The 53,968-nt window shown below is 46.5% G+C and overlaps 1 pseudogene; it reads right to left on the bottom strand.

Annotated features, from left to right (window-relative positions):
- Positions 1–7,510: 7,510 nt before the first annotated feature.
- Positions 7,511–40,997, bottom strand: LOC123740004 (dynein axonemal heavy chain 6-like; annotated as a pseudogene).
- Between the last annotated feature and the right edge of the window lie 12,971 nt (positions 40,998–53,968).

Here is a 53,968-nt window from a genome sequence, read left to right as displayed (position 1 = left end):
GTGTGGAAGAAGACATAATGAATACAGTAGGAGGTGTGTGTTCTGACCTGTATGATGGTGTGGAAGAAGACATAATGAATACAGTAGGAGGTGTGTGTTCTGACCTGTATGATGGTGTGGAAGAAGACATAATGAATACAGTAGGAGGTGTGTGTTCTGACCTGTATGACGGTGTGGAAGAAGACATAATGAATACAGTAGGAGGTGTGTGTTCTGACCTGTATGATGGTGTGGAAGAAGACATAATGAATACAGTAGGAGGTGTGTTCTGACCTGTATGATGGTGTGGAAGAAGACATAATGAATACAGTAGGAGGTGTGTGTTCTGACCTGTATGACGGTGTGGAAGAAGACATAATGAATACAGTAGGAGGTGTGTGTTCTGACCTGTATGATGGTGTGGAAGAAGACATAATGAATACAGTAGGAGGTGTGTGTTCTGGACCTGTATGATGGTGTGGAAGAAGACATAATGAATACAGTAGGAGGTGTGTTCTGACCTGTATGATGGTGTGGAAGAAGACATAATGAATACAGTAGGAGGTGTGTTCTGACCTGTATGACGGTGTGGAAGAAGACATAATGAATACAGTAGGAGGTGTGTTCTGGACCTGTATGATGGTGTGGAAGAAGACATAATGAATACAGTAGGAGGTGTGTTCTGACCTGTATGACGGTGTGGAAGAAGACATAATGAATACAGTAGGAGGTGTGTTCTGACCTGTATGACGGTGTGGAAGAAGACATAATGAATACAGTAGGAGGTGTGTTCTGACCTGTGATGGTGTGGAAGAAGACATAATGAATACAGTAGGAGGTGTGTTCTGACCTGTATGATGGTGTGGAAGAAGACATAATGAATACAGTAGGAGGTGTGTGTTCTGACCTGTATGATGGTGTGGAAGAAGACATAATGAATACAGTAGGAGGTGTGTGTCTGACCTGTATGATGGTGTGGAAGAAGACATAATGAATACAGTAGGAGGTGTGTGTTCTGACCTGTATGATGGTGTGGAAGAAGACATAATGAATACAGTAGGAGGTGTGTTCTGACCTGTATGACGGTGTGGAAGAAGACATAATGAATACAGTAGGAGGTGTGTTCTGACCTGTATGATGGTGTGGAAGAAGACATAATGAATACAGTAGGAGGTGTGTGTTCTGACCTGTATGATGGTGTGGAAGAAGACATAATGAATACAGTAGGAGGTGTGTGTTCTGACCTGTATGATGGTGTGGAAGAAGACATAATGAATACAGTAGGAGGTGTGTGTTCTGACCTGTATGATGGTGTGGAAGAAGACATAATGAATACAGTAGGAGGTGTGTTCTGACCTGTATGACGGTGTGGAAGAAGACATAATGAATACAGTAGGAGGTGTGTTCTGACCTGTATGATGGTGTGGAAGAAGACATAATGAATACAGTAGGAGGTGTGTGTTCTGACCTGTATGATGGTGTGGAAGAAGACATAATGAATACAGTAGGAGGTGTGTTCTGACCTGTATGATGGTGTGGAAGAAGACATAATGAATACAGTAGGAGGTGTGTGTTCTGACCTGTATGACGGTGTGGAAGAAGACATAATGAATACAGTAGGAGGTGTGTTCTGACCTGTATGACGGTGTGGAAGAAGACATAATGAATACAGTAGGAGGTGTGTGTTCTGACCTGTATGACGGTGTGGAAGAAGACATAATGAATACAGTAGGAGGTGTGTGTTCTGACCTGTATGATGGTGTGGAAGAAGACATAATGAATACAGTAGGAGGTGTGTTCTGACCTGTATGATGGTGTGGAAGAAGACATAATGAATACAGTAGGAGGTGTGTGTTCTGACCTGTATGATGGTGTGGAAGAAGACATAATGAATACAGTAGGAGGTGTGTTCTGACCTGTATGATGGTGTGGAAGAAGACATAATGAATACAGTAGGAGGTGTGTGTTCTGACCTGTATGATGGTGTGGAAGAAGACATAATGAATACAGTAGGAGGTGTGTGTTCTGACCTGTATGATGGTGTGGAAGAAGACATAATGAATACAGTAGGAGGTGTGTTCTGACCTGTATGATGGTGTGGAAGAAGACATAATGAATACAGTAGGAGGTGTGTGTCTGACCTGTATGATGGTGTGGAAGAAGACATAATGAATACAGTAGGAGGTGTGTGTTCTGACCTGTATGATGGTGTGGAAGAAGACATAATGAATACAGTAGGAGGTGTGTTCTGACCTGTATGATGGTGTGGAAGAAGACATAATGAATACAGTAGGAGGTGTGTTCTGACCTGTATGATGGTGTGGAAGAAGACATAATGAATACAGTAGGAGGTGTGTTTCTGACCTGTATGACGGTGTGGAAGAAGACATAATGAATACAGTAGGAGGTGTGTGTTCTGACCTGTATGACGGTGTGGAAGAAGACATAATGAATACAGTAGGAGGTGTGTTCTGACCTGTATGATGGTGTGGAAGAAGACATAATGAATACAGTAGGAGGTGTGTGTTCTGACCTGTATGACGGTGTGGAAGAAGACATAATGAATACAGTAGGAGGTGTGTGTTCTGACCTGTATGACGGTGTGGAAGAAGACATAATGAATACAGTAGGAGGTGTGTTCTGACCTGTATGACGGTGTGGAAGAAGACATAATGAATACAGTAGGAGGTGTGTGTTCTGACCTGTATGACGGTGTGGAAGAAGACATAATGAATACAGTAGGAGGTGTGTGTTCTGACCTGTATGACGGTGTGGAAGAAGACATAATGAATACAGTAGGAGGTGTGTTCTGACCTGTATGATGGTGTGGAAGAAGACATAATGAATACAGTAGGAGGTGTGTGTTCTGACCTGTATGACGGTGTGGAAGAAGACATAATGAATACAGTAGGAGGTGTGTGTTCTGACCTGTATGATGGTGTGGAAGAAGACATAATGAATACAGTAGGAGGTGTGTGTTCTGACCTGTATGACGGTGTGGAAGAAGACATAATGAATACAGTAGGAGGTGTGTTCTGACCTGTATGACGGTGTGGAAGAAGACATAATGAATACAGTAGGAGGTGTGTTCTGACCTGTATGATGGTGTGGAAGAAGACATAATGAATACAGTAGGAGGTGTGTTCTGACCTGTATGACGGTGTGGAAGAAGACATAATGATTACAGTAGGAGGTGTGTGTTCTGACCTGTATGACGGTGTGGAAGAAGACATAATGAATACAGTAGGAGGTGTGTTCTGACCTGTATGATGGTGTGGAAGAAGACATAATGAATACAGTAGGAGGTGTGTGTTCTGACCTGTATGATGGTGTGGAAGAAGACATAATGAATACAGTAGGAGGTGTGTGTTCTGACCTGTATGACGGTGTGGAAGAAGACATAATGAATACAGTAGGAGGTGTGTGTTCTGACCTGTATGACGGTGTGGAAGAAGACATAATGAATACAGTAGGAGGTGTGTGTTCTGACCTGTATGATGGTGTGGAAGAAGACATAATGAATACAGTAGGAGGTGTGTTCTGACCTGTATGACGGTGTGGAAGAAGACATAATGAATACAGTAGGAGGTGTGTTCTGACCTGTATGACGGTGTGGAAGAAGACATAATGAATACAGTAGGAGGTGTGTTCTGACCTGTATGACGGTGTGGAAGAAGACATAATGAATACAGTAGGAGGTGTGTGTTCTGACCTGTATGATGGTGTGGAAGAAGACATAATGAATACAGTAGGAGGTGTGTGTTCTGACCTGTATGACGGTGTGGAAGAAGACATAATGAATACAGTAGGAGGTGTGTTCTGACCTGTATGACGGTGTGGAAGAAGACATAATGAATACAGTAGGAGGTGTGTGTTCTGACCTGTATGATGGTGTGGAAGAAGACATAATGAATACAGTAGGAGGTGTGTGTTCTGACCTGTATGATGGTGTGGAAGAAGACATAATGAATACAGTAGGAGGTGTGTGTTCTGACCTGTATGACGGTGTGGAAGAAGACATAATGAATACAGTAGGAGGTGTGTGTTCTGACCTGTATGACGGTGTGGAAGAAGACATAATGAATACAGTAGGAGGTGTGTTCTGACCTGTATGACGGTGTGGAAGAAGACATAATGAATACAGTAGGAGGTGTGTGTTCTGACCTGTATGACGGTGTGGAAGAAGACATAATGAATACAGTAGGAGGTGTGTGTTCTGACCTGTATGACGGTGTGGAAGAAGACATAATGAATACAGTAGGAGGTGTGTGTTCTGACCTGTATGACGGTGTGGAAGAAGACATAATGAATACAGTAGGAGGTGTGTGTTCTGACCTGTATGATGGTGTGGAAGAAGACATAATGAATACAGTAGGAGGTGTGTGTTCTGACCTGTATGACGGTGTGGAAGAAGACATAATGAATACAGTAGGAGGTGTGTGTTCTGACCTGTATGATGGTGTGGAAGAAGACATAATGAATACAGTAGGAGGTGTGTGTTCTGACCTGTATGACGGTGTGGAAGAAGACATAATGAATACAGTAGGAGGTGTGTGTTCTGACCTGTATGATGGTGTGGAAGAAGACATAATGAATGCAGTAGGAGGTGTGTTCCCGACCTGTATGATGTTGTGGAAGAAGACATAATGAATACAGTAGGAGGTGTGTGTTCTGACCTGTATGACGGTGTGGAAGAAGACATAATGAATACAGTAGGAGGTGTGTTCTGACCTGTATGACGGTGTGGAAGAAGACATAATGAATACAGTAGGAGGTGTGTGTTCTGACCTGTATGATGGTGTGGAAGAAGACATAATGAATACAGTAGGAGGTGTGTGTTCTGACCTGTATGACGGTGTGGAAGAAGACATAATGAATACAGTAGGAGGTGTGTGTTCTGACCTGTATGACGGTGTGGAAGAAGACATAATGAATACAGTAGGAGGTGTGTTCTGACCTGTATGACGGTGTGGAAGAAGACATAATGAATACAGTAGGAGGTGTGTTCTGACCTGTATGACGGTGTGGAAGAAGACATAATGAATACAGTAGGAGGTGTGTTCCCGACCTGTATGATGGTGTGGAAGAAGACATAATGAATACAGTAGGAGGTGTGTGTTCTGACCTGTATGATGGTGTGGAAGAAGACATAATGAATACAGTAGGAGGTGTGTGTTCTGACCTGTATGACGGTGTGGAAGAAGACATAATGAATACAGTAGGAGGTGTGTGTTCTGACCTGTATGATGGTGTGGAAGAAGACATAATGAATACAGTAGGAGGTGTGTGTTCTGACCTGTATGATGGTGTGGAAGAAGACATAATGAATACAGTAGGAGGTGTGTGTTCTGACCTGTATGATGGTGTGGAAGAAGACATAATGAATACAGTAGGAGGTGTGTGTTCTGACCTGTATGATGGTGTGGAAGAAGACATAATGAATACAGTAGGAGGTGTGTTCTGACCTGTATGATGGTGTGGAAGAAGACATAATGAATACAGTAGGAGGTGTGTTCTGACCTGTATGACGGTGTGGAAGAAGACATAATGAATACAGTAGGAGGTGTGTTTCTGACCTGTATGATGGTGTGGAAGAAGACATAATGAATACAGTAGGAGGTGTGTGTTCTGACCTGTATGACGGTGTGGAAGAAGACATAATGAATACAGTAGGAGGTGTGTGTTCTGACCTGTATGATGGTGTGGAAGAAGACATAATGAATACAGTAGGAGGTGTGTGTTCTGACCTGTATGATGGTGTGGAAGAAGACATAATGAATACAGTAGGAGGTGTGTGTTCTGACCTGTATGATGGTGTGGAAGAAGACATAATGAATACAGTAGGAGGTGTGTTCTGACCTGTATGACGGTGTGGAAGAAGACATAATGAATACAGTAGGAGGTGTGTTCTGACCTGTATGATGGTGTGGAAGAAGACATAATGAATACAGTAGGAGGTGTGTTCTGACCTGTATGACGGTGTGGAAGAAGACATAATGAATACAGTAGGAGGTGTGTTCTGACCTGTATGATGGTGTGGAAGAAGACATAATGAATACAGTAGGAGGTGTGTTCTGACCTGTATGATGGTGTGGAAGAAGACATAATGAATACAGTAGGAGGTGTGTTCTGACCTGTATGATGGTGTGGAAGAAGACATAATGAATACAGTAGGAGGTGTGTTCTGACCTGTATGACGGTGTGGAAGAAGACATAATGAATACAGTAGGAGGTGTGTTTCTGACCTGTATGACGGTGTGGAAGAAGACATAATGAATACAGTAGGAGGTGTGTTCTGACCTGTATGACGGTGTGGAAGAAGACATAATGAATACAGTAGGAGGTGTGTGTTCTGACCTGTATGACGGTGTGGAAGAAGACATAATGAATACAGTAGGAGGTGTGTTCTGACCTGTATGATGGTGTGGAAGAAGACATAATGAATACAGTAGGAGGTGTGTTCTGACCTGTATGACGGTGTGGAAGAAGACATAATGAATACAGTAGGAGGTGTGTTCTGACCTGTATGATGGTGTGGAAGAAGACATAATGAATACAGTAGGAGGTGTGTGTTCTGACCTGTATGACGGTGTGGAAGAAGACATAATGAATACAGTAGGAGGTGTGTTTCTGACCTGTATGACGGTGTGGAAGAAGACATAATGAATACAGTAGGAGGTGTGTGTTCTGACCTGTATGACGGTGTGGAAGAAGACATAATGAATACAGTAGGAGGTGTGTTCTGACCTGTATGATGGTGTGGAAGAAGACATAATGAATACAGTAGGAGGTGTGTTTCTGACCTGTATGACGGTGTGGAAGAAGACATAATGAATACAGTAGGAGGTGTGTGTTCTGACCTGTATGATGGTGTGGAAGAAGACATAATGAATACAGTAGGAGGTGTGTTCTGACCTGTATGATGGTGTGGAAGAAGACATAATGAATACAGTAGGAGGTGTGTGTTCTGACCTGTATGATGGTGTGGAAGAAGACATAATGAATACAGTAGGAGGTGTGTGTCTGACCTGTATGATGGTGTGGAAGAAGACATAATGAATACAGTAGGAGGTGTGTTCTGACCTGTATGACGGTGTGGAAGAAGACATAATGAATACAGTAGGAGGTGTGTGTTCTGACCTGTATGATGGTGTGGAAGAAGACATAATGAATACAGTAGGAGGTGTGTGTTCTGACCTGTATGATGGTGTGGAAGAAGACATAATGAATACAGTAGGAGGTGTGTGTTCTAACCTGTATGATGGTGTGGAAGAAGACATAATGAATACAGTAGGAGGTGTGTGTTCTGACCTGTATGATGGTGTGGAAGAAGACATAATGAATACAGTAGGAGGTGTGTGTTCTGACCTGTATGATGGTGTGGAAGAAGACATAATGAATACAGTAGGAGGTGTGTTCTGACCTGTATGACGGTGTGGAAGAAGACATAATGAATACAGTAGGAGGTGTGTGTTCTGACCTGTATGACGGTGTGGAAGAAGACATAATGAATACAGTAGGAGGTGTGTTCTGACCTGTATGATGGTGTGGAAGAAGACATAATGAATACAGTAGGAGGTGTGTTCTGACCTGTATGATGGCGTGGAAGAAGCAGACTCCAAAGATGATCTTCCTCCACTGGCGTCCCAGGATGTGCTCCTCAAAGAAGTTGTTGGTGATCTCAGTGAACGCCCGGCGCACGTTGGCACGTAGACCCTTAGGAGGCTCGTTGGTCACCTGGCCCACGCACACACACACACACACAAACGTCCACAAGCAAACACACACACACACACGTCCACACACACACACATCCACACACGTCCACAAGCAAACACACACACACACATCCACAAGGAAACACACACACACACACATCCACACACACATCCACAAGGAAACACATCCACAGACGTCCACAAACAGATGTGGAAATAAAAGGATAACCAATCAGATAATTCCGAGACATAAACATGCACCCATGCTCAAACACACGGGTTAGGTGTGTGTGCACACACGTGTGTATGCATCTATAAAGAGCGATGGTCCTACATGCGTGTGTAAGCCGTGTGTGACAGGACTACTCTCTCATGGTTAGAGAAGGCCATGTGAGGGATACGAAACACTGTCCAGAGTGGCTAAGGTTGAGAGGACAACCTGTCCAAAGACGCAAACAGGAAATATCGGAATTGCTGAAGATCCATAAATATCTCAACAGAGCCTTGAGAATCCAATACTGTTTCAATTTAAACAATCCAAGATTATGCTCTAGAACCTAAGACTGAGTTGTAGAACTAAGACTGAAATTGTAGAACCTAAGACTGAGATTGTAGAACCTAAGACTGAGATTGTAGAAGCTAAGACTGAGATTCTAGAACCTAAGACTGAATTCTAGAACCTAAGACTGAGTTTTATCATCTAAGACTGAGTTTTATCATCTAAGACTGAGTTTCATCATCTAAGACTGAGTTTCATCATCTAAGACTGAGTTTCATCATCTAAGACTGAGTTCCAGAATAGTAGTAGAACCAAAGTTTGAGTTGTAGAATCGAAGGTCTCTATGTCCTGTGACAGAGTGTAAAGGTGAGCGTTACCTTGACAGAGTTCTGGAGGACAGTGACAGGGAACACCTTGGTGGGCATGGAGCTCAGGAACAACCTGAAGTTCTCATGGATCACCGTGTCTAACAGGGAGGAGGTGACAGAATGAGTCAGTAGACATAAACACAGCACACACACAGGGTCAGTCCAGTCCATAGCGTGTAGTAGAGAGGTCCAGCAGCACAGGACAGCCGCAGGTGCAGGGTGTGTGTGTGAGTGCCATTAAAATCCCCATTCACCCTGTGTCCTGACCTAACCACACAGGAACACCTCACACCACCTGATACCCAGGTATATACAGTTGAAGTCGGAAGTCATTAAAACTCGTTTTTCAACCACTCCACAAATGTCTTGTTAACAAACTATAGTTTTGGCAAGTCGGTTAGGACATCTACTTTGTTTCATTTATTTTACATTTATTTAACTAGCCAAGTCAGTTAAGAACAATTTCTTATTTACAATGACGGCCTACCGGGGAACAGTGGGTTAACTGCCTTGTTCAGGGGCAGAACGACAGATTTTTACCTTGTCAGCTCAGGGGATCGATTTTGCAACCATTCGGTTACAAGTCCAACGCTCTAACCACTAGGCTACCTGCCGCCGTGTGGATGACACAAGTATTTTTTACAACAATTGTTTACAGACAGATTATTTCACTTATAATTCACTGTATCACAATTCCAGTGGGTCAGAAGTTCACATACTGTACATTAAGTTGACTGTGCCTTTAAACAGCTTGGAAAATTCCAGAAAATGATGTCATGGTTTTAGAAGCTTCTGATAGGCTAATTGACATCATTTGAGTCAATTGGAGGTGTACCTGTAGATGTATTTCAAGGCCTACCTTCAAACTCAGTGCCTCTTTGCTTGACATGGAAAATAAAAAATAAATCAGCCAAGACCTCAGAAAAAAATTTGAGACCTCCACAAGTCTGGTTCATCCTTGGGAGCAATTTCCAAATGCCACGTTCATCTGTACAAACAACAGTACGCAAGTATAAACACCATGGGACCACGCAGCCGTCGCACCGCTCAGGAAGGAGACACGTTCTGTCTCCTAGAGATGAACGTACTTTGGTGCGAAAAGTGCAAATCAATCCCAGAACAACAGTAAAGGACTTAAGATGCTGGAACGTATGTATCTATATCCAAGTAAACGAGTCCTATATCGACATCCTGAAAGGCCGCTCAGCAAGGAGGAAGCCAGTGCTCCCCTACAGCTGTTTGCAACTGCACATGGGGACAAAGATCGTACTCTTTGGAGAAATGTCCTCTGGTCTGATGAAACAAAAATAGAACTGTTTGGCCATAATGACCATCGTTTTGTTTGGAGGAAAAGGGGGGAGGCTTGCAAGCCGAAGAACACCATCCCAACCGTGAAGCACGGGGTGGCAGCATCATGTTGTGGGGGTGCCTTGCTGCAGTAGGGACTGGTGCACTTCACAAAATAGATGGCATCATGAGGTAGGGAATTATGTCGCTATATTGAAGCAACATCTCAAGACATCAGTCAGGAAGTTAAAGCTTGGTCACAAATGGGTCTTCCAAATGGACAATGACCCCAAGCATACTTCCAAAGTTGTGGCAAAATGGCTTAAGGACAACAAAGTCAAGGTATTGGAGTGGCCATCACAAAGCCCTGACCTCGATCCTATAGAAAATGTGTGGGCAGAACTGAAAAAGCGTGTGCGAGCAAGGAGGCCTACAAACCTGACTCAGTTACACCAGCTCTGTCAGGAGGAATGGGCCAAAATTCACCCAACTTATTGTGGGAAGCTTGTTGTGGAAGGCTACCGAAAGTTTGACCCAATTAGTTACAATGCTACCAAATACTAAAAAAGGGAATGTGATGAAAGAAATAAAAGTTGAAATAAATCATTCTCTACTATTATTCTAACATTTCACATTCTTAAAATAAAGTGGTGATTCTAACTGACCTAAGACAGGGAATTTTACAAGGATTAAATGTCAGGAATTGTGAAAAACTGAGTTTAAATGTATTTAGCTGAGGTGTATGTAAACTTCCAACTTCAACTGTACAGTACACAGATCTATGGTAATATGACCCCGTCCCTGGTTGACTGATGTTGTAGTGTGTCTATCCATTAGATATGTAAAACAGTGGTATTCTGACCCCGTCCCTGGTTGACTGATGTTGTAGTGTGTCTATCCATTAGATATGTGAACAGTGGTATTCTGACCCCGTCCCTGGTTGACTGATGTTGTAGTGTATCTATCCATTAGATATGTGAACAGTGGTATTCTGACCCCGTCCCTGGTTGACTGATGTTGTAGTGTGTCTATCCATTAGATATGTGAACAGTGGTATTCTGACCCCGTCCCTGGTTGACTGATGTTGTAGTGTATCTATCCATTAGATATGTGAACAGTGGTATTCTGACCCCGTCCCTGGTTGACTGATGTTGTAGTGTATCTATCCATTAGATATGTGAACAGTGGTATTCTGACCCCGTCCCTGGTTGACTGATGTTGTAGTGTATCTATCCATTAGATATGTGAACAGTGGTATTCTGACCCCGTCCCTGGTTGACTGATGTTGTAGTGTGTCTATCCATTAGATATGTGAACAGTGGTATTCTGACCCCGTCCCTGGTTGACTGATGTTGTAGTGTGTCTATCCATTAGATATGTGAACAGTGGTATTCTGACCCCGTCCCTGGTTGACTGATGTTGTAGTGTGTCTATCCATTAGATATGTGAACAGTGGTATTCTGACCCCGTCCCTGGTTGACTGATGTTGTAGTGTGTCTATCCATTAGATATGTGAACAGTGGTATTCTGACCCCGTCCCTGGTTGACTGATGTTGTAGTGTATCTATCCATTAAACATATTTTATGTATCTATCCATAAGATGTTGGAGCACCATATGTGAACAGTGATATTCTGTTGACATAAACTTCAATCACACTGTTGGAAAACCAAATTTGGACAAATTATATAATGTTTCATCTAGAGACAGTAGGTGGGAATACAGTGGTCTGCTCCAGTGCCTAAACTACAGTGTAGGATGTCATATACTGTGTAGGGAATATGGTCAATATAAATGGTGTGTGTGTAGGTTGTGTGTGTGTGTGTAGGGTGTGTGTGTTTGTTGTGTGTGTGTAGTTGTGAGTGTGAGTGTGAGTGTGTGTGTGTGTGTGTGTGTGTGTGTGTGTGTGTGTGTGTGTGTGTGTGTGTGTGTGTGTGTGTGTGTGTGTGTGTGTCTGACCAGGCTCAGTGAAGGTCTTGATGAGTTCCTCCATGGCTAACATCCAGGACACAGCCAGGTGACAGTTCTGGAGGAAGATCCAGTTACCACTCTTCAGAGCTTCCAGAATCATCTTCTCTGCTATAGGACCCTGACCCTGACCTAGAGAGATAGACCTTACCCTGGAGAGAGACACAGAGGGTTAATACTGAGAGACAGAGGGTTAATACTGAGAGACAGAGGGTTAATACTGAGAGACAGAGGGTTAATACTGAGAGACAGAGGGTTAATACTGAGAGACAGAGGGTTAATACTGAGAGACAGAGGGTTAATACTGAGAGACAGAGGGTTAATACTGAGAGACAGAGGGTTAATACTGAGAGACAGAGGGTTAATACTGAGAGACAGGGGGTTAATACTGAGAGACAGAGGGTTAATACTGAGAGACAGAGGGTTAATACTGAGAGACAGAGGGTTAATACTGAGAGACAGAGGGTTAATACTGAGAGACAGAGGGTTAATACTGAGAGACAGAGGGTTAATACTGATAGACAGAGGGTTAATACTGAGAGACAGAGGGTTAATACTGAGAGACAGAGGGTTAATACTGAGAGACAGAGGGTTAATACTGAGAGACAGAGGGTTAATACTGAGAGACAGAGGGTTAATACTGAGAGACAGAGGGTTAATACTGAGAGACAGAGGGTTAATACTGAGAGACAGAGGGTTAATACTGAGAGACAGAGGGTTAATACTGAGAGACAGAGGGTTAATACTGAGCGACAGAGGGTTAATAGTGAGAGACAGAGGGTTAATACTGAGAGACAGAGGGTTAATACTGAGAGACAGGGGGTTAATACTGAGAGACAGGGGGTTAATACTGAGAGGCAGAGGGTTAATACTGAGAGGCAGAGGGTTAATACTGAGAGACAGAGGGTTAATTCTGAGAGACAGAGGGTTAATACTGAGAGACAGAGGGTTAATACTGAGAGACAGAGGGTTAATACTGAGAGACAGAGGGTTAATACTGAGAGACAGAGGGTTAATACTGAGAGACAGAGGGCTGACCTAGAGACATAGTTTACCCTGAGAGAGACAGAGGGTTAATACTGAGAGACAGAGGGTTAATACTGAGAGACAGAGGGTTAATACTGAGAGACAGAGGGTTAATACTGAGAGACAGAGGGTTAATACTGAGAGACAGAGGGTTAATAGCTTCTGAGAGACAGAGGGTTAATACTGAGAGACAGAGGGTTAATACTGAGAGACAGAGGGTTAATACTGAGAGACAGAGGTTATACTGAGAGACAGAGGGTTAATACTGAGAGACAGAGGGTTAATACTGAGAGACAGAGGGCCGTCTTTACCCTAGTGAGAGACAGAAAGTTAATACTGAGAGACAGAGAGGACCCTGACCTAGAGAGATAGTCTTTACCCTGGAGAGAGGAGAGAGAGACAGAAAGTTAATACTGAGAGACAGAGAGGACCCTGACCTAGAGAGAGATTTTTATTAATTTATTTTTCATTGAACCTTTATTTCACTAGGCAAGTCAGTTAAGAACAAATTCTTATTTACAACGACGGCCTACACCAGCCAAACCCGGACGACGCTGGGCCAATTGTGCGCCGCCCTATGGGATAGACTACCCTATAGGACACATGATGAGAAAGAAGGACAGGTTGTTAATACTGAGATACAGGGGACGGACATAGAGAGGGGAACAGTCTCAGAGAGGGGGACAGGGTTACCCAACTACCCCGTCACCTCCCCCCTTTTCCTCCATCCTCCCTCTGTCCCACCCCTCACCTGTCCAGGTATCCCCTCTCCTTGGCGAAGCGTTGGAAGGCTCCCATGGGGTCTGATCCGGTACTGAGGATGAAGACCAGGGGGGTGGAGGGAGACATGTCACTGTAGAGAGTGGCCAGGTCAACAGGAGGGTTCTCTACAAACTGTTTCCCCAGGCTCACGATCACAAACTCTGTCACCGCAAACACCACCTAGAGGGAGGGAGGGAGAGTGAGGAAGCGGTCGTAAATTCACTCTGGCTACCTACGCCGATTTCAGAGCACTCTCCTCTGTGTGTGTGAGCGCAAAATAACGACAAATAAAGAATTTACGAATGCTCATGCTCAACACCCCTTGAATATGGCCGGTGTCAGTAAACGTCAGCAAAAAAAGCATAATTAAATTGCTGCCAGCAGCGCAGTTAGTCACCAACGCTCTGGATAACATGAAAACAGCCTAACCAGCTCTGCTAGGGAGAGAAAAATGGCCAGATCGAGGTGTTCTCTCATTTGTATCTGGAAGTAGCTAGTAAGCCAGCCAATGTTAGCCAGTTAGCTTGGGTGCTTGACTGTAGTTGTTAGGTCAGAACTCTCGGATCAACTCTACTCCTCGGCCAGAGCGTCCAGTGTGCGCTCTGAACACTCCGAGAGCAAAATGCTCAATTTATGAACGTACAATCTGACAATGCTCTGAATTTACGAACGCACAGAGCACACTCTGGCACTCGAGATTGAATTTAAGAACACACCTTTAATAAAATGGATGGATGAAAATAACTGCAGATATCGCCTGAAGGGCAACTTCAATCAAATATGACCATTGATATACAACACACAATGAGAGAGATGCCAAGAAAACTGGCAGCCCTTTCACCATCACAAGCAGCCTGACACACACACACACACACACACACACACACACACACACACACACACACACACACACACACACACACACACACACACACACACACAACCCCCACTACCTTCTCCTCCATGAAGCTCTTGATGAGCACCAGTTTCTGGAAGGCCCCCAGTCTCTGATCCCAGTGACCCCTGACCCCGTCTGCCTGCTCCTTCTCTTCTTCAGACATCTCCTCTGAGTAGGGAGGCAGCTGGGAGTCAGACACGTAGCCCTGCCAGTTCTCTGGGTTGATACACACTTCCAGACGACCTGGGAACACACACTCCAATATTCTTCTACTTCTGTAGCTAGGCAGAGAGTGAATTCAGAAACATTGTAAAAGGGGCTCCATTGACAACATTAGCAGATTATAAAGTAGTGGTAAACTCTAGGTTATTTTAGCTGTGTTACTACTCTACCTAGTGGAAATATCTAGGTTACTTTAGCTGTGTTACTACTCTACCGAGTGGTAATCTCTGGGTTATTATAGCTGTGTTACTACTCTACCTAGTTTTATAGAGATGGGTGTCTAGGTTATTATAGCTGTGTTACTACTCTACCTAGTTTTATAGAGATGGGTGTCTAGGTTATTATAGCTGTGTTACTACTCTACCTAGTTTTATAGAGATGGGTGTCTAGGTTATTATAGCTGTGTTACTACTCTACCTAGTTTTATAGAGATGGGTGTCTAGGTTATTTTAGCTGATGTTACTACTCTACCTAGTTTTATAGAGATGGGTGTCTAGGTTATTATAGCTGTGTTACTACTCTACCTAGTTTTATAGAGATGGGTGTCTAGGTTATTATAGCTGTGTTACTACTCTACCTAGTTTTATAGAGATGGGTGTCTAGGTTATTATAGCTGTGTTACTACTCTACCTAGTTTTATAGAGATGGGTGTCTAGGTTATTTTAGCTGTGTTACTACTCTACCTAGTTTTATAGAGATGGGCGTCTAGGTTATTTTAGCTGGTGTTACTACTCTACCTAGTTTTATAGAGATGGGTGTCTAGGTTATTATAGCTGTGTTACTACTCTACCTAGTTTTATAAAGATGGGTGTCTAGGTTATTATAGCTGTGTTACTACTCTACCTAGTTTTATAGAGATGGGTGTCTAGGTTATTTTAGCTGTGTTACTAGTCTACCTAGTTTTATAGAGATGGGCGTCTAGGTTATTTTAGCTGTGTTACTACTCTACCTAGTTTTATAGAGATGGGTGTCTAGATTATTTTAGCAGAGTGTTACTACTCTACCTAGTTTTATAGAGATGGGTGTCTAGGTCATTGTAGCTGTGTTACTACTCTACCTAGTTTTATAGAGATGGGTGTCTAGGTTTTTTTTAGCTGTGTTACTACTCTACCTAGTTTTATAGAGATGGGTGTCTAGGTTATTTTAGCTGTGTTACTACTCTACCTAGTTTTATAGAGATGGGTGTCTATGTTATTTTAGCTGTGTTACTACTCTACCTAGTTTTATAGAGATGGGTGTCTAGGTTATTTTAGCTGTGTTACTACTCTACCTAGTTTTATAGAGATGGGTGTCTAGGTTATTATAGCTGTGTGAATACTCTACCTAGTTTTATAGAGATGGGTGTCTAGGTTATTTTAGCTGTGTTACTACTCTACCTAGTTTTATAGAGATGGGTGTCTAGGTTATTTTAGCTGTGTTACTACTCTACCTAGTTTTATAGAGATGGGTGTCTAGGTTATTTTAGCTGTGTTACTACTCTACCTAGTTTTATAGAGATGGGTGTCTAGGTTATTATAGCTGTGTTACTACTCTACCTAGTTTTATAGAGATGGGTGTCTAGGTTATTATAGCTGTGTTACTACTCTACCTAGTTTTATAGAGATGGGTGTCTAGGTTATTTTAGCTGTGTTACTACTCTACCTAGTTTTATAGAGATGGGTGTCTAGGTTATTTTAGCTGTGTTACTACTCTACCTAGTTTTATAGAGATGGGTGTCTAGGTTATTTTAGCTGTGTTACTACTCTACCTAGTTTTATAGTGATGGGTGTCTAGGTTATTTTAGCAGGGTTACTACTCTACTTAGTTTTATAGAGATGGGTGTCTAGGTTATTATAGCTGTGTTACTACTCTACCTAGTTTTATAGAGATGGGTGTCTAGGTTATTATAGCTGTGTTACTACTCTACCTAGTTTTATAGAGATGGGTGTCTAGGTTATTATAGCTGTGTGAATACTCTACCTAGTTTTATAGAGATGGGTGTCTAGGTTATTATAGCTGTGTTACTACTCTACCTAGTTTTATAGAGATGGGTGTCTAGGTTATTATAGCTGTGTTACTACTCTACCTAGTTTTATAGAGATGGGTGTCTAGGTTATTTTAGCTGTGTTACTACTCTACCTAGTTTTATAGAGATGGGTGTCTAGGTTATTTTAGCTGTGTTACTACTCTACCTAGTTTTATAGAGATGGGTGTCTAGGTTATTATAGCTGTGTTACTACTCTACCTAGTTTTATAGAGATGGGTGTCTAGGTTATTATAGCTGTGTTACTACTCTACCTAGTTTTATAGAGATGGGTGTCTAGGTTATTATAGCTGTGTTACTACTCTACCTAGTTTTATAGAGATGGGTGTCTAGGTTATTTTAGCTGAGTGTTACTACTCTACCTAGTTTTATAGAGATGGGTGTCTAGGTTATTTTAGCTGTGTTACTACTCTACCTAGTTTTATAGAGATGGGTGTCTAGGTTATTTTAGCTGTGTTACTACTCTACCTAGTTTTATAGAGATGGGTGTCTAGGTTATTTTAGCTGTGTTACTACTCTACCTAGTTTTATAGAGATGGGTGTCTAGGTTATTTTAGCTGTGTTACTACTCTACCTAGTTTTATAGAGATGGGTGTCTAGGTTATTTTAGCTGTGTTACTACTCTACCTAGTTTTATAGAGATGGGTGTCTAGGTTATTTTAGCTGTGTTACTACTCTACCTAGTTTTATAGAGATGGGTGTCTAGGTTATTATAGCTGTGTTACTACTCTACCTAGTTTTATAGAGATGGGTGTCTAGGTTATTATAGCTGTGTTACTACTCTACCTAGTTTTATAGAGATGGGTGTCTAGGTTATTATAGCTGTGTTACTACTCTACCTAGTTTTATAGAGATGGGTGTCTAGGTTATTTTAGCTGTGTTACTACTCTACCTAGTTTTATAGAGATGGGTGTCTAGGTTATTTTAGCTGTGTTACTACTCTACCTAGTTTTATAGAGATGGGTGTCTAGGTTATTTTAGCTGAGTGTTACTACTCTACCTAGTTTTATAGAGATGGGTGTCTAGGTTATTTTAGCTGTGTTACTACTCTACCTAGTTTTATAGAGATGGGTGTCTAGGTTATTTTAGCTGTGTTACTACTCTACCTAGTTTTATAGAGATGGGTGTCTAGGTTATTTTAGCTGTGTTACTACTCTACCTAGTTTTATAGAGATGGGTGTCTAGGTTATTTTAGCTGTGTTACTACTCTACCTAGTTTTATAGAGATGGGTGTCTAGGTTATTTTAGCTGTGTTACTACTCTACCTAGTTTTATAGAGATGGGTGTCTAGGTTATTATAGCTGTGTTACTACTCTACCTAGTTTTATAGTGATGGGTGTGGCGGTGATCTCTCTCTTGATGCCGTTGAAGCAGGGCAGAGTATCCTCCAGCTCACAGCATGTCTGCCAGGTAAACTCTGCTAGCCATGGCACGTCAGGCCTCTCTGGATGATCCTGATGGGGGAGAGGGAGGGAGAGAGAGAGAGCCAGGGGGTGGGAGGAAGAGAGAAGGAGTGGTGCGGCAAAGGAAAAATTGATAGAGTGTTGGAGATGGATAGAGGGATGCAGAACGCGAGGGAGGAATGTAGAGAGAGGGGAGAGGGATGGAGGAAGGGAGAGGAGGAAGGGAGAGGGTACAAAAGATAAGAGAAGTGGAGTGGACAGAGAAGCGAATGGATAGATAGAGAGGGGGTGTGGAGAGGCGACAGAAGAGAATGATAGATAGAGGGGTGTGTGGACAGGAGACAGAAGAGGAGGGGAGGACAAGGGGACATTGGGTATTATGTGGAGAACCGAGGTGATGGATGGAGGGAAGATGAGGTGGGGGGGGTGAAAAGAAGATAAGCAGGGGAGGACGTAGGAGGAGCAGGACATATTTTTAATGAGAATCGTCCCCCAATGGTTTAGGGTCCCAGTTTCAGACAAAGCGGCCATCTTTCCCCTGCTTAAATAACGACATATAGAGACAGACTAAACCACCCATTAGATATAGAGTCATTGAATAATACATTCAGCAATCCACTCTTGTCAGAACTCTTCTAGAAACCCTGCTCTAGAGAAAGATTACGAAGACTGTGTCCCAACACACTGTTCTCAGGCTAGTTTAGTGTGTGGCACATCTTATGGTTAGAGTTAGAATTGGGGAGGGTTAGCTGATCCTAGATCTGCCTCTCTGGAGACAGGTAGGTCATTGATTACACACAGACACATGGGGAGATCAGTATTCTACACACAGTCACAGGTTAGAGGGGACTCTCCCCGTCTGTTTCTCTCTCTTGCGAAGCGGGAAAGAGGCTGACAAGCCCTCTGGTATACAGACACTCTTAATTAGGAGATTTAAAATGATGCATTCCTAATGGACTGAGGTAAGACTGCTGAGGGATAGAAGAAGTGGGAATCATTGTCTGGCTCAAGACATATCTTCATATTAGGGAGAGATCCCAGACAGCCCTGCCATAGACCAGTGACAATTTACAGTTTATCAACATTTATGTTGTGCTGCATATTACAACAAACCTGAGCCCTCTTTCTGGTTTGGGTGTGAACAGTAATATGATTAAATAAGGGGCTGAAATATAAACTCTATGATTGGTAAAGGGCTTGAAATTCTTCCTGTGATTTGCTAAGAGCTCACATATCTATCATTTTTGACTGGCTTAGAGTGGACACTAGTTCCATTTAATTGGCTGACAGTGGACGATAGTCCCATTTGATTGGCTGATGGGCCCGTCAATCAACCTGACTACCTTGTCAAGGGGGCGCTCCTCGCAGGAAGTGCTGCCACTCTGCGTCAGAGACCTCGCCATGCTGGCGCATGATGTCCACACAAAGCATGAAGCTGTAATAAAAAAATATGAATCATCATCATCATGAATATATTTGTATAGCCCATTTGATACCCAGAATGCAGCTTAAAGAAAAGGTCAAACCCCCTTTACCTGTAGATGGTCTTGTGCTGCTCAAACAGGCCGCGGGATACGTTGGTGTAGCTGGTGAGCAGGGTCTGGTCCAGGAGGATCTGCAGGCGCTCCTCCAGAACACTGCTCTTCTCTGATATCTCTATGGTGGAGTTAAAGAGCTACAGGGGAGGGGGATCAGGGAGAGCAGGGGAGAGGGAGGAAGGTGGGGAGGAGATGGGGAAGAGGTGATCAGGGAGAGAGAGAGAGAGAGGGAGGAGAGGGAGGGAGGAAGGTGGGGAGGAGATGGGGAAGAGGTGATCAGGGGAGAGAGAGAGAGAGGGGAGGGAGAGGGAGGGAGGAAGGTGGGGAGGAGATGATCAGGGGAGAGAGAGGGAGAGGGAGGAAGGTGGGGAGGAGATGATCAGGGGAGAGAGAGGGAGAGGGAGGAGAGGGAGGGAGGAAGGTGGGGAGGAGATGGGGAAGAGGTGATCAGGGAGAGAGAGAGAGAGAGAGGGAGGAGAGGGAGGGAGGAAGGTGGGGGAGGAGATGATCAGGGGAGAGAGAGAGGGAGGGAGGAAGGTGGGGAGGAGATGATCAGGGGAGAGAGAGGAGAGGGAGGAGAGGAGGGAGGATGGGGAGGAGATGGGGAAGAGATGATCAGGGGAGAGAGAGAGAGGGAGGGAGGGGGTGATTGGGGAGATGTGAAGATGAGAAAGTCAACTCCAGAGGGAAAAAGCCCCACTGTGAATGTTGCTGATACACTATGACACAAAGGGAAAAACAACATTGCTGATTTATGAAGGTCAGAGACCCAATCATTCTCGACCACAGTGACAAGAAGGTCACCTGTTTGAAGTACTTGAGGGAGAACTGGTACATGGGGTCTATCTCAGAGAGGCTGGCGATGACAAAGTACATGACGGAGCCTCGTGTGGCCACGGGCCGGTAACGCTCCCTGGCCGCGTTGATCATCAGCTCTGTCGCCTCCGCCTCCTCCAAACGATGCTTAATGGCCTCTGACGTCACCTGGAGAGAGGGAGCGAGAGAGCGAGAGAGAGAGAGAGAGAGCGAGAGAGAGAGAGAGAGAGAGCGAGCGAGAGAGAGAGAGAGAGAGAGCGAGAGAGAGAGAGCGAGAGAGAGCGAGAGAGCGAGAGAGAGAGAGAGAGAGAGAGAGAGAGAGAGAGAGAGAGAGAGAGAGAGCGAGAGAGAGAGAGAGAGAGAGCGAGAGAGAGCGAGAGAGCGAGAGAGAGAGAGAGAGAGAGAGAGAGGAAGGCAGAAAGAAAGGGAAACCAACACAAAGACATTTGAGGGACAGGAAGAACACAAACTAGGCCTACAGAAAGATGGTTAGAAAGTCGACCACACCTGAGAGTTCGACAATCCTACTGTCTACCCCCATGACCCCACAATGACCCCTGACCTTTGACTCCTGCAGGGTCTGCACCAGCTCCTCATTGTCCAGGATGTTTCCCTTGGAGTTGAAGAGCAGTTTGAGGATGCGGTCCTCGATGGCTTTCAGCTGGTTGCGGTCGGCGTTGATCCTCACAATCAGCTGGTTCCTCTGTTCCTCCAGGTCAGGACGCTCCAGACGAACCACGTCACTGTGAGGGGAGAGAGAGAAGGAACGCAAGTCAACCACTCGGTCATACCACACACACAGTCTGAACCCCTTTAATGAGGAGAGCGAGAGTCAGAGGGGACAAGAGTTGTGTTGTCTACCTGAGAAGCTGGTCCTCCAGACCAGACTTGGTCACAGTGAAGTTGATGATGGTCACTTTGATACACACCTAGAAAACAGGTGGGTGAACTCCACACATCAACAACCAATCAAATCAGACCAACTACTAATCATAACACACTAACCAGTATGAGCTTCAGCAAACGCCCACTCCAATTATTAATGAATCCTGGCAGATGTCTCTGTATGTTAGAGTATCTATCTGTGACAGCTGTGTCCAGACTGTAAGCTGTGTGTTAGACTATCTATCTGTGACAGCTGTGTCCAGACTGTAAGCTGTGTGTTAGACTATCTATCTGTGACAGCTGTGTCCAGACTGTAAGCTGTGTGTTAGACTATCTATCTGTGACAGCTGTGTCCAGACTGTAAGCTGTGTGTTAGACTATCTATCTGTGACAGCTGTGTCCAGACTGTAAGCTGTGTGTTAGACTATCTATCTGTGACAGCTGTGTCCAGACTGTAAGCTGTGTGTTAGACTATCTATCTGTGACAGCTGTGTCCAGACTGTAAGCTGTGTGTTAGACTATCTATCTGTGACAGCTGTGTCCAGACTGTAAGCTGTGTGTTAGACTATCTATCTGTGACAGCTGTGTCCAGACTGTAAGCTGTGTGTTAGACTATCTATCTTTGACAGCTGTGTCCAGACTGTAAGCTGTGTGTTAGACTATCTATCTGTGACAGCTGTGTCCAGACTGTAAGCTGTGTGTTAGACTATCTATCTGTGACAGCTGTGTCCAGACTGTAAGCTGTGTGTTAGACTATCTATCTGTGACAGCTGTGTCCAGACTGTAAGCTGTGTGTTAGACTATCTATCTGTGACAGCTGTGTCCAGACTGTAAGCTGTGTGTTAGACTATCTATCTGTGACAGCTGTGTCCAGACTGTAAGCTGTGTGTTAGACTATCTATCTGTGACAGCTGTGTCCAGACTGTAAGCTGTGTGTTAGACTATCTATCTGTGACAGCTGTGTCCAGACTGTAAGCTGTGTGTTAGACTATCTATCTGTGACAGCTGTGTCCAGACTGTAAGCTGTGTGTTAGACTATCTATCTGTGACAGCTGTGTCCAGACTGTAAGCTGTGTGTTAGACTATCTATCTGTGACAGCTGTGTCCAGACTGTAAGCTGTGTGTTAGACTATCTATCTGTGACAGCTGTGTCCAGACTGTAAGCTGTGTGTTAGACTATCTATCTGTGACAGCTGTGTCCAGACTGTAAGCTGTGTGTTAGACTATCTATCTTTGACAGCTGTGTCCAGACTGTAAGCTGTGTGTTAGACTATCTATCTGTGACAGCTGTGTCCAGACTGTAAGCTGTGTGTTAGACTATCTATCTGTGACAGCTGTGTCCAGACTGTAAGCTGTGTGCTAGACTATCTATCTGTGACAGCTGTGTCCAGACTGTAAGCTGTGTGTTAGACTATCTATCTTTGACAGCTGTGTCCAGCTGTGTGTTTAAAGGGAGTTGACAGACTGACTGATTGTGCTTTGCTGGGCCCGGGGAATAGGGCTGAGACTAGCACCGGCCCTGTGTTGTGGGGCTGAAGAGGGCTGGAGCAGGCTGATAGGGCCTTCAAATGACAGCAGGCGCTGCACCCGTAGGCTGGGTGAACTAAGGGGCATGGCTGTCTGGCAGGTGGGCAAGGCTCTTCACAGCAACCACCCATCATCATGGCCTGTGCCAGGCTGACAGCGCCCTGTGTGAGCCAACTCCTTACAGTGTTCCTAGTGCCAACGTTTGGCATGGAGAGAGAGAGAGGGCAGGGTGTGTTTGTGTGAGCGTCTAATGTGGTTATTTTATGTTTTTTGTGTGGGTGAGAAACAGGTGAGAAACCAGACGCTTTACTAACCTACATTTAGTCTAAACATGTATGTATTCCTTTCAATTGGTCGGCATTGGTTTTGACAAACTAAAAAGGAAATACCAATTATTCTGAGTAAAGTGCTCTGGGGTGAAATGACGGGACCTTTGATTGTAGAGCTGTTCATTTAGACTGTGGATAAACTACATGGACATTGAAATTCCATTAAAAGCCATCTGGTATTGATGCAAAGCAAACATGATCCATCTGGTATTGATGCAAAGCAAAATGATCCATCTGGTATTTCAACCCCGACCCAGGCCATATTAATACAGACTGAAATGGACTGCATTCCAGAACGGCTGGGTAGAATAAATCACTAGCCAGTCAGGCTTTTTACCAGTGTTTGGCTGAAGGCTGGTGCTAATTTCAGGTTGTTTGACCCACCTCAGGCAGGTAGTGGGGGTTGGCCATCTTGGTGGTCATGTAGAACCTGAATTTCTTGTTGTAGTCAATGTCGGAGTCTCCGAGGCGGATGAGGGTGCGGCCACCCGCCACAAACGTCTGCTTCAGCAGGATGGGCTCCAGAGCCGGGTCCACAGTCTCCTTCAGCTACTCACACACAACCAGGACACAAAACGGACGTCACGCTGGTCAGTTTTACCATTCTTCCTATTCCAAGTCAACTCACTCAGGTCTCTTTGCTAACTCTAGACCCAAAATGGAGGTTAGAACTGTCCCCCCGAGACTAATCTCCATGGTGAATCTTGACCCACAATGGCTGCCATAGTACTGACCTCCTCCAGCAGTACGGGCATTCCCATGCGGATGGCGTTCTCCAGGGTTCGCAGGAAACCAGCGTCGGTCAGCTTGATCACCTTCAGACCGTTCTTGGTCTCCTTGGAACGGATCCAACGGTTGGCCTGGAGACGGACCAGACACAGTTGTATAAAGCATTTTAAATGAGGGATTATTTGTTTTGTTTCAGGTTGGTTGTGATTGTGTAGCTAAACCATCTCAATGCCACAAGGGACAGAACTTCCATATTGTCACTTTAAAGTATTCATGTGACCACCACTGAGGGGTCATGAAAATTCCTCTCATACCAGAAAGTCACTATATTGGCTTTGATGACCAAAGTTATTTTTCTGTGGCTACATCTGCTAAAATAACAGTTGTGTTGTGGCTCAAACCCTGACTCCCATTCCCAGACCCCAGCCTGGAACAAACCCTGACTCCCATTCCCAGCCCCCATCCGGGAACAAACCCTGACCCCCACTCCCATTCCCAGCCCCCAGCCTGGAACAAACCCTGACTCCCATTCCCAGACCCCAGCCTGGAACAAACCCTGACTCCCATTCCCAGACCCCAGCCTGGAACAAACCCTGACTCCCATTCCCAGACCCCAGCCTGGAACAAACCCTGACTCCCTTTCCCAGACCCCAGCCTGGAACAAACCCTGACTCCCATTCCCAGACCCCAGACTGGAACAAACCCTGACCCTGACCCCCACTCCCATTCCCAGCCCCCAGCCTGGAACAAACCCTGACTCCCATTCCCAGACTGGAACAAACCCTGACTCCCATTCCCAGACCCGTGAACAAACCCTGATCCCATTACCAGCCCCCAGCTGGAACAAACCCTGACTCCCTTTCCCAGACCCCAGACTGGAACAAACCCTGACCCTGACCCCCACTCCCAGCCCCCAGCCTGGAACAAACCCTGACTCCCATTCCCAGACCCCAGACTGGAACAAACCCTGACTCCCATTCCCAGACCCCAGCCTGGAACAAACCCTGACTCCCATTCCCAGACCCCAGACTGGAACAAACCCTGACTCCCATTCCCAGACCCCAGCCTGGAACAAACCCTGACTCCCATTCCCAGCCCCCAGCCTGGAACAAACCCTGACTCCCATTCCCAGACTGGAACAAACCCTGACTCCCATTCCCAGACCCCAGCCTGGAACAAACCCTGACTCCCATTCCCAGACCCCAGCCTGGAACAAACCCTGACTCCCATTCCCAGACCCCAGACTGGAACAAACCCTGACTCCCATTCCCAGACCCCAGCCTGGAACAAACCCTGACTCCCATTCCCAGACCCCAGACTGGAACAAACCCTGACTCCCATTCCCAGACCCCAGACTGGAACACTCGAAGGACCGAGTGTCGGCAGGTTTTCGCTCCTCTCTTGTACTTGATTGATGAATTAAGGTCACTAATTAGTAAGGAACTCCACACACCTGGTCGTTTAGGTGTAAATGAAAGGAAACAACTAAAACCTGCAGACACCAGGCCCTTCATGGAATGAGTTTGACACCCCTGGTGATTCAGAATCATTCTCATCGACATGAATGAAAACTGACAAACAGAAATGCACTACATTTGAGTCAGTCGACAGACAAGCCATGTGTGTGTGAGTCTATTTGTGTGCGTTTGAGATGGTCTGCGCCAGCCGAACAATGAAGTGTCCCCATGCTAGGCTGTCAGCAAGCCTCCCTGCCTGCTTAACTCCCTGCCTCTCCCCATCTCCATCACGGCCTGTGCACGGCAGACAGAAACCAGTCAACAGACCGCTCCCTGGGGCAGCGGCCCAAAGAAAGAGAGAAGGAGAAAGAAACAAAAGATGACAGGGAGCAACATAAGAGGTGTCAGGGGACTGGAGCTAAGAGTCAAACTACAGAGTGGCCAAGCGCATGGAGTGAGTGTGTGTGTGTGTGTGTGTGTGTGTGTGTGTGTGTGTGTGTGTGTGTGTGTGATTACAACACAGAGAGAGTGGGAATAGTCTTAGTGTCTCAGGGCTGTTGTCTCCTGTTGTTGCCTTGTTCCAGGCTGGGGTCTGGGAATGGGTATTCGGCTGCTTCGTCTCTGAATGGATCATTTGAGCCACAACACAACTGTTATTTTAGCAGATGTAGCCACAGAAAAATAATTTTGGTCATCAAAGCCAATACAAGAATATAGAAAATTACAACTAGAAATACAACTTGACAAGTAGCCTATTACAAAGTATAAGATGAATAAATATTTGCAACACCATCGCATATAAAAGGTACCTGTGATTAAACAATGTGTTATAGAATCTCAATCAAATATACATTTGAAGTGGGAAGTTTACATACACCTAGGTTGGAGTCAATAAAACTCGTTTTTCAACCACTCCACACATTTCTTGTTAACAAACTATAGTTTTGGCAAGTCGGTTAGGACATCTATTTTGTGCATGACACAAGTAACTTTTCCAACATTTGTTTACAGACAGATTATTTCACTTATAATTCACTGTATCACAATTCCAGTGGGTCAAAAGTTTACATACAGTCAACTTTGTGTGCCTTTAAACAGCTTGGAAAATTCCAGAAAATGATGTCATGGCTTTAGAAGCTTCTGATAGGCTAATTGACATCATTTGAGTCAATTGGAGGTGTACCTGTGTATGAATTTCAAGGCCTACCTTCAAACTCAGTGCCTCTTTGCTTGACATCATGGGAAAATAAAAATTAAAATTGTAGACCTCCACAAGTCTGGTTCATCCTTGGGAGCAATTTCCAAATGCCTGAAGGTACGACGCTCATCTGTACAAACAACAGTATGCAAGAATAAACACCACGGGACCACGCAGCCATCATACCGCTCAGGAAGGAGATTCATTCTGTCTCCTAGAGATGAACGTACTTCGGTCGCGAAAAGTGCAAATCAATCCCAGAACAACAGCAAAGGACCTTGATGCTGGAGGAAACCGGTACAAAAGTATCTATATCCACAGTAAAACGAGTCCTATATAGCCATTTTGCCACAACATTGGAAATATGCTTGGGGTCATTGTCCATTTGGAAGACCCATTTGCGACCAAGCTTTAACTTCCTGACTGATATCTTGAGATGTTGCTTCAATATATACACATCATTTTCTTTCCTCATGATGCCATCTATTTTGTAAAGTGCACCAGTCCCTCCTGCAGTAAAGCACCCCCACAACATGATGCTACCACCCCCGTGCTTCACGGTTGGGATGGTGTTCTTCGGCTTGCAAGCCTCCCCCTTTTTCCTCCAAACAAAACAATGGTCATTATGTCCAAATAGTTCTATTTTTGTTTCATCAGACCAGAGGACATTCCTCCAAAAAGTATGATCTTTGTCCCCATGTGCAGTTGCAAACCGTAGTCTGGCTTTTTTTATGGCGGTTTTGGAGCAGTTGCTTCCTCCTTGCTGAGCAGCCTTTGAGGTTATGTCGATATAGGACTCGTTTTACTGTGGATATAGATACTTTTGTACCTGTTTCCTCCAGCATCTTCACAAGGTCCTTTGCTGTTGTCCTGGGATTGATTTGCACTTTTCGCACCAAAGTACGTTCATCTCTAGGAGACAGAACGCATCTCCTTCCTGAGCAGTATGACGGCTGCGTGGTCCCATGGTGTTTATACTTGCGTACTATTGTTTGTACAGATGAACGTGGTACCTTCAGACGTTTGGAAATTGCTCCCAAGGACGAACCAGACTGAAATTTTTCTGAACTTGACTGATTTCTTTTGATTTTCCCATGATGTCAAGCAAAGAGGCACTGAGTTTGAAGGTAGGCCTTGAAATACATCCACAGGTACACCTCCAATTGACTCTAATGATGTCAATTAGCCTATCAGAAGCTTCTAAAGCCATGACATCATTTTCTGGAATTTTCCAAGCTGTTTAAAGGCACAGTCAACTTAGTGCATGTAAACTTCTGACCCACTGGAATTGTGATACAGTGAATTATAAGTGAAATAATCTGTCTGTAAACAATTGTTGGAAAAATTACTTGTGTCATCCACAAAGTAGATGTCCTAACCGACTTGCCAAAAATAGTCTGTTAACAAGAAATGTGTGGAGTGGTTGAAAAACGAGTTTTAATGACTCCAACCTAAGTGTATGTTAAATTCCGACTTCAACTGTACATACGATTGAATCCAGAAGAGATGAAAAGTGTGGTAATACAAATACTTCTAATTGATTGATTGGTTGAATGATTTAAGACAAAAAGCACTGTTTTGCTGTCGTCTGGGTCACCTGATCCTGAGGGTCGATCATGAGTGGCCAGCGGCGTCCACGGGTAACCAGGATTCCATTCTCAGTGGAAACGGTATCGCGGGGCAACCCCTCGGCGTTCCACAGGCGGATCTCATAGGGGTCGCCCAGGATGTTGATGAGGCTGAAGCTGGCACTGATGGGGATGCCCAACTCCTGGCATCGCACAATCCACTGGTCTATCAGCTACACACACACACAGCCACACACACACACGCTTATCAACAATCAGAGAAGTGTATATTCAGGATGAATGAACATTCCCAAGTTATCTGACTGCATAACCATCTGCCATAACAGAGACGGTGGTAGTATTGACAGACAGTACAGACACAGTGGTAGTATATTGACAGACAGTACAGACCAGACACAGTGGTAGTATATTGACAGACAGAACAGATACAGTGGTAGTATTGACAGACAGCACATAGACAGTGGTAGTATTGACAGACAGCACATAGACAGTGGTAGTATTGACAGACAGTGGTAGTATTGACAGACAGTACAGAGACAGTGGTAGTATTGACAGACAGTACAGAGACAGTGGTAATATTGACAGACAGTACAGAGACAGTGGTAGTATTGACAGACAGTACAGAGACAGTGGTAGTATTGACAGACAGTACAGAGACAGTGGTGGTATTGACAGACAGTACAGAGACAGTGGTAGTATTGACAGACAGTACAGAGACAGTGGTAGTATTGACAGACAGCACATGACAGTGGTAGTATTGACAGACAGTACAGAGACAGTGGTAGTATTGACAGACAGTACAGAGACAGTGGTAGATTGACAGACAGTGGTAGTATTGACAGACAGTACAGAGACAGTGGTAGTATTGACAGACAGCACAGAGACAGTGGTAGCATTGACAGACAGCAGAGACAGTGGAAGCATTGACAGACAGCACATAGACAGCGGTAGTATTGACAGACAGTACAGAGACAGTGGTAGTATTGACAGACAGCACAGAGACAGTGGTAGTATTGACAGACAACACATAGACAGTGGTAGTATTGACAGACAGCACAGAGACAGTGGTAGTATTGACAGACAGTGGTAGTATTGACAGACAGTACAGAGACACTGGTAGTTGACAGACAGTGGTAGTATTGACAGACAGTACAGAGACAGTGGTAGTATTGACAGACAGTGGTAGTATTGACAGACAGTACAGAGACAGTGGTAGTATTGACAGACAGTGGTAGTATTGACAGACAGTACAGAGACAGTGGTAGTATTGACAGACAGTGGTAGTATTGACAGACAGTACAGAGACACTGGTAGTATTGACAGACAGTGGTAGTATTGACAGACAGTACAGAGACAGTGGTAGTATTGACAGACAGTGGTAGTATTGACAGACAGTACAGAGACACTGGTAGTATTGACAGACAGCACAGAGACAGTGGAAGCATTGACAGACAGCAGAGACAGTGGAAGCATTGACAGACAGCACATAGACAGTGGTAGTATTGACAGACAGCACAGAGACAGTGGAAGCATTGACAGACAGTACAGAGACAGTGGTAGTATTGACAGACAGTACAGAGACAGTGGTAGTATTGACAGACAGTACAGAGACAGTGGTAGTATTGACAGACAGTGGTAGTATTGACAGACAGTACAGAGACACTGGTAGTATTGACAGACAGCACAGAGACAGTGGAAGCATTGACAGACAGCACAGAGACAGTGGAAGCATTGACAGACAGCACAGAGACACTGGTAGTATTGACAGACAGCACAGAGACAGTGGAAGCATTGACAGACAGTACATAGACAGTGGTAGTATTGACAGACAGCACAGAGACAGTGGAAGCATTGACAGACAGCACATAGACAGTGGTAGTATTGACAGACAGCACAGAGACAGTGGTAGTATTGACAGACAGCACAGAGACAGTGGAAGCATTGACAGACAGCACATAGACAGTGGTAGTATTGACAGACAGCACAGAGACAGTGGAAGCATTGACAAACAGCACATAGACAGTGGTAGTATTGACAGACAGCACAGAGACAGTGGAAGCATTGACAGACAGCACATAGACAGTGGTAGTATTGACAGACAGCACAGAGACAGTGGAAGCATTGACAGACAGCACATAGACAGTGGTAGTATTGACAGACAGTACAGAGACAGTGGTAGTATTGACAGACAGCACAGAGACAGTGGTAGTATTGACAGACAGCACAGAGACAGTGGTAGTATTGACAGACAGCACAGAGACAGTGGAAGCATTGACAGACAGCACATAGACAGTGGTAGTATTGACAGACAGCACAGAGACAGTGGAAGCATTGACAAACAGCACATAGACAGTGGTAGTATTGACAGACAGCACATAGACAGTGGTAGTATTGACAGACAGCACAGAGACAGTGGTAGTATTGACAGACAGCACAGAGACAGTGGTAGTATTGACAGACAGCACATAGACAGTGGTAGTATTGACAGACAGCACAGAGACAGTGGTAGTATTGACAGACAGCACAGAGACAGTGGAATTATTGACAGACAGCACATAGACAGTGGTAGTATTGACAGACAGCACAGAGACAGTGGTAGTATTGACAGACAGCACAGAGACAGTGGAAGCATTGACAGACAGCACATAGACAGTGGTAGTATTGACAGACAGCACAGAGACAGTGGAAGCATTGACAGACAGCACATAGACAGTGGTAGTATTGACAGACAGCACAGAGACAGTGGGTTGAGGTGAGTGAGGGCCATTAGGCCAGAGTGCCAGTATGGGCAGGGAGTCTGACACAAGGTCTGGCTCTCCGTCTGGCCCGAGGGAGACAGGTGGGCATACAGACACTGTCTGGAACAGGCAGACTTCACTGGGTTTGGTTCCACTAGTGTACGGAGAACATCCGGCAATTTTTAGACGCAGGACGCAAAAGTAGAGTACAAGTATATAACAGATAGTAAGAAATGTGTATAAAGTAACATCTCTTTAGAGGCCATACATACCAGGTGTCTCCAGCGCAAGGGGAAGGCTATGTAGTTTAGAATGGTTATAATGCAACATACTGTGGTAGGTTATAGTGAGAATTAGCGGGCTGTATATAAAGGATGTACCAGTTGTCTGTAGTGCATTGTGAAGGCTCCGTAGTATGCCACGCAGGCTGCAGCGATGAAGACGTTTCCCACCACGTTATGGATCTCCTGTTCAAACAGTTCGATGCTCTCCTGCCAGCGAACCTGCTCATCCCCCAGAGCTGCTGTCAGCTTCCCTGCACGGCCCAGCCTCGCCTCGGTCAGAGCCATGGTCTTAGCTGGGGGTGAAAGGGGGGGAAACGGTAATGGGAGGGAGAGGATGGGAGGCAGAGAGAGTTCATGTAGCAGACAGCACACAGAAGAGATTACAGTAGATTAGTCCTGACATGTTCCTGGAACTTGGGTTTGTCTTTGAAAACATTGTGGGAACTTTAAGTGCCAACATGATGGAAATCATGTGCCAAAATCTGTCAAACTCAGTCTTACCCAGAGCCCCCTCTCTAACTCTTACCCAGAACCTCCTCTCTAACTCTTACCCAGACCCTCCTCTCTAACTCTTACCCAGACCCTCCTCTCTGACTCTTACCCAGACCCTCCTCTAGAACTCTTACCCAGACCCTCCTCTCTAACTCTTACCCAGAACCTCCTCTCTAACTCTTACCCAGACCCTCCTCTCTAACTCTTACCCAGATCCTCCTCTAGAACTCTTACCCAGGCCCTCCTCTAGAACTCTTACCCAGACCCTCCTCTCTAACTCTTACCCAGACCCTCCTCTCTAACTCTTACCCAGACCCTCCTCTCTAACTCTTACCCAGACCCTCCTCTAGAACTCTTACCCAGACCCTCCTCTCTAACTCTTACCCAGACCCTCCTCTCTAACTCTTACCCAGACCCTCCTCTAGAACTCTTACCCAGACCCTCCTCTAGAACTCTTACCCAGACCCTCCTCTCTAACTCTTACCCAGACCCTCCTCTCTAACTCTTACCTAGACCCTCCTCTAGAACTCTTACCCAGACCCTCCTCTCTAACTCTTACCCAGACCCTCCTCTCTAACTCTTACCCAGACCCTCCTCTCTAACTCTTATCCAGATCCTCCTCTCTAACTCTTACCCAGGCCCTCCTCTCTAACTCTTACCCAGACCCTCCTCTAGAACTCTTACCCAGACCCTCCTCTAGAACTCTTACCCAGACCCTCCTCTCTAACTCTTACCCAGACCCTCCTCTCTAACTCTTACCCAGACCCTCCTCTAGAACTCTTACCCAGACCCTCCTCTAGAACTCTTACCCAGACCCTCCTCTCTAACTCTTACCCAGACCCTCCTCTCTAACTCTTACCCAGACCCTCCTCTCTAACTCTTATCCAGACCCTCCTCTAATCTTACCCAGGCCCTCTCGAACTCTTACCCAGGCCCTCCTCTCTAACTCTTACCCAGACCCTCCTCTAGAACTCTTACCCAGACCCTCCTCTAGAACTCTTACCCAGACCCTCCTCTCTAACTCTTACCCAGACCCTCCTCTCTAACTCTTACCCAGACCCTCCTCTAGAACTCTTACCCAGACCCTCCTCTCTAACTCTTACCCAGACCCTCCTCTAGAACTCTTACCCAGACCCTCCTCTAGAACTCTTACCCAGACCCTCCTCTAGAACTCTTACCCAGACCCTCCTCTAGAACTCTTACCCAGACCCTCCTCTCTAACTCTTACCCAGACCCTCCTCTAGAACTCTTACCCAGACCCTCCTCTCTAACTCTTATCCAGACCCTCCTCTAGAACTCTTACCCAGGCCCTCTCTAACTCTTACCCAGGCCCTCCTCTCTAACTCTTACCCAGACCCTCCTCTAGAACTCTTACCCAGACCCTCCTCTAGAACTCTTACCCAGACCCTCCTCTCTAACTCTTACCCAGGCCCTCTCTAACTCTTACCCAGGCCCTCCACTCTAACTCTTACCCAGATCCTCCTCCCTAACTCTTACCCAGATCCTCCTCTATAACTCTTACCCAGGCCCTCCTCTATAACTCTTATCCAGACCCTCCTCTATAACTCTTACCCAGGCCCTCCACTCTAACTCTTACCCAGATCCTCCTCTATAACTCTTACCCAGACCCTCTTCTAGAACTCTTTTACCCAGGCCCTCCTCTCTAACTCTTACCCAGGCCCTCCACTCTAACTCTTACCCAGGCCCTCCTATCTAACTCTTACCCAGGCCCTCTTCTCTAACTCTTACCCAGGCCCTCCACTCTAACTCTTACCCAGGCCCTCCTCTCTAACTCTTACCCAGGCCCTCCACTCTAACTCTTACCCAGGCCCTCCTATCTAACTCTTACCCAGGCCCTCTTCTCTAACTCTTACCCAGGCCCTCCACTCTAACTCTTACCCAGGCCCTCCTCTCTAACTCTTACCCAGGCCCTCCACTCTAACTCTTACCCAGGCCCTCCTATCTAACTCTTACCCAGGCCCTCCTCTATAACTCTTACCCAGACCCTCCTTCTCTGCGATGCTCTTGTCAAACTGGTCCTGGAGGATCTTAATTTTGTTCTGTACTTCCTGTAGCTGGGCCTGCTTCTCCTTCAGGGTTGCCATGGTAGCATTCAGCTCCATCTGCAGCCAGAAGGGTGGGATATAAAAACAAATACCTAATACAGTACTTAGTAAAGAAGATCTGACACAGCAATTCCTGTTGACGTTTTCTCTTCCAATCGGAACCAGTGGGGGGATGGCGTGCATGTGTGTGTGTGCCACTGACCTGTGCGGCGGCCAGTCTTTCTTTCTTGGGTCCGACCTCCTTGAGGACTCTGGAGTAGAGGTCCATGGCCCGGACCCACATACACATAGACTTGCAGGCCTTGGACACCTTTTCCACCTTCTCAGGGACAAAGTCCGGGTTGTTCACGTACTTCTGAAGCTAAAATAACCAACAACAATTAAAATCATCATTATTTAGTTTGTGTCCCAAACGGCACCCTATACAGTGCACTACTGTTGACCAGAGCCCTATTCCCTATATAGTGCACTACTTTTGACCAGAGTGAGGGGGGGTTCTGCAAATGCAGTGAAATAAATACAAACAAATAATGAAGCCAATACAGGAATACAGGAATGTCCAAAAGAGTTAGTGACCTTCTGGAGGATCTGGGGCTTAATGTTTTCCTTGTCATATTCCATCAGCTTCCTGAGGAAGTAGGAGTCACCCAGCACCTGCTTGGCACTGGACCAGTCTGGTCTGGAGAGGTGGGGGAGAGAGAGAGAGAGAGCGAGAGAGAGAGAGAGAGAGAGAGAGAGTTGAGAGTAGAGAGAGAGAGAGATGTGTGTGTGTGTGTGTGTGTGTGTGTGTGTGTGTGTGTGTGTGTGTGTGTGTGTGTGTGTGTGTGTGTGTGTGTGTGTGTGTGTGTGTGTGAGAGATACAGCTGGAGTCATGCTAGCTAACAGGCCTGCTATGAGTACAGACAGGAAGCAGTAGAGAAAACACCAGCCACCGATCCAGATGACATATTATTCCATCAGACAGACAGAGACAAGAGGACATGATGATTCTTCACTATCTTCTTGTCAAGCAGAGCAGTAGTAGAGTACTGACTGACCTCAGCCAGTCTCCCACACTGGACCCTACAGCTACCTTCTGTCTATGGGTCAATGACAACATATTCCCTATAGGGTTTGTATGCAGGGATGGTAATGTATCTAGCCCAGTAGCCCAGGCTAGTACTGATCAGCTTGTAGAAAATGTACCCAACTAGCCCACCGGCTAGATACATTTTGTGTGTATGCATTGGGAGTCACTGGTACATTAGTATCAGTTGTTGCTACGTTAGCGATCCATCCATTGGCAGCCTCATATGGCATTAAGTTCAACAATAATATGCTATTAGCTAATACATTAGTTAACCCTTCATGGACTGACTTGTTGCAGAGACAATGATTATGTTATCAATCTGTATCCAAGCATCGTTAGCTGACTGACATGCAGCTGAGATACTATCTCCCAAGAGAATACTCGTCAGTTATCGTCACAGCTGTGTATATACGCCCTCAAACAGACACCACGACGGCCCACAAGGACTTCATAGGACTATATGTAAACCATATATCCTGAGGCTGCATTTATTGTAGCTGGGGATTTGAACAAAGCAAATTTGAGAACAAGGCTACCTAAATTCTATCAACATATTGATTGCAGCACTTACACTCGATCACTGTTACTTTAACTTCCGCAATGCATACAAGGCCCTCCCTCACCCTCCCTTCGGCAAATCCGATCACGACTCCATCTTGCTCCTTCCGTCTTATAGGCAGAAACTGAAAGAAGATGTACCCGTGACTAGAACCATTCAATGCTGGTCTGACCAATCGGAATCCACGCTCCAAGATTGTTTTGATCACGCGGACTGGGAAATGTTCCGGGCAGCCTCAGAGAACAACATCGGTCTATATGCTGACTCGGTGAGTGAGTTTATAAGGAAGTGCATTGGAGATGTTGTACCCACTGTGACTATTAAAACCTACCCTAATCAGAAACCGTGGATGGATGGCAGAATTAGCGCAAAACTGAAAGCGCGAACCACCACATTTAACCATGGAAAGAGGACTGGGAATATGGCCGAATATAAACAGTGTAGTTATTCCCTCCGCAAGGCAATTAAACAAGGTATAGGGACAAAGTTGAGTCGCAATTCAATAGCTCAGATACGAGACGTATGTGGCAGGGTCTACAGGCAATCACGGACTACAAAAAGAAAACCAGCCACGTCACAGACACCGACGTCTCACTTCCAGACAAAATAAACACCTTCTTTGTCCTCTTTGAGGATAATACAGTGCACCGGCACGGCCCACTTACAAGGACTGCGGACCCACCTCTCCTTCTCAGTGGCCACCACATGCTTCAAGATGGCTACCATTGTTCCTGTACCCAAGAAGGCAAAGATAACTGAACTAAATGACTACCGCCCCATAGCACTCAATTCTGTCATCATGAAGTGCTTTGAGAGACTAGTCAAGGATCATATCACCTCCACCTTACCTGCCTCCCTAGACCCACTTCAGTTTGCATACCGCCCCAACAGGTCCACAGACAATGCAATCGCCATTACACTGCACACTGCCCTATCCCATCTGTACAAGAGGAATACCTATTCATTGACTACAGCTCAGCATTCAACACCATACCATACCATACCCGTACCCTCCAAGCTCATCATTAAGCTGGAGGCCCTGGGACTCAACCCCGCCTTGTGAAATTGGGTCCTGGACTTTCTGATGGGCAGCCCCCAGGTGGTGAAGGTAGGTGACAACATCTCCAATTCGCTGACCCTTAACACTGGGGCCCCACAAGGGTGCGTGCTCAGCCCCCTCCTGTACTCTCTGTTCACCCAACAGCAGAGGGAGCACCCCCCTATCCACATCGAAGGGACAGTAGTGGAGAAGGTGGAAAGTTCCTCAGCGTACACATCACAGACAAACTGAAAATGGACCACCCACACAGACAGTGTGGTGAAGGCGCAATAGCGCCTCTTCAACCTCATGAGGCTGAAGAAATGTGGCTTGTCACCTAAAAGCCTGACAAACTTTTACAGATGCACAATCGAGAGCATCCTGTCGGGCTGTATCACAGCCTGGTACGGCAACTGCACCGCCCTCAACCTCAAGGTTCTCCAGAGGGTGGTGCGTTCTGCACAACGCATCACCGGGGGCAAACTACTAGTCACTTCAAACAATGCAAATTTAATAATGTTAACATATCTTACATTACTCATCTCATATGTATATACTGTACTCTATACCATCTACTGCATCTTGCCTATGCCACTCGGCCATCGCTAATCCATATATTTATATGTACATATTCTTTATTTCATCCCTTTAGATTTGTGTGTATTACGTAGTTGTTGGGGAACTGTTAGATTACTTGTTAGATATTACTGCACTGTCGGAACTAGAAACACAAGCATTTCGCTACACTCGCATTACCATCTGCTAACTATGTGTATGTGACCAATACACATTTATTTTATTTTTGATCTAAGATGCATGAATCATGATGTTGTCAATATGTGATTTAAATGTCGTTAGCGGACTGACATGCATCAATCATAACGTTGTCAATATGTTATCTAAGTGTTGTTAGTGGACTGACTTGCTGCCCAGCAGGATGCAGACGGCCTCCATGACAGTCATGACCATGTCAGGTGGTTTGGTGAAGACCCTGATCTCTGAGATGTCTGCCTTGTCCAGTGAGTCCAGGGCCTTGTTGGCACCTTCCAGAGCGGGCAGAGCCTCGTCTAGATCCCTCTGGGCATCTGCTGCTATGGCCTGGGTGTCCTCAGCCTTCACCTTGGCTAGGGCTTCGTCCTCCTTCACCACTTTACGCACCTGGGGACGGACGGACGGACGGACAGACGGACAGACAGACAGACAGACAGACAGACAGACAGACAGACAGACAGACAGACAGACAGACAGACAGACAGACAGACAGACAGACAGACAGACAGACAGACAGACAGACAGACAGACAGACAGACAGACAGACAGACAGACAGACGCAGTAGAGTTGAATAGGAGTGCACATGAAGAAACCCCCCCCTAGATACACCACACTCCTCCTAGAAACATATAAACATTCAAACAAAAAATGACCACACTTGTCAACCCTCTCCTGGTCAACGACTGGTTTCCCTAGCTCCACCCTCTCCTGGTCAACAACTAGTTACCCTAGCTCCACCCTCTCCTGGTCAACGACTAGTTTCCCTAGCTCCACCCTCTCCTGGTCAACGACTAGTTTCCCTAGCTCCACCCTCTCCTGGTCAACGACTAGTTTACCTAGCTCCACCCTCTCATGGTCTACGACTAGTTTCCCTAGCTCCACCCTATACCCACCATGTTGACTCTCTCCTGGTCAACGACTGGTTTCCCTAGCTCCACCCTTTCCTGGTCAATGACTAGTTTCCCTAGCTCCACTCTCTCCTGGTCAACGACTAGTTACCCTAGCTCCACCCTCTCCTGGTCAATGACTAGTTTCCCTAGCTCCACTCTCTCCTGGTCAACGACTAGTTACCCTAGCTCCACTCTATACCCACCATGTTGACTCTCTCCTGGTCAATGACTAGTTACCCTAGCTCCACCCTCTCCTGGTCAACAACTAGTTACCCTAGCTCCACCCTCTCCTGGTCAACGACTAGTTTACCTAGCTCCACCCTCTCCTGGTTAACGACTAGTTTCCCTAGCTCCACCCTCTCATGGTCTACGACTAGTTTACCTAGCTCCACCCTTTCCTGGTCAATGACTAGTTTCCCTAGCTCCACTCTCTCCTGGTCAACGACTAGTTACCCTAGCTCCACCCTCTCCTGGTCAACAACTAGTTTCCCTAGCTCCACCCTCTCCTGGTCAATGACTAGTTTCCCTAGCTCCACCCTCTCCTGGTCAATGACTAGTTTCCCTAGCTCCACCCTCTCCTGGTCAACAACTAGTTACCCTAGCTCCACCCTCTCCTGGTCAATGACTAGTTTCCCTAGCTCCACTCTATACCCACCATGTCGGCTCTCTCCTGGTCAACAACTAGTTACCCTAGCTCCACCCTCTCCTGGTCAACGACTGGTTTCCCTAGCTCCACCCTCTCCTGGTCCACGACTGGTTTCCCTAGCTCCACTCTATACCCACCATGTCGTCTCTCTCCTGGTCAACGACTGGTTTCCCTAGCTCCACTCTATACCCACCATGTCGTCTCTCTCCTGGTCAACGACTGGTTTCCCTAGCTCCACTCTATACCCACCATGTCGTCTCTCTCCTGGTCAACGACTGGTTTCCCTAGCTCCACCCTCTCCTGGTCAACGACTGGTTCCCCTAGCTCCACTCTATACCCACCATGTCGTCTCTCTCCTGGTCCACGACTGGTTTCCCTAGCTCCACTCTATACCCACCATGTCGTCTCTCTCCTGGTCAACGACTGGTTTCCCTAGCTCCACTCTATACCCACCATGTCGTCTCTCTCCTGGTCAACGACTGGTTTCCCTAGCTCCACTCTATACCCACCATGTCGTCTCTCTCCTGGTCAACGACTGGTTTCCCTAGCTCCACTCTATACCCACCATGTCGTCTCTCTCCTGGTCAACGACTGGTTTCCCTAGCTCCACTCTATACCCACCATGTCGTCTCTCTCCTGGTCAACGACTGGTTTCCCTAGCTCCACTCTATACCCACCTTGTCAGCGCTCTCCTGGTCAACGACTGGTTTCCCTAGCTCCACTCTATACCCACCATGTCGTCTCTCTCCTGGTCAACGACTGGTTTCCCTAGCTCCACTCTATACCCACCATGTCGTCTCTCTCCTGGTCAACGACTGGTTTCCCTAGCTCCACTCTATACCCACCATGTCGTCTCTCTCCTGGTCAACGACTGGTTTCCCTAGCTCCACTCTATACCCACCATGTCGTCTCTCTCCTGGTCAACGACTGGTTTCCCTAGCTCCACTCTATACCCACCATGTCGTCTCTCTCCTGGTCAACGACTGGTTTCCCTAGCTCCACTCTATACCCACCATGTCGTCTCTCTCCTGGTCAACGACTGGTTTCCCTAGCTCCACTCTATACCCACCATGTCGTCTCTCTCCTGGTCAACGACTGGTTTCCCTAGCTCCACTCTATACCCACCATGTCGTCTCTCTCCTGGTCAACGACTGGTTTCCCTAGCTCCACTCTATACCCACCATGTCGTCTCTCTCCTGGTCAACGACTGGTTTCCCTAGCTCCACTCTATACCCACCTTGTCAGCGCTCTCCTGGTCCACGGCTAGTTTCCCCATGAGGGCGTTGACGTCTATAGACTTTTGTTTGAGGACAGGCTCCAGAGCTGACAGGTCTATCTTCATCTTATCCACCAACACGTTGGTCTCCAACAGCTTAGTCAGACCATTCTTTACCCTGTCACGAGCCTGCACACACAGGAATACACACACGCACACAGACACACACAGACACACACAGGAACACACACACAGGGATACACACACGCAGTCATGCAAACACACACACACACACAGAAACAAACACACAAACACACAAAGGGATACACACAGTCATGCAAACACACACACACAGACACAAACACACACAGAAGCAATTACATTTCTTGGATTGAATGGAGTATAGAATTGACGCCCATTCAGAGAAATAGCCACATTTCAAAGAAACCAGTGTGCTAAACTGGAGTATTGATAACATTAAATAATACATATTATGGATGTCTCACAGCCGCTGTGTTTACTATTGCTAAACAGTATTATAGATCTGTCTCTTACAGCCACTAGTTGCTGTCTCTTCTCTCCCAACATGGCCAGGTAGAGGTTAATATTAGTTATTGATTATGAAACAGTATTAATCAGTAGTATTACTGATCTCTTACAGCCACTAGTTGCTGTCTCTTCTCTCCCAACATGGCCAGGTAGAGGTTAATATTAGTTATTGATTATGAAACAGTATTAATCAGTAGTATTACTGATCTCTTACAGCCACTAGTTGCTGTCTCTTCTCTCCCAACATGGCCAGGTAGAGGTTAATCAGTTCCAGGTATGAGGTGGGGGTAGTGTAGTAGCGTCGTCTCAGCTCAGAGTAGAACCTCTCGGCCATGTCTGTCACACTGACGTGGATCTCCACACACATCTCACTGAAACGATCCTTTATCTCCTCACTGCCGAACTCCACGTTCTGGAAGAAGGTCTGGGACACGGACAGGAGGGCCTCACGGGGCCACTACAGGGGGAAAAGAGGAGGGGATGGTTAGATTGTAGGAGAGAGTGAGTGAAACATGAGGAAATTAAGAAAGTCAAAGGGAGAGCGTGGTAGAGGGAGAAAGAAAGAGAGAGAGAGAGAGAGACATTGCTTCCAGATATAAAGAGAGACAGACAGAGAGAGAGAGAAACATTGCTTTCAGATATAGAGAGAGAGAGACATTGCTTTCAGATATAAAGAGAGACAGACAGAGAGAGAGAGAAACATTGCTTTCAGATATAGAGAGAGAGAGACATTGCTTTCAGATATAAAGAGAGACAGAGAGCGAGAGACATTGCTTCCAGATATAAAGAGGGAGAGAGAGAGATATTACTTCCAGACATAAAGAGGGAGAGAGAGAGAGATTGCTTCCGAGAGAGAGAGAGAGAGAGAGAGAGAGAGAGAGAGAGAGAGAGAGAGAGAGAGATATTACTTCCAGACATAAAGAGGGAGAGAGAGAGATCATGGGATCCTGAGTTCTGCAAAAAAATGATAAATATAGATGTTTTTTTATCCGCAAGGAGTTATACAGGATACTACCCTCTACATGAAAACCTCAAAATTCCACACCTAAAACCTTCATTGTGGACAAAATGAACTGAACGGATTCTTACTACCAAGGACTATCAAGATAAAAACGTCTAACTAAGCAGAACCTGCAGAAGAAACACAAAGGAACCTGGAAATACCAGACTGAGGTTCAGGCTGAGTAATGTTCAGTCTCAACCTACTTCTGAAGCCAAAAAGTAATAGACAATCATCTCTAGACATTATTGTTATATAAAGCTTATTAAACAAGGCTACTAAGCTACCAAGCAGCTAGGACAGAACAGACCTGGCTGCAACTTAGATTACTACTGAAGTGGGAAATGAGATGGGTGAAAACTCTTGAGCCTAACAATGGCAGGAGAGTTTCACAGCCTGTCCCACCCAAATGCAGAGGTCTTTGAAGCCCCCTGTGTAGATGTCATCACAGTACAGCACCCCTTGGATATTAAAAATAACACTGCATGGAATATGTACAAAAATAAGCTCCTCAAGGACAATCCAGAGACACTATTTGCTGACTGCTACAATGAGGGGAATGTGAGCAACTTCATTTTCCACACAGACCATCCCCTGGTATGGCACAGTGCTATATTAACCAGACCATCCCCAGGCACAGTGCTATATTAACCAGACCATCCCCTGGCATGACACAGTGCTATATTAACCAGACCATCCCCTGGCATGACACAGTGCTATATTAACCAGACCATCCCCTGGCATGACACAGTGCTATATTAACCAGACCATCCCCTGGCATGACACAGTGCTATATTAACCAGACCATCCCCTGGCATGACACAGTGCTATATTAACCAGACCATCCCCTGGCATGACACAGTGCTATATTAACCAGACCATCCCCTGGCATGGCACAGTGCTATATTAACCAGACCATCCCCTGGATACAGTGCTATATTAACCAGACCATCCCCTGGCATGACACAGTGCTATATTAACCAGACCATCCCCTGGCATGGTACAGTGCTATATTAACCAGACCATCCCCTGGTATGGTACAGTGCTATATTAACCAGACCATCCCCTGGCACAGTGCTATATTAACCAGACCATCCCCTGGCATGGCACAGTGCTATATTAACCAGACCATCCCCTGGCACAGTGCTATAGTAACCAGACCATCCCCTGGCATGACACAGTGCTATATTAACCAGACCATCCCCTGGCATGGCACAGTGCTATATTAACCAGACCATCCCCTGGCATGACACAGTGCTATATTAACCAGACCATCCCCTGGCATGGCACAGTGCTATATTAACCAGACCATCCCCTGGCATGGCAGTGCTATATTAACCAGACCATCCCCTGGCATGGTACAGTGCTATATTAACCAGACCATCCCCTGGCATGGTACAGTGCTATATTAACCAGACCATCCCCTGGCACACAGTGCTATATTAACCAGACCATCCCCTGGCATGGCACAGTGCTATATTAACCAGACCATCCCCTGGCATCAGTGCTATATTAACCAGACCATCCCCTGGCATGACACAGTGCTATATTAACCAGACCATCCCCTGGCACAGTGCTATATTAACCAGACCATCCCCTGGCATCAGTGCTATATTAACCAGACCATCCCCTGGCATGGCACAGTGCTATATTAACCAGACCATCCCCTGGCATGACACAGTGCTATATTAACCAGACCATCCCCTGGCATGACACAGTGCTATATTAACCAGACCATCCCCTGGCATGGTACAGTGCTATATTAACCAGACCATCCCCTGGCATGGCACAGTGCTATATTAACCAGACCATCCCCTGGCATGGCAAGTGCTATATTAACCAGACCATCCCCTGGCATGGCACAGTGCTATATTAACCAGACCATCCCCTGGCATGGCACAGTGCTATATTAACCAGACCATCCCCTGGCATGACACAGTGCTATATTAACCAGAACATCCCCTGGTACAGTGCTATATTAACCAGACCATCCCCTGGTACAGTGCTATATTAACCAGACCATCCCCTGGCATGACACAGTGCTATATTAACCAGACCATCCCCTGGCACAGTGCTATATTAACCAGACCATCCCCTGGCATGGCACAGTGCTATATTAACCAGACCATCCCCTGGCATGGTACAGTGCTATATTAACCAGACCATCCCCTGGCATGGCACAGTGCTATATTAACCAGACCATCCCCTGGCACAGTGCTATATTAACCAGACCATCCCCTGGCATGGCACAGTGCTATATTAACCAGACCATCCCCTGGCACAGTGCTATATTAACCAGACCATCCCCTGGCATGGCACAGTGCTATATTAACCAGACCATCCCCTGGCACAGTGCTATATTAACCAGACCATCCCCTGGCATGGTACAGTGCTATATTAACCAGACCATCCCCTGGCATGACACAGTGCTATATTAACCAGACCATCCCCTGGCAGGCACAGTGCTATATTAACCAGACCATCCCCTGGCATGGCACAGTGCTATATTAACCAGACCATCCCCTGGCATGACACAGTGCTATATTAACCAGACCATCCCCTGGCATGACACAGTGCTATATTAACCAGACCATCCCCTGGCATGACACAGTGCTATATTAACCAGACCATCCCCTGGCATGGCACAGTGCTATATTAACCAGACCATCCCCTGCTGGCACAGTGCTATATTAACCAGACCATCCCCTGGCATGACACAGTGCTATATTAACCAGACCATCCCCTGGCATGGCACAGTGCTATATTAACCAGACCATCCCCTGGCACAGTGCTATATTAACCAGACCATCCCCTGGCATGGCACAGTGCTATATTAACCAGACCATCCCCTGGCATGGCACAGTGCTATATTAACCAGACCATCCCCTGACACAGTGCTATATTAACCAGACCATCCCCTGGCATGGCACAGTGCTATATTAACCAGACCATCCCCTGGCATGACACAGTGCTATATTAACCACACCATCCCCTGGCATGGCACAGTGCTATATTAACCAGACCATCCCCTGGCATGACACAGTGCTATATTAACCACACCATCCCCTGGCATGGCACAGTGCTATATTAACCAGACCATCCCCTGGCATGGCACAGTGCTATATTAACCAGACCATCCCCTGGCATGGCACAGTGCTATATTAACCAGACCATCCCCTGGCATGACACAGTGCTATATTAACCAGACCATCCCCTGGCATGGCACAGTGCTATATTAACCAGACCATCCCCTGGCATGCAGTGCTATATTAACCAGACCATCCCCTGGCATGGCACAGTGCTATATTAACCAGACCATCCCCTGGCATGGTACAGTGCTATATTAACCAGACCATCCCCTGGCACAGTGCTATATTAACCAGACCATCCCCTGGCATGGCACAGTGCTATATTAACCAGACCATCCCCTGGCACAGTGCTATATTAACCAGACCATCCCTGGCATGACACAGTGCTATATTAACCAGACCATCCCCTGGCACAGTGCTATATTAACCCGACCATCCCCTGGCATGGCACAGTGCTATATTAACCAGACCATCCCCTGGCATGGCACAGTGCTATATTAACCAGACCATCCCCTGGCATGGCACAGTGCTATATTAACCAGACCATCCCCTGGCATGGTACAGTGCTATATTAACCAGACCATCCCCTGGCATGGCACAGTGCTATATTAACCAGACCATCCCCTGGCATGGCAGTGCTATATTAACCAGACCACCCCCTGGCATGGCACAGTGCTATATTAACCAGACCATCCCCTGGCATGGCACAGTGCTATATTAACCAGACCATCCCCTGCCATGACACAGTGCTATATTAACCAGACCATCCCTGGCATGGCACAGTGCTATATTAACCAGACCATCCCCTGGCATGGCACAGTGCTATATTAACCAGACCATCCCCTGGCATGACACAGTGCTATATTAACCAGACCATCCCCTGGCATGGCACAGTGCTATATTAACCAGACCATCCCCTGGCTACAGTGCTATATTAACCAGACCATCCCCTGGCTACAGTGCTATATTAACCAGACCATCCCCTGGCATGACACAGTGCTATATTAACCAGACCATCCCCTGGCACAGTGCTATATTAACCAGACCATCCCCTGGCATGGCACAGTGCTATATTAACCAGACCATCCCCTGGCATGGTACAGTGCTATATTAACCAGACCATCCCCTGGCATGGCACAGTGCTATATTAACCAGACCATCCCCTGGCATGGCACAGTGCTATATTAACCAGACCATCCCCTGGCATGGCACAGTGCTATATTAACCAGACCATCCCCTGGCACAGTGCTATATTAACCAGACCATCCCCTGGCATGGCACAGTGCTATATTAACCAGACCATCCCCTGGCACAGTGCTATATTAACCAGACCATCCCCTGGCACAGTGCTATATTAACCAGACCATCCCCTGGCATGGCACAGTGCTATATTAACCAGACCATCCCCTGGCACAGTGCTATATTAACCAGACCATCCCCTGGCATGGCACAGTGCTATATTAACCAGACCATCCCCTGGCATGGTACAGTGTTATATTAACCAGACCATCCCCTGGCATGGCACAGTGCTATATTAACCAGACCATCCCCTGGCACAGTGCTATATTAACCAGACCATCCCCTGGCATGGCACAGTGCTATATTAACCAGACCATCCCCTGGCATGACACAGTGCTATATTAACCAGACCATCCCCTGGCATGGCACAGTGCTATATTAACCAGACCATCCCCTGGCATGGCACAGTGCTATATTAACCAGACCATCCCCTGGCATGGCACAGTGCTATATTAACCAGACCATCCCCTGGCACAGTGCTATATTAACCAGACCATCCCCTGGCATGACACAGTGCTATATTAACCAGACCATCCCCTGGCATGGTACAGTGCTATATTAACCAGACCATCCCCTGGCACAGTGCTATATTAACCAGACCATCCCCTGGCATGGCACAGTGCTATATTAACCAGACCATCCCCTGGTATGGCACAGTGCTATATTAACCAGACCATCCCCTGACACAGTGCTATATTAACCAGACCATCCCCTGGCATGGCACAGTGCTATATTAACCAGACCATCCCCTGGCATGACACAGTGCTATATTAACCACACCATCCCCTGGCATGGCACAGTGCTATATTAACCAGACCATCCCCTGGCATGACACAGTGCTATATTAACCACACCATCCCCTGGCATGGTACAGTGCTATATTAACCAGACCATCCCCTGGCACAGTGCTATATTAACCAGACCATCCCCTGGCATGACACAGTGCTATATTAACCAGACCATCCCCTGGCATGGCACAGTGCTATATTAACCAGACCATCCGCTGGCATGACACAGTGCTATATTAACCAGACCATCCCCTGGCATGACACAGTGCTATATTAACCAGACCATCCCCTGGCACAGTGCTATATTAACCACACCATCCCCTGGCATGGTACAGTGCTATATTAACCAGACCATCCCCTGGCACAGTGCTATATTAACCAGACCATCCGCTGGCATGACACAGTGCTATATTAACCAGACCATCCCCTGGCATGACACAGTGCTATATTAACCACACCATCCCCTGGCATGGTACAGTGCTATATTAACCAGACCATCCCCTGGCACAGTGCTATATTAACCAGACCATCCCCTGGCATGACACAGTGCTATATTAACCAGACCATCCCCTGGCATGACACAGTGCTATATTAACCAGACCATCCCCTGGCATGACACAGTGCTATATTAACCAGACCATCCCCTGGCATGGTACAGTGCTATATTAACCAGACCATCCCCTGGCATGACACAGTGCTATATTAACCAGACCATCCCCTGGTATGGCACAGTGCTATATTAACCAGACCATCCCCTGGCATGGTAAAGTGCTATATTAACCAGACCATCCCCTGGCACAGTGCTATATTAACCAGACCATCCCCTGGCATGACACAGTGCTATATTAACCAGACCATCCCCTGGCATGGCACAGTGCTATATTAACCAGACCATCCCCTGGCACAGTGCTATATTAACCAGACCATCCCCTGGCATGGCACAGTGCTATATTAACCAGACCATCCCCTGGCATGGCACAGTGCTATATTAACCAGACCATCCCCTGGCATGGCACAGTGCTATATTAACCAGACCATCCCCTGGCATGGCACAGTGCTATATTAACCAGACCATCCCCTGGCATGGCACAGTGCTATATTAACCAGACCATCCCCTGGTATGGCACAGTGCTATATTAACCAGACCATCCCCTGGCACAGTGCTATATTAACCAGACCATCCCCTGGCATGACACAGTGCTATATTAACCAGACCATCCCCTGGCATGACACAGTGCTATATTAACCAGACCATCCCCTGGCATGGTACAGTGCTATATTAACCAGACCATCCCCTGGCATGACACAGTGCTATATTAACCAGACCATCCCCTGGCACAGTGCTATATTAACCAGACCATCCCCTGGCATGGCACAGTGCTATATTAACCAGACCATCCCCCGGCACAGTGCTATATTAACCAGACCATCCCCTGGCATGGCACAGTGCTATATTAACCAGACCATCCCCTGGCACAGTGCTATATTAACCAGACCATCCCCTGGCATGGCACAGGGCTATATTAACCAGACCATCCCCTGGCACAGTGCTATATTAACCAGACCATCCCCTGGCATGGCACAGTGCTATATTAACCAGACCATCCCCTGGCATGGCACAGTGCTATATTAACCAGACCATCCCCTGGCATGGCACAGTGCTATATTAACCAGACCATCCCCTGGTATGACACAGTGCTATATTAACCAGACCATCCCCTGGCATGACACAGTGCTATATTAACCAGACCATCCCCTGGTATGGCACAGTGCTATATTAACCAGACCATCCCCTGGTATGGTACAGTGCTATATTAACCAGACCATCCCCTGACACAGTGCTATATTAACCAGACCATCCCCTGGCATGGCACAGTGCTATATTAACCAGACCATCCCCTGGCATGACACAGTGCTATATTAACCAGACCATCCCCTGGCATGGCACAGTGCTATATTAACCAGACCATCCCCTGGCATGACACAGTGCTATATTAACCAGACCATCCCCTGGCATGGCACAGTGCTATATTAACCAGACCATCCCCTGGCATGACACAGTGCTATATTAACCAGACCATCCCCTGGCATGGCACAGTGCTATATTAACCAGACCATCCCCTGGCATGACACAGTGCTATATTAACCAGACCATCCCCTGGCATGGTGCTATATTAACCAGACCATCCCCTGGCATGGCACAGTGCTATATTAACCAGACCATCCCCTGGCATGGCACAGTGCTATATTAACCAGACCATCCCCTGGCATGACACAGTGCTATATTAACCAGACCATCCCCTGGCATGGCACAGTGCTATATTAACCAGACCATCCCCTGGTATGACACAGTGCTATATTAACCAGACCATCCCCTGGCATGACACAGTGCTATATTAACCAGACCATCCCCTGGCATGACACAGTGCTATATTAACCAGACCATCCCCTGGCACAGTGCTATATTAACCAGACCATCCCCTGGCACAGTGCTATATTAACCAGACCATCCCCTGGCACAGTGCTATATTAACCAGACCATCCCCTGGCATGGCACAGTGCTATATTAACCAGACCATCCCCTGGTATGGTACAGTGCTATATTAACCAGACCATCCCCTGGCACAGTGCTATATTAACCAGACCATCCCCTGGCACAGTGCTATATTAACCAGACCATCCACTGGCATGGCACAGTGCTATATTAACCAGACCATCCCCTGGTATGGTACAGTGCTATATTAACCAGACCATCCCCTGGCACAGTGCTATATTAACCAGACCATCCTCTGGCATGGCACAGTGCTATATTAACCAGACCATCCCCTGGCACAGTGCTATATTAACCAGACCATCCCCTGGCATGACACAGTGCTATATTAACCAGACCATCCCCTGGCATGACACAGTGCTGTATTAACCAGACCATCCCCTGGCATGACACAGTGCTATATTAACCAGACCATCCCCTGGCATGACACAGTGCTATATTAACCAGACCATCCCCTGGCATGACACAGTGCTATATTAACCAGACCATCCCCTGGCATGACACAGTGCTATATTAACCAGACCATCCCCTGGCATGACACAGTGCTATATTAACCAGACCATCCCCTGGCATGGCACAGTGCTATATTAACCAGACCATCCCATGGCATGGCACAGTGCTATATTAACAAGACCATCCCCTGGCATGGCACAGTGCTATATTAACCAGACCATCCCCTGGCATGGCACAGTGCTATATTAACCAGACCATCCCCTGGCATGGCACAGTGCTATATTAACCAGACCATCCCCTGGCACAGTGCTATATTAACCAGACCATCCCCTGGCATGGTACAGTGCTATATTAACCAGACCATCCCCTGGCATGGCACAGTGCTATATTAACCAGACCATCCCCTGGCATGGCACAGTGCTATATTAACCAGACCATCCCCTGGCATGGCACAGTGCTATATTAACCAGACCATCCCCTGGTATGGCACAGTGCTATATTAACCAGACCATCCCCTGGCATGGTACAGTGCTATATTAACCAGACCATCCCCTGGCATGGCACAGTGCTATATTAACCAGACCATCCCCTGGCATGGTACAGTGCTATATTAACCAGACCATCCCCTGGCATGGCACAGTGCTATATTAACCAGACCATCCCCTGGCATGGCACAGTGCTATATTAACCAGACCATCCCCTGGTACAGTGCTATATTAACCAGACCATCCCCTGGCATGACACAGTGCTATATTAACCAGACCATCCCCTGGCATGGCACAGTGCTATATTAACCAGACCATCCCCTGGTATGGTACAGTGCTATATTAACCACACCATCCCCTGGCATGACACAGTGCTATATTAACCAGACCATCCCCTGGTATGGTACAGTGCTATATTAACCACACCATCCCCTGGCATGGCACAGTGCTATATTAACCAGACCATCCCCTGGCATGGTACAGTGCTATATTAACCAGACCATCCCCTGGCATGGCACAGTGCTATATTAACCAGACCATCCCCTGGCATGGCACAGTGCTATATTAACCAGACCATCCCCTGGCATGACACAGTGCTATATTAACCAGACCATCCCCTGGCATGGCACAGTGCTATATTAACCAGACCATCCCCTGGCATGGCACAGTGCTATATTAACCAGACCATCCCCTGGCACAGTGCTATATTAACCAGACCATCCCCTGGCATGGCACAGTGCTATATTAACCAGACCATCCCCTGGCATGGCACAGTGCTATATTAACCAGACCATCCCCTGGTATGGCACAGTGCTATATTAACCAGACCATCCCCTGGCATGGCACAGTGCTATATTAACCAGACCATCCCCTGGCATGACACAGTGCTATATTAACCAGACCATCCCCTGGCACAGTGTTATATTAACCAGACCATCCCCTGGCATGGCACAGTGCTATATTAACCAGACCATCCCCTGGCATGGCACAGTGCTATATTAACCAGACCATCCCCTGGCATGGTACAGTGCTATATTAACCAGACCATCCCCTGGCACAGTGCTATATTAACCAGACCATCCCCTGGCATGGTACAGTGCTATATTAACCAGACCATCCCCTGGCATGGCACAGTGCTATATTAACCAGACCATCCCCTGGCACAGTGCTATATTAACCAGACCATCCCCTGGCATGGCACAGTGCTATATTAACCAGACCATCCCCTGGCACAGTGTTATATTAACCAGACCATCCCCTGGCATGGCACAGTGCTATATTAACCAGACCATCCCCTGGCATGGCACAGTGCTATATTAACCAGACCATCCCCTGGTACAGTGCTATATTAACCAGACCATCCCCTGGCATGGTACAGTGCTATATTAACCAGACCATCCCCTGGCATGGTACAGTGCTATATTAACCAGACCATCCCCTGGCATGGCACAGTGCTATATTAACCAGACCATCCCCTGGCATGGCACAGTGCTATATTAACCAGACCATCCCCTGGTACAGTGCTATATTAACCAGACCATCCCCTGGCATGGTACAGTGCTATATTAACCAGACCATCCCCTGGCATGACACAGTGCTATATTAACCAGACCATCCCCTGGCATGGCACAGTGCTATATTAACCAGACCATCCCCTGGCATGGCACAGTGCTATATTAACCAGACCATCCCCTGGCACAGTGCTATATTAACCAGACCATCCCCAGGCACAGTGCTATATTAACCAGACCATCCCCAGGCACAGTGCTATATTAACCAGACCATCCCCTGGCATGGCACAGTGCTATATTAACCAGACCATCCCCTGTCATGGCACAGTGCTATATTAACCAGACCATCCCCTGGCATGGCACAGTGCTATATTAACCAGACCATCCCCTGGTATGGCACAGTGCTATATTAACCAGACCATCCCCTGGCATGACACAGTGCTATATTAACCAGACCATCCCCTGGCACAGTGCTATATTAACCAGACCATCCCCTGGCATGGCACAGTGCTATATTAACCAGACCATCCCCTGGCATGGCACAGTGCTATATTAACCAGACCATCCCCTGGCATGGCACAGTGCTATATTAACCAGACCATCCCCTGGCACAGTGCTATATTAACCAGACCATCCCCAGGCATGGCACAGTGCTATATTAACCAGACCATCCCCTGGCATGACACAGTGCTATATTAACCAGACCATCCCCTGGCATGGCACAGTGCTATATTAACCAGACCATCCCCTGGCATGACACAGTGCTATATTAACCAGACCATCCCCTGGCATGGCACAGTGCTATATTAACCAGACCATCCCCTGGCACAGTGCTATATTAACCAGACCATCCCCAGGCATGGCACAGTGCTATATTAACCAGACCATCCCCTGGCATGGCACAGTGCTATATTAACCAGACCATCCCCTGTCAAGGCACAGTGCTATATTAACCAGACCATCCCCTGGCACAGTGCTATATTAACCAGACCATCCCCTGGCACAGTGCTATATTAACCAGACCATCCCCTGGCATGGCACAGTGCTATATTAACCAGACCATCCCCTGGCATGGTACAGTGCTATATTAACCAGACCATCCCCTGGCACAGTGCTATATTAACCAGACCATCCCCTGGCATGGCACAGGGCTATATTAACCAGACCATCCCCTGGCACAGTGCTATATTAACCAGACCATCCCCTGGCATGGCACAGTGCTATATTAACCAGACCATCCCCTGGCATGGCACAGTGCTATATTAACCAGACCATCCCCTGGCATGGCACAGTGCTATATTAACCAGACCATCCCCTGGCATGACACAGTGCTATATTAACCAGACCATCCCCTGGCATGACACAGTGCTATATTAACCAGACCATCCCCTGGTATGGCACAGTGCTATATTAACCAGACCATCCCATGACACAGTGCTATATTAACCAGACCATCCCCTGGCACAGTGCTATATTAACCAGACCATCCCCTGGCACAGTGCTATATTAACCAGACCATCCCCTGGCATGACACAGTGCTATATTAACCAGACCATCCCCTGGCATGGTACAGTGCTATATTAACCAGACCATCCCATGGCACAGTGCTATATTAACCAGACCATCCCATGGCACAGTGCTATATTAACCAGACCATCCCCTGGCATGGCACAGTGCTATATTAACCAGACCATCCCCTGGCACAGTGCTATATTAACCAGACCATCCCCTGGCACAGTGCTATATTAACCAGACCATCCCCTGGCATGACACAGTGCTATATTAACCAGACCATCCCCTGGCATGGTACAGTGTTATATTAACCAGACCATCCCCTGGCATGGCACAGTGCTATATTAACCAGACCATCCCCTGGCATGGCACAGTGCTATATTAACCAGACCATCCCCTGGCATGGTACAGTGCTATATTAACCAGACCATCCCCTGGCATGGCACAGTGCTATATTAACCAGACCATCCCCTGGCATGGCACAGTGCTATATTAACCAGACCATCCCCTGGCATGGTACAGTGCTATATTAACCAGACCATCCCCTGGCATGGCACAGTGCTATATTAACCAGACCATCCCCTGGCATGGCACAGTGCTATATTAACCAGACCATCCCCTGGCATGGCACAGTGCTATATTAACCAGACCATCCCCTGGCATGACACAGTGCTATATTAACCAGACCATCCCCTGGCATGGCACAGTGCTATATTAACCAGACCATCCCCTGGCATGAC

Source organism: Salmo salar, unplaced genomic scaffold, assembly GCF_905237065.1.
Source record: "Salmo salar unplaced genomic scaffold, Ssal_v3.1, whole genome shotgun sequence".
Taxonomy (NCBI): domain Eukaryota; kingdom Metazoa; phylum Chordata; class Actinopteri; order Salmoniformes; family Salmonidae; genus Salmo; species Salmo salar.
Note: the sequence above shows the minus strand (reverse complement) of the source record. Positions and strands in the feature narration are given on the sequence as shown.